We start from the raw sequence: 71,096 nt of genomic DNA, 5'->3' as shown, positions 1-71,096 counted from the left end.
GCTAGAAAAGCCATTGAGTGCTCAGAACTCAGTGGGATGTTCCTTGGGAGCTTAGACAATAAAAACATTGAGAGCTGTGCCTCATCCGTGGAGGCCTGGCTTGTTTCAGAAGTAAGGACTCTAACAGACATTTGGTTAATGTTTCGAATTGAGAATTTGAAGCTCTCCTGAAGCTAAAGAATTAGCGGCGATTAACAAGAGACCAGAACCGCCAATGCGAAACTTTTGATATGCTGAAAAAGTCAATGCTTGTTAGCTAGAGATGAGAAGTTAGTGGAAATCAAGAGAGATCATCATCACTGAGAATCTCTGGGGAGTACTTATTCAGGGCCAGCATACGGAAGCTGTGGTCCATCGGGACCCAAGGCAGTGCCTCATGCTGCCAGCTGAGCTTAGCAATGTGCAAGAATTTCCAAGGTGGCACTGGTTTTAAAGTCAAAGGCATCAACTGTGCTGTGTAGTTTCTTTTGTTGTTTGTTTGTTTTGGTTTTGTCAACTTGAACTAAGCTAGAATCTGAGGGGAGTGAACATCAATTAAGAAAATGCCTCTATAGAATCTGCCTGTAGGCAAGCCTCTGGGAACATTTTCCTAGTTAGTGGTTGATGTGGGCCCACCCCATTGCAGATGCTGCTACCCTTAGACTGGTGGTCCTAGGTTATAAAGAAAGCAGACTGAGCAAGCCAGAGGAAACCAGCCAGGAAGCAGCCCTCCTCGGTACTCTGCTTCACTTCCTGCCTTGAGTTCCTGCTCCAGCTTTACCTCCGTGTACCATGAGCCAGGTATAAGCCAGATAATCCTTTCCTCCCCACAATGCTTTTGGTCATGGTGTTTTATCACAGCAAAGGAAACCCCAAAGCACATACAAAAGGGATTATACACCATAACAATGTAGGGTCCATCCCCATAATGCAAGATTAGTTTAGCATGCAAGGAAGTGTGAACAAATCTCCACAGAGAAATGCATGTACACGCATTAATGCCAGCATGATTTCACTAGCCCGAAGGTAGAAATGTCATCTCAATGCAATGGAACACTATTCCGAAATCAAAAGCAGTGACTGCTCAACACCTGCTACCGTGTAGATGAACCTTAAACACGCACTGAGTGCATGAAGTCACCGTGTGCAATATGAGCCTTCGTGTGCACACATTGTATAAATCCACTTCTACAGGAATCCAGAACAGACAATCCTGGAACAGAAACTCGGTCACTGGTTGCCAGAGGCTGAGTTCAGAGGAAAGTGAAGCTAACTGATAATAGTTATCATGTCTTTGGGGAGTAAAGTAAGTATTCTAAAAATACTCTAAAGATCACTGGAAGAGTGCCTGTCTAGAACATGTAAGACCCTGGGTTCTGACCCCAGAACCACCAAAAGTCAAAATAAAAGCTAGCCATAGAAGACTCCCAACGTGATGAATACGCAAAGGACCTCTGAGTGTATCTGGAAAGGAGGAACTTGTACTGGGTGATGAAGCTGTGATGGAAACAGACATAGTTTCTGTAAGAACTAGACACAAGTGAGACTGAGCTTAAATCACAGATCTACTCATTCAGCCCTTGGCAAGACGCAGTTCTGTGGGGCATCTCTGCAGACAGGGTCATAAAGTGTTGGGGAAGTGGAGTAACAGTTTCCAGAGCTGCGGTGGGAGAGGGGGTGGGAACGGTTGGGACCTGGTGCCTTATGGGGTGTTTAATTGGGTGTGCAAGGTAAGAAAACTCCCAGAGATGCAGGGTGGAATAGTGCACAGCAGATGTGACTAATTAACCCCACTCTGTTTATACGCGAAATGTTTACAGCTGTATGCTTTATGCGTGCTTTATTTTAGTGAGATATTTGTTGATTTAAAATATACCAAGTTAAAATTATTTTAACTACAGTATTCTATCAGCCCTACCTCGTGAGATAATATGGTGCAATAAGTGCCAGAAACACCAACCAGGCACTGAAAGCTAAGTCTCCCGGCTGGAGAGACAGTTTGTCAGTAGAGAGCACTGCTGCTCTTGCAGAGAACCTGAGCACTCATAATTGGAGACTCACAACCACCTGTTAATCCAGCTCCAGGGAATCTGAAACTTCTGACCTTCCCGCTGACATGAACATATGTGCACGCACACACTCACACACACACACATAAATGAAAGTAATAAACTTAGAGAGGGAGAGAAAAGAAGAGAGAAGAGAAGAGAAGAGAAGAGAAGAGAAGAGAAGAGAAGAGAAGAGAAGAGAGAAGGGTAAAATCTCTGAATTTTGAGCTACAAGTTGGGAAATAAAGTGAAATCGGAGCTCACTGTGTTCCTGTAAAGAGATTGTTCAAGTCTCTCTCCCCACAGATCACATGGAACATTGTTCTGTCTTCCATCCTGTTGCTAAAACTTCTTGAATCTACAATAACTTCTGCAGCTTTCCCACCAGATTAAAACGCAGTATTCTGGGTGGGGATGTAAGTCCATTGGAAGGTAGTATGCCTGTACACGTGAGGCCCTGGGTTTGATCCTCAGCATGGATAAACTGAGCAGAGTAGCTACTGCACTACTATGTAATCCCGGAATTCAGGAGGTAGAGGAAGGTGGATCAGGAGTTCAAGGTCGTCCTTGGCCACTTGATGAGTTTCAGGCCAGTCTGCACTCCATTAGGCTCTGTCTAACCACAGCATTGTCCGGTCAAGTCCACTGGCACTGAGCCCCTAACGTATCCCCCATATCCCATATACTATCTAAAGCGATGCATGAAAAGTCCACAAGGGACAGGAGGGCACACAGAGCCCACTAGTCCATCTTTTGCCACAGTAAACAATAAGAGACTGAAGCAAAGCTTGTAGAGGGCCAGAGATTCTTAACTGATCAGTGTAAAAATCCTTAAGGCTGGTTCTTGTGTAGCCTGTAGCTATACCTCTCCCAAACTAGACCCCATGAGTCTCTGGGGTTCCCCAACTCTTAAAACAGTGAAGTAAACCTCCTGGCATTTACTGTCCAATGGTGCTCAAAATATCTACTACAGGGTCAGCAAAATGGCTCAGAGGGAAAATGTGCTTGCTGCTTGCCACCAAGGCTGATGACCAGAATTCAACCATTGCCACTCACACACTAGGACAGAAGGCGGGAACTGACTCCTGCAGGTAAGTAGCTCTCTCTCTCTCTCTCTCTCTCTCTCTCTCTCTCTCTCTCTCTCTCTCTCTCTCCCCCCCCCCCCTCACACACACACACGCACACACATACACAGAGGAAAAAGTGAGGAGGGGGGAAGAAAGGAAGGATGTTGTGGAATAACCTTTTTGTACACTGTAAAGATGTGTCTGTTTATCTTATCTGCCTAAGGAACAGCCAATAATACCTAGACAAGAATGAATAGGTGGGAATTTTGGAGAGAGAGAGGAGAGAGAGGAAGTCAGGGGAAGAATCTGAGAGGCAGGGGACTTGTCAGTGAGAAGAGGAGGAAGTTGGACATACATTGTATTGAAGAAAGACAACGAGCCACGTAGCAGAACATAGATTAATAGACATGGATTTAGTTATAAGAACTAGTTGGGGACAAGCCTAAGTTCAGGTCAAACTTTCATTAATAAGAAGTCTCTGTGTCATTATTCAGGAACTGGCAACCAATGTCAATCAGTAATATTTGCCACCCAGCATGGGGTATGTATACCCTGCCTGTGAGCATCTGGCAAGCTACTCAACAGGAGACTAGATAAGGCTTGGCTCTCACTGATTCCAGGGGGCAAAGCCAGCCACCAGCGCCATGTGGTGTGCCGGGCTGCAGAAGGAGTCTGCAGACACATACAGGGCTTGGCAACATTTCTGCAATATTTTCCCAGAGCCACAGTGTGCAGAAAGCCAGGTCCAGACTGAGAAAATCTCTGAACAGGTACACTATGCTTGAAAATACGTTTAGAAGCTTAAGAAAAAAAAGAAAGAAAATAGGTATAGACAGTAATAAAAAAAATAAGTAATAAATAGTTTAAAATAATAAAGTTCTTAAAGAAAAAGTAAAGCAATATAAAAAAGAATAAGCTGTATAAGGATGGAAAATGTTATAACACAGGACATTTGGATATAGTGCTTTATTAACTTTAATGAACAAAAATAGCTAGTGAGAGATATTAGACTGTGAAAAACACTGATAAATTAAACCAGCCTATATATTTTAAGTATATCTTAACTTCAGAGTGGAAGTTAGGAAATGTGTTGCATTGGAGGAGAGGTTACGCTTTTGTTTCCACAGGAAATGAAAAACTGAGGATTCCTTCGAAATTAATAAAATCCAAATTTAGCCAGATGGTGGTGGTGCACACTTTTAATCCCAGCCCTGGGGAGCAGAGACAAGTGGATTTTTTTGTTAATTTGAGGCCAGCCTGATCTACAGAACAAGTTCCAGGACAGGCTCCAAAGCTACAGAGAAATCCTGTCTCAAAAAACCATAGATAGATAGATAGATAGATAGATAGATAGATAGATAGATAGATGGACAGACAGACAGACAGAGTCCAGATTTGACTGGGGGAGACCTTTTGAAAATCTTAGCTACATGAAGGGAGAAACCTACATGATCCCTCTGTATGGGAACAGCTCTGAGACTGGGTGAGACATGATAAATCTTATTGGCTACAGAGTTCTCATAACTTACTTACATGACATTCTTTCATATGACATGGATGAAGACTTATATTACAGCTGGAATATATAGTACAAACTGACTTATAAAATTGACAGATGCCATCCCAGCCCTTGGGAGGCAGAGGCAGGCGGATCTCTGTGAGTTCGAGACCAGCCTGGTCTACAAGAGCTAGTTCCAGGACAGGCTCCAAAAACCACAGAGAAAACCTGTCTCGAAAAACCAAAAAAAAAAATTGACAGATGCCTTTTACCTGCTCCAACATAAAACAAAAATCATGTTTAGTTGATTTGTGCATACTATACATTCCATACTTGTGTTAATACAGATATACATAACATTTAACAGTTTTTGTGGTTTTTAGAAAAAAGGACCAGACCCCAATAAAGACAAGACAAGTAGCTTAGGTGATCCAGACTTTCAGAATGCCTCCATTGCTGTTTCCTCAAAATTCTGCTCTGAATAACTTCAAAGTGGCGAGCCAAGATGGTCTAGCCTCACAAACTACTCTAGCCAGGACTTCAGTTAAACCATGCACTTTCCCATCACACAGAGACTGGACAACAAATGATACAACTTGCTCTCGCAGAACTTGGCCATTATTCCAGTTTTCTCAGGATTCCCTAAAGATGTTGTCACCCCCAGACAACAGCAAGCGATTCTAAGAACATAATGCCCACATTCCCAAGAGGTGGGATGGGCGATTTTTGGCCATTTGGTGGGTTATGGATGTTTGTCATTGTTTAGGGAGGTTAGCAGTAAGTCGTTACTTCCTGCGCCAGCACAGCAACTGTGGTTCTTCTGAGCAAGGGACATCGGGATTAACACGCAACACAACTTCAGGTTCTGCTAACAAGCCTTTTATTCCACTTTCTCACAAGTATATATAGCCCTCAGCAGGGGAGGCCAAACCAGCAATAGCAGGAAGCTCATCACCATAACTCAATGGCTTAGGGGTAAACATCCTTAGAAACATTGCTGAAAACAACAGATTGTTCCTGTTTTCAACCAACCTCAAGAGTGCAAAACAGATCAAGTGGGGATGTGAAGGCCTGTCCTCTAGGGACCCAACAGTTACTGGTCATGGTCAGGGAGAAAACTAAACAAAGGAGGTTAGATTAAGGGATTTCTTTTACTCTTTTTCTTTCTCTATTCTTTCTCTCCTATCCAGTAAAAAAAGAGGGGAGATATAGGAATAATAGGATAAATGGATAGATTATTGAATCTACTTTTAAAGTAAGAAGCAACTACTAGTCTCAAATATTTTACATTGGTATGGATTCTTGTATGTTGATACAAATTTAAGGTTATTTTGTTATAACATACTGTATACGTTTCTATTCTTATTTACGGTATTGCACCCATGCAGCTCATTTAAATATTTATTTACTTATTATGTATACAATATTCTGTCTGCGTGTATGCCTGCAGGCTGGAAGAGGGCACCAGACCTCATTACAGATGGTTGTGACCACCATGTGGTTTCTGGGAATTGAATTCGGGACCTTTGGAAGAGCAGGCAATGCTCTTAACCACTGAACCATCTCTCCAGCCCCAATGCAGCTCATTTAAAAGAGAAATAAAGCTCTAGTCCTTGAAAGCCATTATTACAAACTGTTTAGGATAATTAAGAAATGCAGGCTAGTTGTTAGTCATCTATAACAATCAAACTTACAGTCATGGTAGGTATGTTAAACACAGATATATTTTAGATAGGTAGATGGTCTTCAAACATTTCAGAGATCTACAGAATATGACATTTAAATGCTTTAATAATAAGGCTTTTCATAACAGTGAGACACAGCTGCTCCTATCTTCAGAGAAGACAATGGGCATTGAAGAACCTTCTCATGGAGTTTGCTTTTATTTGAGGCAAAGTTAGCCACTGGGCAAGAAACTGCCCTTGCCTCAACTGTTGACAGTATAGAGTCCAAATTGGACAAGCCGAACACAAATTAAGTGATTGCCAAACTTTGCCAAGAAAAGGTAGGACAGTTCTTTAAAGTTCCTGCATCACAGAAATGTCTGTCACATATTCTAGGCCTGTAAGCCAAAACATTGTTGGGTCCCTAGAGGACAGGCCTTCGCACCCCCACTTGATCTGTTTTGCACTCTTGAGGTTGGTTGAAAACAGGAACAATCTGTTGTTTTCAGCAATGTTTCTAAGGATGTTTACCCCTAAGCCATTGAGTTATGGTGATGAGCTTCCTGCTATTGCTGGTTTGGCCTCCCCTGCTGAGGGCTATATATACTTGTGAGAAAGTAGAATAAAAGGCTTGTCTGCAGAACCTGAAGTTGTGTTGCGTGTTAATCCCGACGTCCCTCGCTCAGAAGAATGACAGTTGCCATGCTGCCGCGGCAAATATTACAGAGGAAACTTGGGTGACTGTCCATGCAGTCAGCTGTCTTTGTCATTTCTATAGTTTTGAAAGTTATTTGCTCTGCACTTCGTGTTTACTCAAGTAATATCTGATCCTTCTTGGGTCTCTGGTAGGGTTAAAGACTATATAGTTATAGTTTTCTGCTTTCTTTGGTAGAAAATTTTAAAAAGAAATCCACAAAAGAGATATAAAGATTATAAAGATTGAGAAACATTAAAGTTTAAGTCATTTATCTAAGAAAATGTTTTAAGTTCTAAAAGGATATTTTAGGCTAGTAATACAAGTTATGATAAAAAGTGCTTTAAGTATAAAAGTTTAGACTCACCAAGATAGGATAGATAATAGAGAATTTCTCCAAAGTTGCCCAATATAAATGTACTAGATATTGTGAGTGTAATTTTACCTGATAATTGTTCTTATTGCTTATTGTTTTACTGTAATAAAGCTAAAACCTTTCTCTTTAAAGCAACTGTCTCATCTGAAGTATACTTTTTTGACAAGCAGGGGGAATTTCTTTCTTTCTTTTTTCATTCAAATCAGTGACTTGGGTGAGGAGGAAAGTTTGAAGACGTTTCCTTAATGCATCCAGCTTTTCTAAAACTGGGAATGGAACATCTGCCCACAGAAGTTACAGACGGAAACCCATTTTCCAACCGTATTACAGGTTTTTTTTGGCCGGTAACAGTTCATTATTGTAGAGTTCTGTGGACATTCATTTGAAAATGAAAAATCCTATTTGGATGCATTGAAATAATAATGATAACAACAACAGGAAGCATGTAAGAAATGTTTTGACCTGAAGGATTGTTTTGTCAAGTATCTCAGGTTCAGGTTCGTGTTATACAAATATTTTTTAACCAATCTCTGTGAGAGAGGCAGAATTTTTAGTCAACTCTGGGTAAGGTCCTGGTGACACCAAAGACATGGTGACAATCTTTCCTCTTTAGAGGGCCTTCAGATCACATACTAGGTCCTAAGGATATGGGAAAGGAAGATTGTTTTCTCTCTATCTTCCACTTTCTCCTCTAAGGTCTTGCCAGCCATTGTTCAGAGAATAGAGGCAGGAAACAGGAGATGGTGGAAGAATTTTAATGTTTCCTGTATCTCCACTCTCTGGGGAAAATGGGAAGTAGGTGAGGTATCAGGAAGTCACTATAAACATACTGTTAAAGCTATGTCACATCCTTGCACAGAAATCTCATCACTGAAGGATCACATTCTCAAACCAGAGAGATGACTCAGTGCATAAAGGTGCTTGCTACCAAATCTGAGGACCAAAGTTCTATACCCAGTACTCATGTATTGGGAGGAGAGAACTGGCTCTTGTCGGTTGTCTTCTGACCTCCACGTGCACACATGGTACATGCACTTGTATGCATACACACACACACACACACACACACACACACACACACACAATAAATAAATGAAATGTGAATGATCATTAAGAAAACCATCTTTCCCTTTTATTTAGACAAAAAAGGGAAAATGTTGTAGGATACTCGTTTTTGTTTTCTGGGGTTTTTGTGTTTGTTTGTTTGTTTTTCAAGATAGGGTTTCTCTGTAGCTTTGGTGCCTATCCTGGAACTCACTCTGTAGACCAGGCTGGTCTTGAACTCACAGAGATCCACTTTTCTCTGCCTCCCAAGTGCTGGGATTAAAGGCATGTGCCACCACTGCCTGGTGGGATAATCTTTTTGTACACTGTAAAGATGGATCTGTTTTACTTCATCTGCCTACGGCACTTTCTGATTCATTTAATAAAGAGCTAAATGGCCAATATCTAGACAAGAAATGATAGGTGAGGCTTCTGGGGAGAGAGAGGAACTCAGAGGAAGAATCTGAGAGGTGGGTGATTTGCCAGTAAGATGTGGAGGAAGGCAGATATACAGTATACAAGAGAGATAGTGAACCGCATGTAGAATGTAGATTAATAAAAATGGGTTAAGTTATAAGAACGAGTTGAGAATAAGCCTAAGCTAAGACCAAGCTTTCATATTTAATAAGAAGTCCCTGTGTCTTTATTTGGGGGCTGGCAGTTCAAAGAAAGTTCAGTAACACAGGACAGGAAGAAAGGGGGGGAGAGAAAGGGGGGGAGGAAGGGAGAAGGGAGGAGGACACCCAGAATTGAGCTCTCGATTCCAGGAAATATCAGATTTTCAAGAAAGGGAACAAAGCCAGCCCCTTCCAAACTTGAAGTGGATAAAAGTACAGTCAGATCCCATGATAGGATTTTTGTATTTAAAGAATAGAGCAGTTTCTGAACACAGGCGTCCGCCCCAGGAACAAATCTGTTGAATATTCAGTGTTATCGATAACTCCAGTTTGGAGCATGCTGTTAACCTGCCCCTTCCATGTGCCTGTCCACAGGCAAATGTAGCCACAAAAGCAGACAGGTCAGAGTGAGCAAGTCTGACAGCCCCTTGAGGGGCTGCACTCCCATCGCTGTCCGAGTCTTGGACTTTGCTTCCAGAGGTTGCAGGGAGAGGAGAGAGGCACTTGCGGTGCCCAGTCTCGTCCCTCCGAGAAGAGGCAACAGTGGTGCCTAGCCCAGTCCTGGTGAACCATCTGTGAGGCTGCAAAGGTCTTCAGGCCCTCAGTGGAAGAGAGGTGAGAATGTGTGGAAGACCTGATCTATGCCTGCCACTGTGAGATTTCCCACAGGTTCTATAGTAACCCCTCACAATTCAGGAGGGTGTGTCGTCCTGGGGCGCAGAGTGGGCTGCAGCCTTCTCAAGAAGTGTACAGAAAGGATCATCCAGGCTGGGATGCCCGAGGGAGAAGCAGGTGGCTGGACCACAGCCTGCTTGTGGGTGGGGGTGGACCACAGTCTTCATGGAACGTGCTTCATAGAAGGGCATGGCGTCTGAGTGGGAACCCCAAAGCAAGTGCTGTCTCAGGAACAGGAGCCCCAAGACCCAACAGACTCCACTCTGCCTCATAAACATCCCTGTGGCGACACCCTCCCTGGCCCATGGATGTCTGGGTTTTCTCTGTGATCTAGGAAAAGTAAGGCTTCATCAATTAAAAATGAAGACAAATTTTCCCCCTTCCCTTCACACCCATTAGAAGGGTTTAGATTAAGCAGGTTTGTCATAAGTCTGCAAAATTGACTTTTTTGCATAGATGGTTTGGGGCTGGTCAAAAGTCGACGACTGGGAGGTTAAAATCACTTTTAGGGGGCCAGAGTTTAAAGTCTATGCTGCCAGCCTGGAGGCTGTAATATTCTTGTCTGCTGAAGGAACGGAGACACAATTAGGTGACCTCAGTCAAAAGGACAGTCTCCAGGCTGTTCAAAGAGAAACGCCATCCAGGGTAATGATGGCCCGCGTTTAGGCCCAGCTTTCATCTTCCTTCAGACTGCGTTAACCAGTAATTAGCCCGTCAGCCTCTGAGGTAGGTCAAAATTACTGCACCCATTTTACAGGTGAATAAAAGACTTCGGGGGGGGGCACTGTTACTGGGGCCACACGTACATCAAGAGCACAGTAGCAAAGGAAGCAAAGCCTCCTCCCCAACCCCCAGAACAGCGCCAGGCCTCTTCCTCTGCCTCCTCCTCCACCCCCAGGACAGGGCCAGGCCCTCCCTCTGTCTGCTCCTCTCTCAAGAAGTAGAAGGTTCCTGTGTGGTGCCATCCCTGAGGGCCAAAGAACTGAGCCTTTCTAGGGGGAGGAGAGGAGGGGAGTAGGGAGAAGGAGGAGGAGAGAAAGAGGGGAAGAGGGAAGGGGCAAGAAGAAAGGAGAGAGGAGAAGGAGGTGGTAAATAAAAGGCGAAAAGAAAAGGTAGAGAGGAGGAAGGAAAGGGGGAGTGGAAAAGAGGGGGAGGGAGGAGAGATCAAGGGGAAGGAGTGGGAGAAGAGATGGAGGTGAGGAGGGGAGAGGAAGGAAGAGAATTAAGTCTACTGTCCTCCTGTTCCCATTCCCTTAGGGCTAACTCTGTCTTTCCACAGCCACTTGGGACTCTCAATTTCCCTCACACCGCGTATCCAAGCCGTTCTTCGCTTTTCTAATCCCGGAATCCCTCCAGAACCTCACTGTCCTCCGCCTCTACCCACTGTGGGTTCACCCATCACTACCCCACCCCCACGCCCGTGAGAGCCTCAGCTCTGGCCCCTTTGCTCTCATGATCTAAACACAACAGGCCACAGAGCGCTCCCGAGAGGGAATGCACCACTCTGAGAGGACCCCCCCCCCGGGACTCCCCTAAACACTGCACACAAAGCCCAGGCGTCTCCAGAATTTTCTGCTCCGCTCTGACCCTCCCTGCACCCAGCCACCCCAGCCTTCATACTGTCGCCAGGCCTCTAAAGGTAGGTATCAACCTAGGCATCCCTGGTCCTTCCTTCCCCTGAGCCTTTCCTTGGTCTCCTTTGCTGGCTGACATTGCTGATCTCTTGTGTGGAGCGAGAGCATCCTCTCTTTCTCACAAGTTCTCCCAGCTTCAGTCTCCCCCCTCCCCGTGACAACTGATGGGTCCAGATTCATGCATTATTGACTGATTTTCTTTCTGCTCTCCCCTTCTGCCACTGTTTCCCAGCCACTCAGACCCTTAATGTGTTCTACATATGGAAGCATTTAGCTTCAGCTAAAATCAATCCATGCCAAAGCGTAATGAGCATTAATGACACCCGCGTGGCTTCTGCCTTTTGACTGCCCTGAGCACAGCTGCAATGAGCATGCTGTACTAGCATGTCTTTGAGACCCTGCTCAAATTCCTTGGGTCCATATCCAGCTTGCAAGATCATGCTAGAATTTTATCCTTAATTTCTGAAGAGCTCCCGTGCCGTAGCTGTAGGTGTCATGGTGCCTGTTCAGTTTGACATTCTTCGTAGTAAAGTGGCTTTGTTTGTTTGTTTGTTTGTTAGGCAAGGTCTATGTGACCCAGGGTGGCTTTGAGTTTGCAGCCCTCCAGCCTGGGATCACAGGTGTGCCTCCCTCTCTCTGCCCTGCTGAAGTAGTTTCTGTGTTTCTAGTTGGAGCAGGCCACCAAGAGAAACTCTTCAGGCTGTGGCAGGCATAAGGGAGGCAGCAGTTGGTCTGGGGCTCACAGTCACATGCAGACAGACCCCTTGTCCTGGGAGTGGTCCCTTGAGACGCTCTGGCTCCCACACAAGTCCATGAGCAGAGGCATGGTCCTCCGTGCTCAGAGCAGGGACTACAGGCTTCAGTCTGCCTGGGGCTCCGCTGCTCTTCTTCCCTCCCACTCTAAACCCCTCTGAAGAACTGACAGTGAATGACGGACAGAGGGCTCTGCGGAGAGGAACAGAAGACAGGGGCCAGGCAGCCCGATGCAGTGTTGGGAAGATGAGAGGCCTCCATACCTGGACCTCACCTGTGATGTGACGGTCAGGTTGCCTCGTAAAGAAAGGGAGAGGCATTGCTGCTTTGTTCACGGCTGACAACATACCCAACATGAAGCAGAATGAGGGAAGAGAGTTTATTTTGGCCCCATTTGAAGTATCTGGTCCACACTGTGGGAAGGCTTATGGCCGTCTGTGGACAGGGGCTTGATCACGTCCTGGTTGAGCAGAAAGCAGAGAGAGAGCAGGGAGTTCTGTCAACTTCTCCCCTCCCTCCTTTTCATTTAATTCAAGATGTCCATCCAAGTTGGTACCACCATATCCAGGGTACATCTCCCTTCCTTAGTTAAGCCCCCTGGAGAAACCCTCACAGACATCCAGGGGGCTTTCTCCTAGGTGACTCCAAAGCCAGTCAAGCATCTGTGAAGATAACAATCAGAGGACGGGCAGTGAGGAAGAAGGGGTGGGAAGAGGGAGGATGAAGGCATTGGTGGTGGAGGGGGAGGATGAAGGCATTGGCAGTGGGGGGAGGATGAAGGCATTGGTGGTGGAGGGGGAGGATGAAGGCATTGGTGATGGAGGGGGAGGATGAAGGCATTGGCGGTGGAGAAGGAAGATGAAGGCATTGGCAATGGGGGGAGGAGGATGAAGGCATTGGCGGTGGGGGGAGGATGAAGGCATTGGTGGTGGAGGGGGAGGATGAAGGCATTGGCAGTGGGGGGAGGATGAAGGCATTGGTGGTGGAGGGGGAGGATGAAGGCATTGGTGGTGGAGGGGGAGGATGAAGGCATTGGCGGTGGAGAAGGAAGATGAAGGCATTGGCAATGGGGGGAGGAGGATGAAGGCATTGGTGGTGGAAGGGGAGGAGGATGAAGGCATTGGCAGTGGGGGGAGGATGAAGGCATTGGTGGTGGAGGGGGAGGAGGATGAAGGCATTGGCAGTGGGGGAGGAGGATGAAGGCATTGGCAGTGGGGGAGGAGGATGAAGGCATTGGCAGTGGGGGGAGGAAGATGAAGGCATTGGCGGTGGGGGAAGGAGGATGAAGGCATTGGCGGTGGGGGGAGAATGAAGGCATTGGCGGTGGGGGGAGGATGAAGGCATTGGCGGTGGGGGGAGGATGAAGGCATTGGCGGTGGGGGGAGGAGGATGAAGACATTAGCGTGGGGAGGATGAAGGCATTGGTAGGAGGGGATAAAGGCATTGGCGATGGGGGGGCGGGGATACTCACAAAAGTTCTTCTCTGAAGAGGAATCAGAAACCAGCCAAGGACATGCAGAAAGACTGGAAAGATAGACAGACAGAAAAATGCTTTTGGGATTTAATGTGGCAGAAAGCATAGGCCAAGAAAGACAACAAGAGAAGGAAGCTTTAGTTACAAGATGACTTTGGGGGCTCAGTTCTACCCCAGTTTATTAAGCTCTTACTACAGACTTGTTATGGAATATTAATTTAAGATGTGTTACAGTCATTTATGCTGCAGAATATTTGCTTAATGATACAAAGACATGCTCCATTTGTTTGATAAAAGAAAATTAACCAGGGGTCAGGAGGCTGAATCAGCAGCTAGCAGACAGAACTGGTAGGGAGGAACCATGTGTAGGTAGGGCTCTTTCCTTTTTTTCTGTAGGGTTCTTAAGTGGAGGTTGAGCAGAAGGGTGGGCAGTTTTGGGGAGATGAGAGCTGGGGAGAAGGTTAGCTATTCAGCCTCTCTGAGCAAGCAGGATTTCACCTCAGCCTTTGAGTCCTGAGTTCTCTGGAGGGATAAAGATCTAGATAAAGTTCCCTTTGGTGACTGTGATAGAGCCAGCACCTGAGGGAACAGAATTCCTGCCTGGCTACAGCCAGTATGGCCAGACCACTTCTGCAGAGTTAGTTGTCCCTGCTGATTAGGACAGCAGTTGCTTAAGGGGCAGCTACTGAACTAATGAAAAACAGCACAGCCTGGACTTTATACGGAGCCCAGAGAAAACTACGGAACCAATCATCATCTGTTCAAATTTTAGGTCTACTCCATGAGATGGAATCTATGCCCCAAAAACCTGAAACTTGATCAGCCACGGAGCTAAAGGAAAACCAAATACTGCCATTCTACAAAAGGCACACAGCAATAAAATGGCTCCTAATGACATCCTACCATACATGTAAGTATCCAGCTCAGCCATCATCAGAGAAACTGCCTCCTGCAGCAGATGGGGCTAAATACAGACAGACAGCCTGGACACTGTGCGGAGAGAGACCTTGGAACACTCAGCCCTAAACTGAATGCCTTCATCAAATCTGTCCTCTCAGGACTCAGGGAACCCTGCAGAAGAAGAGGTAGAAAGACTGTAAGAGCCAGAGAAGATGGAGGGTGCCAAGGAAACAAGGCCTTCTAGATACAACAGGACTCTACACACGTGAGCTCACCCAAACTGGCAGCGTGCACAGGGCCTGCGCAGCCCTACGCCAGACAGGGTCCTAGCTCTGGAAGGGGAAGTGGGTAAAAGCCCTCATCTCCAACCCAGAAGCTATCTCCAACTGATAATGACTAGCAAAGGAAAAACCAGTTTTCTCCAAGAAGTCTGGCTAGATATGCAAACCACATTTAAGGGCAGGCCCCCTGCCTAGCAAACTCAATGATGTTTTTAGAAATTTTTGTCTCACAATGGTTAGGCTGGGCTTATCTTTTCTATTAAACCTCACAGGTCTTTTGCTTTAATATTATAGTTTTCAGTTTTGTGTTTTTACTGGATTTCTGTGTGTGTAAACGTGTCTATCTCTATGTGTCTCTTGTGCTTTTTCTTCTGTGTGTTGTTTTGTCCTGATCGGTTTTGTTTGCTTTATTTTATTCTGTTTTATTATAATTATCTTTTAGATGCCTGTTTCCTTCTATTTGCGCTCTTCAGGGAAGAGCGTGAACACAGACTCCACTACCACAAATTATGCAGTTGAATTTTTCAAACTTGGGGAAATCACAGGGGTCAGCACATCCGGGGGGCAAGGGATAAACCTGGGAAAACCACCTTCATGATCACGGTGTCTCCCCTGCCAGGGAAGTTTGCCTGTTTGCTTTCCAGCGAAAGTGAGGAAGAAAGCTTGTGGGTGTGGCTAAGTGAGGGGCGGGGAGGGTCTGGAAAGAGTTAGGAGAGGGGAACCATAACTAGAATATATTGTATGAAAAAAATCTATTTTCAATTTTAAAAGTATATGCCCATATATGCATACATATACATAAACATTCTTCTGCCCATCCTCCTCTACACCAAAGCACACACAACCCTTTTCTAGCCTCAGCAAGTGGAACCTGCTCTTGGTAGCCTTGGAGCGCCACCTGGTGGGAAACTGAGGTATTAAATTCTTATGGCGTCTGGGAACTGCACTATCTGTAAATTAAGAAAAAATGTTGGCTGGCAAATACATTGCGATGGACCACAGACATGTGTCCCCCACCCCCAAACCACCAACTCTATGGCAATGTCCCTAAGGAGAGCAACTTACATGAAATAGATACAGAATTCAAAATAACGATTATAATCATGGACAGTGTGTTCAAAGACTATAAAGAAGGGGAAAGTGAAAGCCCGGATGCACTTACAGAGGACCTGGGCAATGACTGAAGCCCAAGAATGCACACACAAATGGCTGAAGGAAACAACGAGAACAGCGCAGGATAGAAAACCTAAGTGAGCGGAGACAGAAGAAAACTATGGAAAACAAGCTGGAGCAAAGCACGGAATGAAAGACCCAGTGAGCATGGCCAGGCTGCCGGAAATACCACGGCCGGAACTTTATGCGATCTTAAATTCGGCAATTCGGTGTGACTCGGAAAACCGCGTGGGCACTCGTCGGGGAGAGTTTTGTTGTTGCTGCTCCTGAGTCTTCTGGTTTTGGAGGCCTGGTAACGGGCTTCAGACGAAGCGTTTGGAAGTCTTCCTGCCCTCCTATAGTGCGATCATTGGACTAGCGCTGGTGTTGGTTTCTGTGACTGTCGAGGAGAATTCTGTCTGCATCCATCTGGACTCAGACTTTCTTTTCTTGGAAGATTATGGTGGCTTCAATCTCATCCCAAGTTCTTGATCTTCTTAAATTGTTTATTTCATTTTTTTTTAATTCTGGTAAATCATATGTGTCAAGAAATTTGTTCACTTCTTTTAGATTTTCTAATTTAGTGGACTAAAGGTTTTGATAGTGGTCTGACAGAATATGGGCTATTATTAAAATTTGTTGAGGCGTGCTTTGAGTTCTAATATGTGGTGTGTTTTAAAGATGATTCCATGGGCTGCTGAGAAGAATATGTGTTCTTGGTATTTGGATAGAATGTTCTAGAGATGTTTTAGGTCCACTTGATACATAACATCAATTTTTTATCTGAATTGCCTGTCTATTGGTGAGAGTGGAATGGTGAGATTTCTCAGTGCTGACGTGTTGGGTTTAATCTGGAGTTTTATATCTAGCAATGTTTCTTTTATAAAACTGGCTGTGCCTGATCTTGGGGTGTATATGATAGAGCTGTAATGCCCTCTTCAGCACTGGCCATGTCCCAGTGCAAGGACTTTAAAGGCATATGAGTTCTTGAGAGTAATAGGGGCCAACTGGGCAGAAGGAACAGAGTCTGCTGGGGCTGGGACAGTGCAGCCATTGCCACAGTTCCTTTAGGCACAGACACAGCAGGTACTGGATGAGCCATAGGCAAATGAAGACACAGGCATGTGTGACCAGAGAGTGGGCCACCACACGCTTGATAGGTAGAATTCACGATCTCAGTGGGTCATGAGCCCTCAGAGTCACTAACTGGCCCCACATGCAGTGAGTGGGTGAGTGGACACGGGCCATGCTCTCAGATGAGAGCATGAGATCCAGATCACTCTCGTAGGGCACCATGGGGAAAATGGGGGGCAGCCAAATTGACCAGCCTGCCCTAGACCTCCTGAGTAGTGGTATAGCCAGGATGAGTACATCCCATCTCCTGACATGGGTGTGGCATCTGCTCTTTGCTCTGTCCCCTGTCTTCCTCGCAAGTAAGCACTTATGTTCAAGACTGCCAGACCCTGACTGTAGTCCCCCCCACCACCAACCCAGGAGCATCGAGCTGTTCTTGGAGCTTCATTATTTGTTTTTCACTGGACTGTTAAACAGATCCTTAGCAGGAATCTGGGTCTCTAACTAGTGGAAACTCCTGTGTGGTAATGGCCTCCTTTCCCTCTGAGCACAAGAATCTGGAGTCTTGGGATACTTCCACTCCCACCACGGTGCAGAGAAACTGCAGCTTGTTGGAGAAATCCTGAGACTGACACCCTGTCTGCTCTCTTCCTGGCCTCAGGTGACGACTAGGGCAGTGCAAGGAGTGACAGCTTTGATGTCTGCAGCTCTGACTGGGGACACGCACATTTGATTTGTCTGAGCCTATTTCCTTAACAACACAGTCCTCTCATGTGGGTTGAAAATGTGGCCAAGCATAGAGCTCTTACCCAGCATCCTCGAGGCTCTGGGTCCAACCCCCAGCACTGGAAAGGAAGTCCCTTTCATACAGTAATTGTGATAACTAGAAGAGATGGCTTACATATAGCTGCTGCATCAGAGCTGGGACGTAGCTCCCATAGCCACCACCCGTCAATTTTAACCTCTGAAGCCATCAACAGCCTCAAACACCCTGTGTTAGCTGTCGCCTAGCCAAAAAGACAGGAGATGGGAACAGAGTTGCCACCAGAAGTCTTGCGTTCCAAAGGTGGCCTGAATACTCCAGTGTGGTACAACAGGGAACCTGCTCTACCTCCAGGGCCTTCCTCCTCTACAAATGGAGATACCCATGCATGCTGACTCTGCTGACTTCCCTGAGGGATGCAAGAGGGATAATGTGGCTCAAAATCATCAGCGGAAACCGATGACATGGCTACATTCACACTAAGTTTCCAGGAACGAACAGCAGCCAAAGTCATTTCCCTGGGGAGCACTTCCTTTCCTCTACAGTACCATATAGTCAGACATTACTGCAGAAAATTGTATTTGAGCTGATCCCTGAATAACCCTTCTGCCTCTGTGACAGCAGAACATGAACTTCAAAATATCTATTACTCATCAACTCATCCATCCATCCATCCATCCATCCACCCATTCACCCATCCATCCATCCATCCATCCATCCATCCATCCATCATCCATCTATAACCCGTCCACCATCCATTCAGTTCATCTTCACTGAGTCACTGACGTCTGAAGGAGATGCAGTATTTATTTCCTTACGAACACAGCTTAATCTTACAAGCAGCATGCTTGACTATCACTGCCTAACCACGCTGTGAGCTTTTTGAAGACAGATGGTTCCAGGCAAGGTTCAGACACCAGCAAAGAGAATGCAAAGGGCTGAATGACATCACCGTCACAGGCTGCTTCCCTCTGACTGTAATAGGGTGGGACTGCTATTTGGGTTCTACAGAGAAGGGGGCAGGGGAAGACTGGGACTGATTGATCCAGATCAGTCAGCAGCCTTGAGACCTCCTTGGTCTGGCTCAGACTCTGGATTAGTCTGGCATGAGGTATTTATCTGAGCACAGCCTGGCATCCACCCACCAACATGGCAGCTACCCAGTTCCCTTTCATCCCAGAGGCCCAGAGGCCATTAAGGCTGGCTGGAGCCTCTCCTATTACCGAAAGATGCCCTCAGTGTCAGCTCACCCGGAGCACAGACAGCGCTGATGTCACAAAGGTCTTCCTCTGGTCCTGGTCACGCTGCGGTTGCCTAGCACGTGGACCGTGGCTTCTTCCCTCTCCTTGACTCTCTCTTGTCTTCATCTCCTCTCCATCACGATCCTTTCTATGCTGTCCCTGACCCTCCCTCCGCCCCTCTTCTTGCTCTGTCTTTAGTTCTTTCCCCTCTCCCTTCTCACTGACCCCCTCCTCCTTTATCCTGGACCAACTTCCATTCCTTTGATATCCTTATATGTTTCTCATCTTTGTCTCCCTTTTTCCTCTTATCATCTTTGTGCATTTCCTCCTTTAACAGCTACTAAAGGTCATTGTGAAAGTCTACTTCAATTTCCTAGATCATTTCCCTGTTGTGGGACACATATTTCTTGTCTTTAAATACATATATTTATATATAATTTAAGTGTATGTGTGTGCCTGTTGAGTTTATGCATGCAGCACATGCAGCGCCCACAGAGGCCAAAAGATGGCATACCTTTCCCTAGAACAGGAGTTACAGGACGTTGTATGAGTTGCCCAATGTTGGTACTGGGAACAAAACTCAGGTCCTCTGTAAGCACTTGCCATTGTGGGTGCTGATAACTGAACTCAGGTCCTCTGTAACTGCTGAGCCATCTCTGCAGGCCCAGTCTTTTCTCTATGCATGGCAATGATATACTAACAAGACTGCGACTATAATTCAGATAGTAGGCTGTAAAGAGAGTTCACAGCGATAGTTCTACGAATATTTCAAAGAGATGTTTTATTTTCAGTAGAGTGTTTTAAGTTCAAAAACAAACAAAACATCAGCTAGCCACCCTTGAGGTTTGGCACCTTCTCCAACACTGATTCTTTGACATTCAGCTTTGGTTGGTTATGGGCTGCTTTCAGACACTGGGTGGCCTTAGGAAGTGTATAGAAGACTCCTTCTGGGTGTACAAACAAGGATCACAATCAACCGATTGAAAAGTGTCTATCAAGTTTATTTCCTTGACAAATACATGCTGCCAAATATTTATAATAATGTCCTAAACCAAGACACTGAGGCTCCAAGATAAGAATGAGACCATCTGACCCCATTGACTTTTGCCTGTTGCAACTCTATATACATGGGGTCCAGGCTAGAGATGACTTGTGGAATATTTGACACCATGCTTTGTGATTTTGTGTCTCAAAAAGGTAAGAAGTAAATATTTATACAAAGATAGCAAGTAGTGCTACATGAACTTTTCCTAGGAAGACATGAGCAAGCATCTACTCATCCCAGACAGAACCCAGTAGCAGGCCAAAGTAGCTGTTCCGCCACAGTCTGATTTGCCCAAGGCGTTTATCTGACTTCTTTCCAGAGCGTGAATGAGGGGTTACTTACAGGAGCATGGAGGATGCCAAAGCAGCCACATCACCAAAAATTCTCACTTCAGCATGAATGTATTAGTTAGGGTTCTCTAGAGTAACAGAACTTAGAGAATAAAGAGAGAGAGAGAGAGAGAGAGAGAGAGAGAGAGAGAGAGAGAGAGAGAGAGAGCGCTATAGATATCAATCACACACATATACACATATAGAATTTATTATATATAACTTCTGGACTTCTGAAGAAGTGGGCTCTAATACCAGTGAAGGAATAGACTTGCTGGTGAGATGAGAGAGCAATCAGGCAAAGAGCAAAAGCTTCCTTCTTCCATGTCCTTACAGAGGCCTCCAGCAGAAGGTGCGACCCAGAGTAGAGGTGGGTTTTCACAGCTCAAATGGCCTAGATTAGAGGCGTAGCTTCCCACCTTAAAAGATCCGGCTTGGTAGTATCTTTCCACTTCAAAGTAAGCAACAATCCCTCACAGGTGTGCCCTCCATTTTTGAGTTTTAGTTCATTCTAGATGCAGTCAAGCAGACAGGCAAGAATGACCATCACAATGAACAATGAAATCCCCATAGGGGCATAGATGGAGCCCCCTTTCTGTGATCTTTCCATACATTACATACTATAGCCACCACCTGTCACCATGGCAGCTGGCAGGGAGGTTTGGGAGTGACTAGCAGAGATCTCAAGCAAGAGTCAAATAACCTTCCCCACCCTGTTTTCCTTAAGGAATGTCAACAGACTCCATCTAGGGTTGTGAGTATCACGGTCACTTGAATGAAAAAACAAATGGAACCTACGATAGCGGTATCTCCTCGTGGAGTCGATATAATGCATGCAGCACATGCAGCGCCCACAGAGGCCAAAAGATGGCATACCTTTCCCTAGAACAGGAGTTACAGGACGTTGTATGAGTTGCCCAATGTTGGTACTGGGAACAAAACTCAGGTCCTCTGTAAGCACTTGCCATTGTGGGTGCTGATAACTGAACTCAGGTCCTCTGTAACTGCTGAGCCATCTCTGCAGGCCCAGTCTTTTCTCTATGCATGGCAATGATATACTAACAAGACTGCGACTATAATTCAGATAGTAGGCTGTAAAGAGAGTTCACAGCGATAGTTCTACGAATATTTCAAAGAGATGTTTTATTTTCAGTAGAGTGTTTTAAGTTCAAAAACAAACAAAACATCAGCTAGCCACCCTTGAGGTTTGGCACCTTCTCCAACACTGATTCTTTGACATTCAGCTTTGGTTGGTTATGGGCTGCTTTCAGACACTGGGTGGCCTTAGGAAGTGTATAGAAGACTCCTTCTGGGTGTACAAACAAGGATCACAATCAACCGATTGAAAAGTGTCTATCAAGTTTATTTCCTTGACAAATACATGCTGCCAAATATTTATAATAATGTCCTAAACCAAGACACTGAGGCTCCAAGATAAGAATGAGACCATCTGACCCCATTGACTTTTGCCTGTTGCAACTCTATATACATGGGGTCCAGGCTAGAGATGACTTGTGGAATATTTGACACCATGCTTTGTGATTTTGTGTCTCAAAAAGGTAAGAAGTAAATATTTATACAAAGATAGCAAGTAGTGCTACATGAACTTTTCCTAGGAAGACATGAGCAAGCATCTACTCATCCCAGACAGAACCCAGTAGCAGGCCAAAGTAGCTGTTCCGCCACAGTCTGATTTGCCCAAGGCGTTTATCTGACTTCTTTCCAGAGCGTGAATGAGGGGTTACTTACAGGAGCATGGAGGATGCCAAAGCAGCCACATCACCAAAAATTCTCACTTCAGCATGAATGTATTAGTTAGGGTTCTCTAGAGTAACAGAACTTAGAGAATAAAGAGAGAGAGAGAGAGAGAGAGAGAGAGAGAGAGAGAGAGAGAGAGAGAGCGCTATAGATATCAATCACACACATATACACATATAGAATTTATTATATATAACTTCTGGACTTCTGAAGAAGTGGGCTCTAATACCAGTGAAGGAATAGACTTGCTGGTGAGATGAGAGAGCAATCAGGCAAAGAGCAAAAGCTTCCTTCTTCCATGTCCTTACAGAGGCCTCCAGCAGAAGGTGCGACCCAGAGTAGAGGTGGGTTTTCACAGCTCAAATGGCCTAGATTAGAGGCGTAGCTTCCCACCTTAAAAGATCCGGCTTGGTAGTATCTTTCCACTTCAAAGTAAGCAACAATCCCTCACAGGTGTGCCCTCCATTTTTGAGTTTTAGTTCATTCTAGATGCAGTCAAGCAGACAGGCAAGAATGACCATCACAATGAACAATGAAATCCCCATAGGGGCATAGATGGAGCCCCCTTTCTGTGATCTTTCCATACATTACATACTATAGCCACCACCTGTCACCATGGCAGCTGGCAGGGAGGTTTGGGAGTGACTAGCAGAGATCTCAAGCAAGAGTCAAATAACCTTCCCCACCCTGTTTTCCTTAAGGAATGTCAACAGACTCCATCTAGGGTTGTGAGTATCACGGTCACTTGAATGAAAAAACAAATGGAACCTACGATAGCGGTATCTCCTCGTGGAGTCGATATAATGTGTCGTTACAGGCAGGTAACCTTGGGCGGCACTGGCATTCTGCTGTTAGTGACTGACTTACATCTCGCGACAGCCTTGTAGACTGATAACACTCAGTCCAAAGAGTGAGTGGCCCCAGCTTACAAAGGTAGAGACATTTGCTTAATTCACGAAGCCATTTCTAACTCAGGACTGCTCCAAACACAACCCCAGGTGGACACTCCTTAGGCACCTGCAGGCTACTCCAGAGCTAAGGCTTACAATCATCAGGCACCCTTCTGGGTGCAAGGACTGAAAACAGTTCATGGTTTAGGTACTTGGGACCCATCAGAGCTCAAGGGAGAAACACACAAAACCGCATGGTTCTCCCTTAGCTGGGGTGTCACGGACACGGCAAACTTGCTCATCTTAAAACTTAAGCTCATCTTAACTCTCTGGGGTGGTTCGAAGAAGAATAACCTTCATAGACTCGTGTGTTTGAATGCTTGGCCCCTAGGAAGCGGCACTATTAGGAGGTGTGGCTTTTGTTGGAGCGGGTGTGGCCTTGGAGGAAGTGTCATTTAGGGTGGGCTCTAAGGCTTCAAATGCTCAAGCCAGGCCCAGTATCTCTCTCTTCCTGTTCCTGCTGATACAGATATAGAACTCTCAGCTCCTTCTCCAGCACCATGTCTGCCTACACCCTGCCGTGCTTGCCGCCATGATAATGGACTAAACTTCTGAATCTGTAAGCCAGCCCCAATTAAATGTTTTCCTTTATAAGAATTGCCATGGTCCTCATGTCTCTTCACAGCAATAGAACAGTGACTAAGACACTCTTACAGTCTCAGATGGCGCACAGACGCCCAGGTTAAAGGAACCAGCCCTAATAAAGGTTTACATAGGTATTCTAAATTCTAGCATTGACCACATTGGCCTCCTAATTCAGCCACCCACCTGTCACCATAACATTACATCATACACCAAGAAACAGGCGCTGGGGCACAGTGGGGCACAGTTACTTTAACCTCCGCACTCGGGAGGCAGAGGCAGGCGGATTTCCTCCACGCCAGCCTGGTCTACACAGTGAATTCCAGGATAGCAAGACTACGGCGTGAGACCCAATCTCAAAAAACGAAACAAAACAAACAAACAAAAAAAAAACAAGTATATACAGAAAACCAAAGAAATAAAGAAGCATCTGCAGGCCTCTACACATGACGATAAGTTTGCAGACTACCCAGATATAAGGTCACACAAGTTCACATGGTTTTTTTGGAACGACGAAAGAACTTATTCACAATATGGTCTGTCCTCAGAAATGAGGCTGTCACAAAAAGGGAAGTAAGAGGAACAATACACTTTATTCTGATGAAGGTAGAAAAGGCCTCTGTGGCTTCAAGAAAATAAACCCTGGTTGTCTTTCCTGACTGGAAAGAATTCCTAGAGCCGAGTCTGCTAAAGATCTTGAAGAAACAGCGGCTTTTCGGGTTCCTGACTCCTGAGCTGTACTCGCTCAGTAATACTCCCAGTCTACTTTCTTAATTTAAGTTTTATTTTTTTAATATACTTTTTGTTTGTTTGTTTTTCAAGACGAGATTTTTCTGTGTAACTGTGGTTGTTCTGGAACTATCTCTGTAGGCAACGATTGGCCCACCTCTGCCTTCCGAGTGCTGGGACTAAAGGAATGCACCACCACCACCACCCAGCTTTAAATCTACTTGGAAGTAGTATTACAACACTTCTCCCCTTCCTTATTCCCCCAGTACCTCCCAGATGCCCTCCCCCCCCCAACCTCTCCCACAGTGCCTTCCCCAAGTATGGCTCAGTTAAATGTCACATAAGGGAGGTGAGCTGCACATGGTAGACAGGCTGCCTATGACAGAAACATGTTTCTCCACAGAGACAGATGAACACATAACAATAGCCAGCCATGATGAATAACCGTAAGTAAACCCATTCCTATCTGATACACCTGGGAGGGGCATGGAAGCCTAATCCAAGAAGAATTCTGTGGTTTTGAAGAATCTGGGGTCACAAGACTCTTGTCTTAGTTTCTTGGAGTTTTCCATTTTGAGCCATGTTCACACAGTGGTAGAATGATACCCTTGAAGTGTTAGCCAAGGAGAACTTTCCTTCCTTAGGTTGCTTTGGCAGGTGCTTTGTCTCAGGGACAAGGCAAGTAACTAGTGCAACCCCAACCCCAGGACGTCTGCCTGGAGTGGGGTGTGGCCTGCGGTGCATTTTCTAACCCCTTGCCAAATGCAGTCTAAACCCATTGGGGGTCCACATCTCTCCTTCATGACCAGAGAGACAGGGGCGGCAGTCAGAGGAGGAATCCTGAGCATCATTGAATCGTCTACCAACTTTCTAATCTCGAGAGTCTTCCTTCTGTGGGCTTCTCGGGCTTCAGCCTTCCTGGTTCATATAGTCATTTGACAAACAGTCATTAAGTGTTTACCACATGTCAGATACCAAGTCAATGGCAGCGAGCCAAAGTTTTTCCTTTGTCCTTGGTCTTCACAGGAAGGGACTATGGGCCTAGAGGCCTTTGTAATCTGGGTCATTGACTCTCCATCAGTGTGTGAGTCCCTTGGGACTAAGATCCATGGGTCATTCATCTTTGGAGTGCCCATAGTGCCAGACCCAGGGCCTTCTGGGTAAATGTTTAATGAACTAACAAATAAATACAAAGGATATGGAAGACGGAACATTTAGAAAACCCCTTGTTTCAGTCAGGAGACTTAAAAATTGCTCCTAACATTTTAAGGTGTTTTATTTCCTGTGCTTGAGATCAAGCTCACCTTCAAGATGCTAGCCAAGGGGTCTACCATTGCATCCCACCTCTAGCCCCTCTCTTTATCCAAATTTTGATAAGATTCGAAATCGAAGATGATCTGCTCTTTGGCTCTATAGATTGTTGACTGTGAGCATATCCATTCATTTTATACAGCGTGAGCGCCCTATCTGAGAGAAACACCATGGTGAACCGGGATTTACTCAGGCTCACCGCGCAGAAGCCTCCAGTCTGTCAAAGAGGGGAAGGCAGGGCTCCGTTTCCGCCAGTGAGCCTGCGTGGAGGACACTGTCCATATCACAGCAGATCAGGCAGAATGAGATAGGAAACTGGACGAGGCAACTACCCAGTGTCTGAACCTAGGGAACTACTTTAGGGTCCATTGCCTAGAGGTCCCAGAGCACACCCAAAAAGCACCACTGGACAGAGAATGAGCATTCCAAACGCAACCCCAAGGAGGACACTTCAGCTGCTGACTATCAGCTGGGATTGTAAACTGGGAAGACTTGGGAGGTGACTTGGACAGTAAAATCCAGGAAGATCTGGATCCAGATCCCCAACACCCACATAAAGAAAATCTGAGCAGTAATCCAGGCAGCAAAGAAATAGAGACAGGAGGATTGCTGGCCACAGCGGAATCAATGAACTCTCAGTTCTAGGAGGAACCTTGTCTCGAAACAAACAAATATGGTAGAGAGAAACCACAGAGATCTTGACCTTGACTTTGTTTTTTTTAACTGTTTTTATTGAGCTATATATTTTTCTCCACTCCTCTCCCTTCCTCCCCTTCCCCTTATACCCTCTACTATAATCCCCATGCTCCCAATTTACTCAAGAGATCTTGTCTTTTTCTACTTCCCATGTAGATCATTGATCTTGACTTCTGGTGCATGCACACACACACACACACACACACACACACACACACATTTTATTTTATTTTAAGTTAACAAATAGTAGTTACTTGCACAACCTACTGTTTTAAAGTGTGTGTGTACTATGAGCTAGTTAAATTTAAAGTGATGCACCTCACATGGTCACCATTGCATTATGGGACCGTTCATCCACTCACTCAGCACTCATTCAACACAAAGTTTCACCGTTAAGTACCATTGCTGTGCTATGCAGCACAATAGATGTCTTGAACATATTCCCCTGAACATACTGCAATGTCAAACATTCGACCAACATTTATGTCACAAAAATCCTGTCAAGCAAAAAAGCCAAAACAAAAGCAACAACAAAAAGTATTTACCTGCTCCACCCAGTAAAACCAAGCGTCAAACCCAGAGCACACACTGCAGCTACGTCTCCCAGGCTCCCAGTCCAGTTTGCTTCATCTTAGCTTCTGCTTTTCACTTGTAAAGCATTTTATTTAGCTATTATTTTTGTTTGGTTTGGTTCAATTTGGTTTTTTTAAACTGGGTTTCTCTATGTAATCCTGGTTGTCCTGAAACTTGCCCTGTAAACCAGGCTGGCCAGGAACTCAGAAACCCTCCTGCCTCTGCCTCCAGAGTGCTGGGATTAAAAGCCTGTGCCACCATGACTTAGTTATTATTTTTGAAAGAGGATCTTGCTATTTAGGACGGCTGGCCTTAAACTTGCAATCTTTTTGCCTCAGCTTCTTGAGTGCTGAGATTATAAGTGTGAGTCACCTTGCCTGAATTGGCTTCTTTCCTAGTCCAGGACTCTCATGGGATGGACCTGGTGTGCTAATACTACAGGCTCATGTCCTATGCTTTGGCAGTCCCAGCAATGGCCACATGTCACTCCCAGGGCATTTTCTGACAGTCTCATCTTTCCATCCATGAGCCAACACTTTGGCTGGTGAAGAGTACACTGTACACTGTGAGTGGCTAGCCTGGGATGTGGCCGTTCCCGACTACAATACACAGGGTGTCACCACCGTTGCTCTCACAAGGAACGTGTGTGTGATGGTTAAAACTGTCAGCGTATGGTTCTAGGATTGCCTAGGACAGAGCCTTTGGCACACGTCCAGATCAGTTATTGGGGGGTGGGAAGACTCGCCTTAACTTGGAGTGGCTCCATCCCAGGGCCAGGATGCTGAACTGGATGTAAAGGGGAAAGCAAGCGGAGCTACGACATTTGTCCCTCTCTGAGTCTTAACTGCAGATGCAGCACGAGGGCCTCCTCAGATTCCTGTCACCATGGTCCCCACCACAGAGGACTGTACCCTGAAACTGAGCCAACTCAACCTTTTCTCCATTGCGTTCCTTTGTCACAGCAATGAGGAAAGGTACTGGCATGTTGTGGAATTAACAAGGAGCCCCGAGGGTGAGCCACATGCCACGGTCTCCTGGGAGGGTGAGCTACATGCCAAGGCCTTCTGGGAGGGCAAGCCACATGCCACGGTCTCCTGGGAGGGTGAGCTACATGCCAAGGCCTTCTGGGAGGGCGAGCTACATGCCACGATCTCCTCAGAGGGTGAGGCCTTCTGGGTACTTCTTGTCTTTCTGTTTCTCTATCCTTACTTAGAGAGGTTTGACCTCACTTGAATTGTCATGAAGTATGTATGACAGGGGCCGTATATCTAGAGAAAAAAAAAACATTTTTCAAGGCAGAAACTGTGTGACTTTTCCTGGAGAGAATACTTCTATTCTCCACAGATCAAAAAGAAAGGATTCTAATTCCTGGTTGGCGAGCCAAGGAGTTCACTAACATTGCTTCCATTAGCAAGGGTCGCGCGCATGGGTTCCAGAAAAGCCCACGCCAGGAGTTCCCTGCACGATAGCTGGTAGCTCCACGGAAAAGTCTTCTCTCCCCATGGAAATTATGACTGCCTATACAATCCAAGAGCCATGTACCTGCCCTGGCAGCCTGGATCTTATAAGTTGCTTGTGATTTCTGAGCCTCTTCCACCTTTCAGAAAAGAATACTCCAGTCCGTATCCCTTCTACCAGGGAAGCAGAAGCTTTTTCTAGAGACACCCAAGCACACTGCCCTTCTAAGAGTCACTACTGCTTGTTTGACCTGCTGTCCCGTGGCTGCAAGGGAAGTGAGGAAATCTAGTTCTAGTTCTGACTACAACTAGCTTGGGTCAGTATCTCCCCGTCTTCTGTAGCTTCACAGAGCAGCACATCCCCTTTGGAGGCCCTGCAGCCTGCTCGTTCTTCGTTTTACCAGGACAGGCAGACTATATCGCAGTAGGTCATTGTTTCCAGATCCTACCCCTGCTAGGATTCCTAAAGTACCCAGTTACTCCTGTGGCTTCCGGAATGCTGGGGTTACAGGTGTGGGCCACCTCTCCAGGCTTTTCAGATCAGTGTGGTTGTTTCCCTAGCGTAGCTCAGTGCTCGGTATCATTCCACCACTGTCCTGTGAGGGACCAAAATGCCAGCCTGTGCCGGGCCCTGCGCAGGCTGCGCAGTCAGCAGCTTTCCGAGCCCTTTCCTGGATGGACGGCTTCATGGATGACTGGCATTGCTGTCCATAGGCTCCACACAGAGCCAGCCTAGTTTCCCCAGCTGTCACCCCTTCCTCACACCCCAGGCTGTCACTTGATTTTCCTAAAAATCTCCCCCTTGCCCGTGAAGTCGTCAGGTTGTCTCTTTTGTCCTTGGGCGACCGCACTAGCGCCTCTCCCAGCCACCCTCCTGCGCTGAACCTTGAATTGATACAGTGGGTGTGACTCTCAGGAAGTTGCTCATTATTTGCCATTAGTGCCTCGGAGTGCGTGCCTTCCCATTATCCCATATCTTTCCATATTCATAGTCCTTCCTTCTCTTACTTCTCCCTCCCTTTCCCCTTCCTCCTTTCTTCCCTCTCTCCGGGGGAACTGGTTCAACCAGAGTACAACCTGGTCATCTACCTCTAGCGCTGGAGCAGCTGCAGGAGCTGGGACGTGCCGAGCAGCAGCGGAGCTGAGGCTAGGGAGGCCAGGCTGGCGCACTGCGGGGCGCCGAGGACGAGCAGTCGGCCCGGCCGCCTCCCGGAGGCCCATGCGGGGCCGGTACAGCCCGCTGTTCGTTCATGAGGCCGCCGTGGTGCGGGAGGAGGACCCGCGGCATCCCGCTGGGGCTGCTCGCGCTCTGGGTGGCCGCCGCCCGCTGTCTGCAGAGTAAGTACCTCGCAGGTGGGAGCGCCTTGGCGAGTGGGAACAACATCGCTGGAAGGGGCGATCCTTCGGGTGCTGGCCGGGAGGGCTAGGGGATGCGGACTAGGGTCACTTCGCCGTGTCCGGAGCGGGGAGCGGCTGCAGAGTGCTAGGCCGAGCTAAGGTTCCCTTGGTGCCCTGGGCCGCTGCCGCTGCGGTTATCAGAGCAGGAAGCCGGCCTGGAGATAACTCCTGGCCAGAAATTTCTATTTTCTTCCTGGAAATAACCAGATTGTAAATCCCCAGGTTGCCCGCTCGCTCACCACCAGACTGGTATTAGACACCCGCTGTGAGATTCCTGGGTCTGCGCGCCTCCCTTAAGTTCCAGATAGCCTGGGGCTCAGGAAAAGGGGTCGGAGGCTCACTGGAGCGTGAGCCCAGAGAAGGTGCCTGATGAGCCAGCGCTAGAATCCCTGGAATCACCCGTGAGTCAGAATGTTGCACACGACCATCATCATCTATAGACACGACCGATTACGCTGCAGTTTTACTTTCTTGTTCAGGACTGTCATTATTACCATTCTCATCTGTTGACAAATCAGTCAACAGAGGTCTAGAGAGGGCCAGAGTGGAGCTACTGGAGTTGAGAGAGCTAGGAGGGAGAGCTGGCCCTTATCAAGATCCCGGGGATCTACAAGCTTCCTAATGGTTTAGTCCTCAAAAAAACCATATAAAATCAGAGCCACTTTTCTCTGTGTTCTACACGTGCTGAAACTGAACACGGGAAGGGACTGCCTACCTACTGTGTAGTGAAGTCAGGGCTCACACGGAGCCTCTAGCCTCTTCCTGGAGAACAGCACTGGTATTTGCAAGAGCCAGCAAGAATGGGATGGGGCTGTTGCTCCTGCAGCTAGGGAGCAACATAGCAGCTTTTAAGACCAGCAAAGAGGGCTCTTAACCACCTTTCCCGTTGTTTTCCAAGCCTCAAGCACACGCTTCCAGACTCCGTTCTTGCTCTTGGTGCATATGCCTGTGATGTTCAGGGGATAGCGTCCAGATCTGTCTTTTCCCTGCAGGAAGCAAGCAGGGCACAGTAGATACAGGCAGCATTGTGGTTAAGAGCTTTTCCTTTGAAGTGGCCTTTGGAGGAGGTAGGTGCTGCCTTCCTGGAACACTATGAACTCAGATTTGGGAAACCAGAACTCTCTATGCAAAGGAATCCACTCTTAACCTGAACCTAGCAGCTGGGTAGGAGCCACCATGACAGTGTTGACAGAGAGAACACAGAATGTTCCGGACATTCAAGCCGGGAGACCAGGTGAACGCTTGCATCACCTGGTGGCTGTACCCTGCACAGCTGTGGGCGTCACTGTCCATTCCGATCAGTCCCTAGTGTCTCTTCAGTATTGGTCAGGACCTACTCTTTTCAAATGAGGGGATGGGGGTCTGTTTGGGGGAGCCCTGAGCTGCAGCCAACACTAGTGATGTGGGGTGACCTTACCCTCTTCTCCCCAGTTCCCTGCATCCTTCAGTGCAGGGCAGGGACAGACCCCAATGTTACCAGCTATTTTCTAATGTGAACAAGGCTCTATGTTTGGCACCTAACACTGCTCGAAAAGAAAAAAAGAAAGAAATGATGGTGTTAAAAATGAGAGAATGAATCTTCATTCCACAAAGCCTGTGTGAAAACATGCCCCAGACACACAGAATGCCTGTATTCTGAAGCCTTTTCTCTGTAACTGGTGTTGTTATGGACTAAATACAGACCCCTGAATCCTCCGGTTGAAAGTTCTGATGTGATGTTATTTGGAGGCAGGGCCCTTGTGGTGAGGTTGGGACTCCTGTGGTGAGGCTCACATTCTTACCAACGAGAGATCAGAATTCTTCTGTTGGTGAGAACACAGGGAGCAGGTTAGTAAGCCAAGAGGAGGTGTTGCTAGACCAGGGAGATGCTCAGTAGGGAAAGACACTCTTCACCAGTCTTGGCGACCTGAGTTTGACCCTGGGATCCCCAAAGTGAAAGGGAAGAAGTGCTCTCGTAGATTGTCCTGTGAAGCCACACACGCCATGACACACGTGCACCCCTATGGATAACTTACGCCCAAGTAAGGAAAAGCAAAATCGTTTTTAGATAAAATATGACTGCATTAAATCCCCTGGACCTTGTGCTTCTCACCCTCCAAAACTGAGGGGAGGAAATAAGTGACTGTTGTCTCGATCACTCGGTCCAGACTCTTACAACAGCCCAAACTAGAGCAATTGCATGGAGGAGTGGGCAGCTACTGCCGGAAACCAGTTACTGGGTGCAGACTGGAGACGTCTTGAGAAGCGTACTGTAGGTTGGACGGGAAGTTCTGGTACGGTCTCACAGAGAGATAAGGAGTGTTGCCGGACAATGGAGAGAGAATCCATGTAAAGTAGCAGACATCTAGACTGGGTCCTCTTCACGTGTCAGTGCTTTGTGGAAAGGAGAAGTTGCCAGCGATATGGTTGGTTATTTAGCTAAGGAGATTTCTTTTTTTTTTTTATTTTATTTAGGTTTTTTTTCCAGACAGGGTTTCTCTGTGTAGCCCTTGCTGTCTTGGAACTCTCTGTAGACCAGGCTGGCCTCGAACTCACTGAGATCTACTTGATCTGTCTCCCAAATGTTGGGATTGAGAGTGTAGCACCACCACCCAGTTCTTTGGAGTGATTTTTGATTAGAGTCAAAGAAAACACAAGAAGAAGTTTCTTCCGGTGACATACTATAGAAGAGGTTAAGGGGAGCTGGCTTTGCTGGGGAGCATACTGCTGAATGGCCACACATATACCCTCACTGTAGGCATTAACTTGGAGCTTGCATCCTCCTGCTTCCATGCCTGGGTGCTGGATACCATCACACTTGGTTTCATTGTCGTTTTTGGCAATGGAACCCAGGAGCCTTACCTTGTGGACATTAGGAAAGCTTTCTACCAACTGAGCTGTACTTTAATACTGACAGCCTACCCTGCTTTTACTCATGCCCAGACTTTCCCACTCTGTGAAGAAATGCTGCCTGTACGGCCTCTTCCCAATCTACAAAGGCCGTGGGTGTCTGGGAAACAGTAAAAACTAACCTAACAAAATTTTTCTTGAAAAGCAGTTTCATTGTCTCCAAGCCATAATTTTGCCATCTGTGCTTAAAAGTTAGTTCTCAATGTTGTCTGTAGCTGAGGAGATTTCTAAGCAAAACGTCGAAGAAGGAGGGGCTTGGTTCTTCCTGGCTGCTTATAGCAAATCCACAGGGGGGAAACGAATTGAGCTAGATGTGGTGGTATATACCATTGATCCCAGCACGTAGGCGTTCAAGGCCTGGTCTAGGTCAACTAAGACTACATAGTGAGACCATGTCAAAAACAAACAAACAAAAAGAAATCAGATCTTAAAGATGTGGCCATTACCTGACAATACTATAAAAACATAATAATGATAACAAAAGAATATCAGGAACAGAACAGCAGGGGTGTGACGAGCAGCCTTGGTAAGTATGTCTGTGAACCTAGGCATGCATCAGCCATCCCAGTCTGAACTGACAGGGCCAGGACAGAATAAAGGAAGAATGTGGGCGGCTTAGGTCCAGCTCGGCTGACCATGGAGCTATGCAGCTGTAGACGTGTTCTTCCAAACAGAAAAGTAAGCAGTACTGATAAAGAGATTGTCAGGTTGCCTTGGTACAAATGAGAGAGGAGGGGACATTGTTCTTCCAGGCTACCTGGAGGAACATCAGGGGTCACCTCAGCATGCGTGGGGTCACCTTAGCATGCCTGAAGGCAGAGCATCTAACCGAAGAAACTCTCTGGTCTTTCAGCGTGTCTTACTAAGCTCAAATCCCATCGCTCCTGTCCTCCCTTTGGTTTCTTCCTAATGGAAAGACAATCTCTGCACTGTCCAGTGGTGGTCACATCAACGCATTTTGGAATATGTAGCTTCTGTAGTTCCCAGTGCACAGGCAGAAAGGACCTTGCTCAGGATGAGCTGTCCCTGGGAGCGCATCCACATCTTCCTTAGACAGCACTTAAGTAACACTTCAGAGTTAACTAATTCCAGAATGAGTCTGGGAGACCAGAAATGGAAGGTGCAGACTGCATGTGTTGTCACAAACTTAGGAAAAACGAGAATCTGCCTTCTCGCTATTCAGGACATAGCAAGATGGTGACAGCCTGAAGGCCAGGGTGAGAGTCCTTCCTCACCAAGAGCCACAGACACCCTGGTCCTGCGCTTTCCTCCTGGAAAGTGGGATTGGGGGTGGAGAGCACAGTTGTGCCATGAAGATGGGGATACATCCTGAGACTTGCATTATCAGCTGATCTGGGTGTAATGAGAACATCTTAGGGGGTGCTCACAGAAACCAAGATGTCTCTGACGTCACCATGAGGTAGGTATGTGTGTGGCCCACGGTTCTGGGGTGTGTGCCTGTGCTTACATAGATAACTAGAACAGGAATAGGAAGAGGGAGATTACCAAGTTCAGAGTTTCAAAGTGGCTTTCTCATGAACAATTGCCTCATCTGCTACACATCAATCAGCTCTCCGAACATGGGAGATGACAAAATGGATCGGAAAGAATATTTCTGGTCCACGTGTTCAGCCTGTTGAGAATGCATGCTGGCCTTCTGCCTGCTGAGGGACACCATAGGGCTAGGTCAAGGCTGCCCCATGCTGACCCAGAGAATCCCTGCTCTGAAGAATCCCTAGATGGCAGAGAGAGGCCTCAGAGGTTTAGTGGAGTCCCAGCCTAGTAAGGCCAGAGTTCCCAGGGCAAGACGGTGAGGAAGGAAGGAAGCTCAGTGTTCCAAACACTGCTGCCCATTAGAACTCAGAAAGGCCAATGCCAAGAAACAAAAACAAACAAACAAACGAAAAAACCGGGGGGGGGGGGACTAGAATGGCTCAGTAATTAAGAGCACTGGCAGCTCTTCCAGAGGTTCGGTTCCCAGCACCCACATAGTGGCTCGTAACCACTTGTAACTCCAGTTTTAAGGAATTCTCATGGCCTCTTATTACCTCCCTGGACACCACATACACATAGGATGCATATACATACATGAAAGTAAAACATTCACACACACACAAGATTCAATAAAACAAATAAGTAATTTTTCAAAAGATAGACAGATACCTATCCCCTACCCCAGACCAATAAAACCAGCATCGCCGAGGGCAGAGACCAGACCGTGTGGTTCTGCCTTTGAGCTTCTCCGGCTAAAGTGTGGTCAGGCAAATCATGTCTCTCATAGACAAGGTCGATTAGTCTGGTCCTAGGGGAGGAACTGGCTTAGAAGTGTCCCTATGTCTCCTCCCTTCCTGTCTGAAAACACCCGTTATCGTGTCTTAGAGTCTTGCTTCCTGTGTGGTTTCATCCACACAGACTTACAAAGACTTTCCTATGGGGCTTAGGGAAGGGAACAAGGCTACTTGGCTCTTAGACATTCTTATGGTGACTGGCCATCAGGGGCTAGAGGTTCTGAGGGATCTCCTGGGAAAGTCTAATCCCAAGAGGGTGAATTACATCACTAGCACTGGGCAATGAGGTTGGGGCTCGGCCTGGAGTAGGAAGGCCTGTCTTAGAGAGGAAGTCTTGAAGGCTAAAAGAGTAGATGAACAGAGAAATCTTGAGCTGCAGGACTCAAGGGGAGACTCCTATCCCTAGGCCAGTGAAGAGGGGATCATTTTTTAGTTATACTGAACTTTACGGTCCTGCGTGTCAGTCTTCGGTGACCTACAGGGCTGTTTGGTACTTTCCCCGCTCAATAAATTCGTCATGGTGAAAAGTCACTTGCCGATAGCCCTCTGTCAGAACAGCTGCTGTCACTGAGCAGCAATGCCCATGCGTTCCTTTCTTGATGCTGCTTCCCTGGGGGAGCCAAGTCCAGGGAGCCTGAGACCTGCCACCAGCCCAGTTCCCACTGAGCCCACATCCACTTCCTCTTCTGCTCAATGCCCTGCCAGGTAAGAAGTGGAGCCTGGGAAAGTCATGGATCTCGGGTGGAAGATGTTGGGATAAACTCTAGTGCTGGAGAAGGAGGGAGATAATGCCCTAGACACCAAGCACTGGTGGGGGCCTAACGTGCAGCTCTGTTTATCTGTTCTGCTCTGCGGAAACCTTATATTAATAAGATCCCTGCCCTAGGCTCAAGCCAAGGCCTAAAACAGAATCCCCATCTTCCCCTTGCCTTTCCCCATCCTCTAGCCCTTTGACGTCTTTTATGATGAGAGTTCAGAGATATTTTTGAGCTTGAACTTTTTTCCTTCGTGTTAGGTGAGTTAGACACAGAAGCTTGAGACGAAGGTACTGAGAGAACATATCCTTCAGGGTATAAGGAATATTAGGGGAGTTATTGAAAGTCACAGAGAGAGTGCCAGGGCCTGAAACCAGGGAGGCTTCATTTTCTCATTGGACAAAGCTAGCTGGCAGAATTACAGCTTTGGAGGTCTGCAGGGCAGTCCCATACTTTATGGTTGATAAGTAGTCCCCAGTTTGTGTGCATGGCTGGCTTGCTTTCATTCCTAGGTGGCAGGGGAAAGGTCAGCTCCTCACACCTGTACCTGGAAAAGGCTGCCGCAGGCGTGGCCTGATCTGCCAGACACCGCTCCCGATACAACAGGGCCAAAGTTCAGTTCAGTTCAGTAGCCCTGAGAACAGGCCCAGCAGGCAACACATGATATTAACACAGTCTTTGAAGAGATGATAATGACCCTGAGGCCAGGGAGAGGGTGAGATGAACTAAGATTATGGCCACTGGGGAGTGGCTCATAGTTGGGGTGACTAGAGTTGGGGATGGAGTGGAATCATGGGAGATGGAGGCAGAAAAGAAAGTTGAAACCAGCATTGAGGCCTTCCAGAGTTAAGGCATTTGCACTTTGCAAACTAAATCCCCCATGACCCTGAGTCCTAGAGACGAAAGCCACAGAGGCACTGCTTTCCCACAGCTGAACCTCTGAATGGACTCAAAGATGAGGTACAGGCGGGCTATGAAGAATTCTCCTCCGGGCCTCTCCTGGCTTCTTCTGGATGCTGGCAATCTCTGGGGCTCCTTGGCTTCTGCACATCCCACCATATCTCCGCCTTCACCTTCTGGCCCATGATGCTGCCTCTCCTGGGTTCAAGTTCTTTTTAAAAAGACACCAAGTCAATTGCATTGAGGCCAGCTGAGCTCACCCAGAGGGCCCCATTTTAACTTAGTGACCACTGTAAAGACACAGTCTCTAAAGATCGCGGTAGAAGACAGGGTAGGAGGATGCTGTCATCTACGGGAGACACCATTTAAACTCTAACAGGCAGATAAGAAGGTGGAGCCCCAAGTAGGGCACAAGTCTGGAAAAGCGTCTTCAGTGCAGCCTGTGACTCCCACCTGCCCTGGTCAGGTCTACGGTCACTTACTGTCCCACATCAGCAAACTAGTGCCCGAGGAGTCTGGGAACATATTTTCTTAACCCACCAGAGAATGAGCTTAACACCCATGCCATGTGAGTGTTGTGGATAGAATCAGAGAAGACCTGGACGAAAAGCAAAGGAGCCCCGAGCCCCTGAAGTTAATTGTTGCTGGTGGGCCACTTCTCTTCCCAGCAGGTGGTTTCCTTTGACCTATTGACTGCCAACCCAGAAAGATCCCTAGAGGGAAGCAACTGAGAGAGGTAAAGGGATTTGTGTAAACTCACACCTCTGAGGTACATGCAGCCAAAACAACCGGATACTTCCCCAAAATGCAGTATGCAAGAACCAGCAGCCAAAGAAGCAAGGTACCTAGAGACCAAGCTAAAAGCAAAAGCCAAGACTGTGGCACAGAACACAACTTCCTGAGTCTCAGGAAGTGTAGGTTCCTACAACATAGTGGAGCCCAGAGGTGGGAGGTAGGGGTTTATATGCTAAGCTAGACAAAGACAAGCTGATGTTGTGGAGTTGGTAGGGTGCCTGCCCAGCATATACAAAGCCCTGGGTTCAATTCCAACACAGTAGGAAGAGAACATGGTAGTATCTGACTATAATCCCTGCAGTGGAGAGGTGGAGACAGGAGGAGGAAATGGAGTTTAGGGTCATTTTCGCCTATACAGTGATTCCAAGGATAACCTGGGCTACATGAGATCCTGCCTCAAAAAAGCAGGGGTGGGAAGAGACAAAGGAGGCCGAAGGCCCGTTGAACTTACATGGGCTTTCTCACAAAAGAAGAAAAGCAAACTTTGAAACTGAGATGTGAGTCAAGAATTACCTGGGTGTCAGAGCCCAGAGATGCGTGCTTAAGCTGACTGTCTTAATAACTTTGTTTGTTCTGTAAGGCTTCAAACATATGCCATTGTAAGCTGATGGGCAGGATGGGGTTGTAACCAAGATGGTTGCAGTCATGTCAAGCTAGATCCCACGCTAGGGTCTTCTGCGCTGTCTGCAAACCCTGTCTTCCTCGGCTGCTGTCATGCTCCCTTTGTCCTCTTCCCTTGCTTCCCTCCCTGTCGTGTCCCTGGCAAGGGAGGACACAGAGCGTCCCCATCAGGGTCAGGAGCAGACGTTTGTCTATTTTCTTTATTTTAAAAATTGTGGGGTTTTTGCTGGGCATGGTGGTGTGTGCCTTTAATCTCAATAGAGGCAGGGGGATCTCTGTGGCTTCCAGATCAGCTGGAGCAGCATAAGGAGACTCTGTCTCAAAAGGGGGGTGGATTCCCTGGTATGTTTGCAGCCATGTGAGGGGCACAGCAAGTGTGTTCCTGCTGGCATCCTTCTAGGTAGGACTGCCTGCTTCCACACCTACCAATTACTCTGTACTTACTGGAAGACTGGGGTCCTGGGCCAGGTTTGGCATTTGCAACTTTGCTTTGATTCCTTCTAACACTCCAGACCCATGAAGTAGCTATGGCTACTACATCAATCACCATTACAGAAGAGGAACAAAGGCCTAGCCCATGGGTGAGCCATGAGGCCAGAGTCACAACAGTAAAGAGTAGGCTGTATGGGAACCCACCCCTAACGATGCGTCTCTTTGAAGGCCTTGATTGGCTAATGGAATTTCTTGGGTTTGTCTCCATTTATGGCTGCCATCTGCAAGAACTGTTAAGAACCCTGTAAGGTTCTGGGCTCTGTGGGAGCCTTGGGAGCAAGGGCATGCAGGCCTACGTGCACAGGAGTCATTGCTGATTTTAGACACTCCAGGGGAGGTAAACTGGGTCCTGAGGTTCCCACCAGAGCTAGTCATGGGGCCTGAGCTCCAACCTTGTTCCAGTTTGACTTAGTTCCGCATTCTGTACCCCATACCTGCAGGCCAGCTGCATAACTCATTAAGGGAAGATTCAGGAATTCCCATTCATGTTCCAGGTGCCCTGCAGGATTCTTGGGGTGCAACATAGACCAAGCAGGCTAAGTTACAATCTAAAGGGGAGAGGTGTTTAGTAGCCACACAAGTAAGGACACACAGGCTGTGAGAAGCGTAGCAGCGAAAGGTGCCCTGAGAGGAGCCCATTGACGGGAAGAGACAGGGTTCCCAGTCAGGCTTCCACCCAGTTGAGAGGAGCCCAGTGACGGGACGGGCTTCCTTCCCAGTTCGGCTTCCACCCAGTTGAGAGGAGCCCAGTGACGGGAGGGGTTTTCCAGTCTTGCTTCCACCCACTTACAATCAACAGCTACGCTTGGGTAGAACTTCTATACACACCCCTAACAACATAATGTTATCAAAGGTCTTTATCTCTGCCAATCTGATACTGGCAGAGTCACTGAACTTCCGGCCCTCAGCTTCCTTGGACTATGATCTGGGTCTGGTGCACTGGGAAGCCATTCATAGGCAATAATGGTTCGCTCTTCTAGAGTGAATTTTGTGTGTGAGGCAGGGTATGAATTCTGAATCGTGGTGAAGGGGGGCAGCCTGACAGCCTTCACCTGAGCCTATCTCTGCCCATAGTGTTTGGGGTGACTTTTCAAGGTCAGTGAGTTGGTGGGGACTCCTGCAGGGTGAGCTCAACTTTCGTTTCTGTGTAACCAGACACTAATTACCAAGAGGACCCGTAAACTGGGTGAGCATGTCAGCCATTCCCATAATTCTTGGCAGCTAAAATGACCAGCCAGTATTTGGTTGCCTTCACACAAAGGTGTCTTCCAAATTGTAGCTTTGCCTGGTCAGGAGTGGCAGACTCTGGCCAGAACATTAGACTTTAGCTGCTGCTTAAGCCTCTGTCATTTCTCCTCCTAGACGTTTGTCTGTTGGCAGGCCTGGAGATGAGAAAGGGGTCCTCTTGCCAACTCAACTCACACTCTCTTCCTGGACTCCCTAAATGGGTAATGGTTTGACCAGCAGGACCTGCATGCCATCATTTACTTGTCTTCAGAGTGCATGAGCTCCAGGAAAGTGCCCAGCCCTGTGCTGGGTGCTAAAATGCTCAAAATGATGAGCCCTCAGGCTCTGGAAGGGGCTAATGGTATCCCAGCTCTCTAGCCTGCCAGTAACCCTACCAAACACACAGGCTGTGGAGGTTAGGACACGAATTTGTCACCAGATAGCTCTCTAATATTGCAGTAATCACTACTCACATCTGAGGTCAGAGGCACCGGAAAGGAAGATAAAGAGATAGTGGATAAGATAGTCATGAGCCAGGCAAAGCTGCAATAAAACCCCACCTTTACCAGCGACTGGCTGTGTGGCTGTGCTGTTGATTCTCATTTTAAATGGAAAAAAAGAAAATGTTTCTCAGCTTTTTGAAAAGAAAAAGCTGGATGTAGCAGCACTCATCAGTAACTCCCAGGCAGAAGGATCAAAAAAATCTAAGGCCAGCCTGGACTACTTGAAACCTTGCCTCAAAAAACAAACAGTGCTGGGCGGTGGTGGCACACGCCTTTAATCCCAACACTCAGGAGACAGGGCAGATGGATCTCTATGAGTTCCAGGTTACAGAGTGAGTTCCAGAACAGCCAGGGTTGTCACACAAAGAAACCCTGTCTTGAAAAAGCAAAACTAACCAAACAAACAACCTAAATAAATAATTAAAAGTGACTCACTGTAAAAGCTTGGCACGGGTCTTCAAACCTCAGCACTTAGAGGAAAAGAGATCACTGCAAGTTCAAGGTCAGGTGTATAAAGCAAATTCCAGGACAGCCAGGGCCGCATAACCACCTCCACCTCACATAACAAGGGAATAGATAGCTAGATTGATTGATAGATGATGGGTAGATAGATGATAAATAAATTGAGAGATGATATAGATGGATAGATAATTGATAAATTATATTAGATAATAGAGGACGGACATAGATAAACAAATAGATGGTAGATAGAGGATAGATTGACAGATGATAGGGGATAAGTTGATAGACATGGATGATAGACAAATGATAGGTTACAGGTGGCTTGATGATTGTAAGTAGATGATTGATAGGATTTAGAGAGATGATATATAAATGATTATAATAGATAGAAATAAATAATAATAGTTGATAAATGAGTAATAAGCAGAAAATCATAATCAGTGATAGATTATAGATAGCTATATACATACATACACACATAGGTACTAGGTAGATCGATAGGTAGGTACATGGATAAATAGGAAGATACATAGATAGATGATAGGTAGATAGGTAAATAGATACATACATATATACATACATACATACACACATATACATATACACATAGAGTAACAGACAGCTTGTAAAGTACACCAAATACAGAAAGCCTAGATTCTGGACTGATGAGACAACTCACCAGGTAAAAGGACTTGTGCAAACTGGAGGACCTGAGTTTGATCCCCAGAATCTACATCCTCTGACCTACACACACACACACACACACACACACACACACACACACACGAAAAAGAAGAGTAAATCCTTAATACCAGGCCCTGTCCTCCCTGACGCTGGCTGGTAGATGATCCTAATCTTCCCAGCCACAAAGCAACAGCTTTCCTGGGAGGAAAAACCGACACCTTTCACTGTCACTTGCGTATTCGGTGACTGAAGATAGTGCCGCCCTGTGCCCACACCGTGCTGGTTACAGGAGGCACAAGATGAAGGCACGCAGGAGTCTGACCCTCCGAGGCTGACCTGGAATTTGACCTGCTTTCTTATTTATTCTGGGATCCTTGCACTTGGCCCATGTTCTCCGTTAAAGGATAACTAACGGTACCACACTGGCCTGGCGAGGGTGTTCGTGGGAATGGTCAGCAGTGCAACCCTGGACAGCTCCTGTGATCTCATTACTATTCCAGGCTGGGTGAAATGGCGGGCTTGAGCAGAGCGCACTGTCCTTGAGGGAAAGTCCTGGCGGAGGCTGGAAGCTATGCTCTTTGAATTCTCATCTGGAGGGAAAGTTGGCCAGGAAGTCTGTATACCTAGAGAGGCTGAATCCACCTGTGCATAGCGCTAGTCCAGACCTCTGTCTCAAAGGTGCCCATGTGGCCACCAGAGACGGTGAAGCACGGGATTCAAGAAGACCACTGGCCCTAAGTGGTCTCCTTAACACTATATTTCAGAGATCTCACCACCGACCCTCAGAGGTCTCACCACCGACCCTCAGAGATCTCCTCGCCACTGATCCTCAGAGATCTCATTAGTCTGTCTTGGCACCAGAATCATCTGTGTTTATCATTCTTTGGCTCTGAACCCTTAGGGTCCTTGTTAAAATGTAATCAGTTCAATCAAGTGCCAAAAGATGAGCAAGGACATTTCAGAGGACATTTGACAGGCCTGAAGAAGCCAAATGTAAACTCCCTTGTAGGACATGTTATGTACTAACAGAGTATGACAGAGTAGATTCGAAAAAAAAAACAACCCACAAGTCTACAGGAGCACTAGGAAGAACACCCCTACCCTCCTGAATATAAGACGGGGTTTTACTATGTGGCTCTAATCAGCTTCAGACTCATGATGGAGGGCCTGAAATTTCCCACGCTTTTGCCACCAGTTTCTGAAACTCTGGAATTATAGGCCACTGAGCTCATCCTGAGAAATAAAGAGCTTGCTTTTTATACTGGGGTGGGGGTGCTTGCACACCACATTGCATGCATGAGATCAGACATTTCTATCTTGTTTTAGACAGGTCTTTCTTGAGAAATGGCTTTTTATTATTATTTTTAAACATTTTTCTTTTATAGTTTATTTATTTTTATTCTACGTGCGTTGGTGTTTTGCCTAGATGTATATGTGTGAGGGTGCCATATTTTGGAGTTTCAGACAATTGTTAGCTGCCATGTGGATGCTGGGAATTGAACCCAGGTTCTTTGAAAGAGCAACCAGTGCTCATAGCCACTGAACCATCTCTCCAGCCCTTATTATTATTATTTTTAACAGAATAGAACCAGCAAATAAATTTAGAAGAATGGTAGAATTTTTTTTAAAAAAAGTCGCTGGGTGGTGGTGGCGCACGCCTTGAATCCCAGCACTCAGGAGGCAGAGGCAGGCAGATCTCTGTGAGTTGAGGCCAGCCTGGTCTACAAATCGAGTTCAAGGATAGTCAGGGCTTTTATATAGAGAAACCCTGTCTCAAAAAAAAAAGTCATGTTTTACAGCTGTAGTCACCTCTGAAATAACTAACAGAAGTGAGGCACACCTATGAGGCCAAAACCTCCAAATGCACCAATGCTGTCTAACTAGGTAGATGTACGTTCTTTAGAGAAAAGGAGGGACATGCCAATCACAACCCAGGTGCTTTATCTAACTTAGCGCCCCCAGTCAGGGACAAACTTTGATTATTTGTTTTCTGGACTGATGCAACGTGAAAACCTCATTTTTGTGTTGCATTTACCTTGTTTCCAAACAAATCTAGAGTAAGCCGTTTTAAAATATTGTCATGAAAGTCTCACGCCACCTCTAAGGTGTGGAAGCTCCGCTGGACTAAAGAGGACTAACGCAGCGTAAGGACCCAAAGCAGTGAGTGGATTCAGAACACAAGGGGTCATTCTGTGAACAGCCAAGGAACTGGAGATGCACTGTGTACATTAACACATAGTATTATTCACAGGCCTGGAGAGATGGCTCCGTGGGGAGAGGTGCTAGCCACCAACACTGACAATCTGCTTCCTCCCAGGACTCACTGGAGAGAACTGACTCCCATAAGCTGTCCTCTGCCCTCCATGCCTGCACCACGGCACATACACACACAGCCACACCCATAAATAAACTAACATGTACTAAGAAAATCTAAATCTCAGGGGTGGATGATGGTGTCTGAGAACCCCTGCTCTGAGGTGCCGTTTCGGGGTATCTGTGATGTACTTCCTTATGGTTCAGTCCCCGAGGCTGCCCTGGTCTTCAGATGCCAGTCAAAAGGCCCAGGCTGGGGCAGTAGAGGTGGTGCATCTGTCAAGAGCACTTTGGTGCTTTTGCAGAGGACAGGGGTTCCATTGTCAGCACACACAGGGCAGCTCCCATCGCTAACCTCCAGTTCTAAGGGATCTGACACGCTCTTGTGGCCTCTGCAGGCATCAGACATGTACATGGTACATATACATATATGTAGGCAATGTATACACACAAAGGAAAACAAACAGCTCTGTTTTTAAGAAGTCTCAGGTTGTCCCCATGCTTTTGACTGTCTGGCCACATGTCACAAGTCACCATGCCCTCCTCTTTATACTCCACTGATTTGCTAGAACAGCTCATGAAACACATGGAGACACTTGCCTCACAGCTACCCATTCATGAGGATCTTGCACATCCTGCAGATGGACACAGGAGGAAGACAGACTCAGGAAGAGGGCCGTGGGAGGGCTTCTCTGTCCGCTGTGTGTGGGAGGCACCTGTCACATTCTGTCCCCACTACTGCCAGCCACTGGCTTTCTGCTTGAGCCTAGTTGTGAGTGTTTGAGCTTTGAAGTCTGCTGCCCACACATAGCGTTTTATCCTCTCTGGGTGAGCTGCCCTGCGGCTTCTGGGTGTTTGACACTCCAGGTCTCTGCGAGCACTGTCCTTTAGGGTCTTCCAAGTGCTTCTCTCTGAGTGACTTTGGTGAGTGACTGGGCGCAGACCACTGGGGAGCAGCCACCTCCCCACCCCGGAGGCTGGGAGAGGCCTTAAAGTTCCAATATTCCAATCACTCTTTGCCTTTCCGGGTGACCAGTCCTGAAACTATCTGAAGGTCGCCAGCCTCCAGTCGTGCCCAGAGACTCACCGTCACTCTGAAGAGTCCAGGGTCACTCTAAAGAGTCGTCCAAGGTTTTAGGAGCAGGGTGACAGGAAGTGGAGACGAATCAAATATCTATTCCCTATTGTATCATAGAAGGAGGAAGTAAATGCTTTCTTTCCTACTGCTTGGCAGAATCACTCTAGACCACTTGAAATCACTTAAAATTATCACCATTTTAAGATTTTTACTAAGTTTGTTTATTAATTTTGTGTGGAAAAGGAATGCATGGATGCACACACATTCCATGGGGCTGTGTGGAGCCCAATGGACAACTTGAAGGAATGAGTTCCCTCCCACCATACGGGTCTCAGGGACTGAGCTCAGGCCATCGGGCTTGGTGACAAGTCCCTTAGCCCACTGAGCCATCTCTCCAGCCACCCCCCATCATTTTTTAAAGCATGAAATCCATTGCATTGCTTTGGTTACCCAGCCAGGCCTTAGGGAATGGGTACAAGTGGGATACTATTCTCAATGGCGGAAGACACTAGAACGCATCCGGAAACATTACATGTGGGGTTACTTATAGGCGACAGCGTGGATCCGGTGCAGTGGGCACCAGAGGATGAGAAAGCTAAACAGGAAGAGGTGGAAACTGAGTGATAAAACCACGACTGTCACAAGCAGCATAGGGAGGAAGCGTGTGTCACCTCCTCTTCCGCATCTCAGCCTACCTTTAATGGAAGTCGGAGGCAGGAATTCAAAGCAGGAACCTGGAAGCAGGAACTGAAGCGGGGGCCAGGTAGGAACACTGCTTACCAACTTCCTGGCTCACAGTTGGCTCAGTCTGCTTCCGTCTACACTCCAGGACCACTCCTGAGGTGACACTAGCCACACTGTGCTGGGTCTTCCCACGCCAATCATCAGTCAAGAACATGCACCACAGGCTCGCCCACCGTCCAATCTGGTGGGGTGTTTTCTCTTCCTAGATGACTCCAGTTTATATCAAGTTGACACAAAACTAGACAGCCTGCCATTCACTCTCCTATCTCTAGCCTTCCTGTGTGTGGGAGGCGCCTCTCACATTCTGTCCCCTTCACTGCCAGTCACTGGCCTTCTAGTTGAAGTCAGATGCCCATGTGTAAACCTCAGCTCTGCAGAGTGAGTCCAGCCAGGCTTCTCAATCGTGATGAGCCTAGGCTTAACCGCTGATTAACTGGATGAATGCGGTGGCTTCAATAGCATAGGCCTGCTGCCTGGTGTGCACTGTGCCACACAGTACCTATTTAGTACTTGTGAAACACACCTGTGCTCAATGTAGGCCTTGCTGTGCCCTCACACGGCCAGCAGAAATCTCTGCTGATGCTGTTGCCTTGTCCAACCCATACCAGCTGATCATCAAGCTCAGTCTCATGTACTTCCTATTGCAGGTCCTAAATCACCCTATCCTTTATTATTTATTTATTTATTTATTTATTTCATTCGTTTACTTTTATTTTATATGCATTGGTGTTTTGCTTACAGATAAGTCTGTGTGAGTGTGTCAGATCTTGGAGTTACAGACAATTGTTAGCTGCCATGTGGGTGTTGGGATTTGAACCCTGATCCTCTGGGAGAGCAGCTGAGCCATCTTTGCAGGCCCACCCTTTCTAATTTCTTGTCTCTCTCTTGTAGTAACCACCTGGTGGCCTCTCTTTTTCCCACACTTACCCCCAGATCCCAAGCTGGTCTCCATGGCCAATATTAGCATCATCATAGATTTAGTGTAAGGTACCTTGTCGTTCCCATGATGTCTGAGCTCCTGACATGCCTAGACTTCTGTCTAGGTCTCTAGCTTTGCCCAGGGCTCCTTGCCTTCCAGTGATCTGGCCACCTTCAAACACACCTTGATCACCCTCTGGACATAGGCTTCAGACCTCTGTTTGCGTCTACCAAAGATGTCTACCCCACATTTTCCTTCACAGGGCTTCCTCCTCTTGCTTGTCCGCTGGGTCTGAGCTCAAATGGCATTCTCTCATGCAGGTCTTCCCAAGCCGTTTCTTTTTTTCATTTCTTTTTTTTTAAAACATTTATTTATTTATTATGTATACAATATTCTGTCTGTGTATATGCCTGCAGGCCAGAAGAGGGCACCAGACCTCATTACAGATGGTTGTGAGCTACCATGTGATTGCTGGGAATTGAACTCAGGACCTTTGGAAGAGCAGGCAATGCTCTTAACCACTGAGCCATCTCTCCAGCCCCCCCCCCCCCCCCCAAGCCGTTTCTTATCCCCCTCTACTGCTCACTGTTAGCCTTGCTTATTCTCATCAGAGCACTGGCCATTAACAAGAAACAGGTTGTTCTGATCACTGGTCCCTAGTCTTCCAGCCCTTGCTGAATATAATAACAGACCTGAGGGGGAGGGGGACTCTGCGCCTTTTCAGCTGGCACGCAATAGGTGCTCACCAAGACACTGGTGAGTTGATTCAAGTGTAGATTCAAATGTGTGCCTACAGGTCATGGGGTGTCACTGTACATCCCCCGGTCAGCCATCAATGCCACGGTCCAGGAAGACATCCTGCTCTCGGTGGAGTACTCCTGCCATGGAGTGCCCACAATCGAATGGAAGTACACATCAAACTGGGGTGAGCAGAAGATCGTGGAGTGGAAGCCGGGGACCCCAGCCAATGTCTCCCAAAGCCACACAGACAGAGTCTGCACCTTCGACAATGGTTCCATCCAGCTCTTTGGTGTGGGCGTGAGGGACTCTGGCTACTACATCATCACTGTCACGGAGCACCTGGGGAGCAGACAGTTCGGCACGATCATGCTGCATGTGTCTGGTAAGAGAGCCCAGGGCTCCCTGAATTACAGGCCCAGGCGGGCGACTTTGTAGTAGAGAGAGACCTTACCTTCCCTCCTGTCCCACAGAGATCCGCTATGAAGACCTCCACTTTGTCGCTGTCTTCTTTGCTCTGCTGGCCGCTGTGGCTGTGGTGCTCATCAGCTTCATGTGGGTCTGCAACCAGTGTGCGCACAAATTCCAGAGGAAGAGGAGACACAAGCTCAGAGGTGACGCTAGAGGCCTTGCGATGATCCCTTCATAGGGGACAAGAACACAGAGGTGATGCTCTGGGCCTTGCGATGATCCCTTCATAGGGGACACAAGCTCAGAGGTGACGCTCTGGGCCTTGCGATGATCCTTTCATGTGTCTGAGGCCAGAGGTGGCACCTGTTACCTCATTCGCTGTAAGACACCATTGTGTGGTAGGCTTTCAAACTCTTGGGGTGTGTGTGTGTGTGTGTGTGTGTGTGTGTATGTGTCAGAGGTTAACACTGGGGGTCTTCCTCAAACACACTCCACCCCTTATTTCTTTGTTTTTCTTTGTTGTTTTTTTTTTTTCGAGACAGGGTTTCTCTGTAGCTTTGGTGCCTGCCCCGGAACTAGCTCTTGTAGACCAGGCTGGCCTCAAACTCCCAGAGATCCGCTTGCCTCTGCCTCCCAAGTGCTGGGATTAAAGGCGTGTGCCACCACCACCCGGCTTCTACCCCTTATTTCTAAGGCAGTTTCTCTGACTTGGAGATCACTGGCTGCCCAATAAATCCTGGACTTTGTTGTCTCCACCGATACTGGGATTACAGATTGGGGATTTATGCATGGGTTCTGGGGCTCTGGCTTGAGGCTCTTATGATTGCTCATTTAACCAGCTGAACCATCTCCCCAACCCTTTGACTTGTCTTTTCCTTTGCAGAAAGCACCACCGAGGAGCTTGAAATGAAAGATGTTGAGTGTTAGCCAAGACTGTGCCCAATTACACTGCTACCTCAAGAGAAAAACAGTATTTTCCAGTTGGAGGAACAGACCGAGGGAATCCTTGCCGCAGCCTCTGGCCATCCTTTTCTGACAGAGACAGCTGCAAGATCAGAAAGCTGTTGGGGGAGCCTGAGGCGAGGACTCACTATAGGAAGCCGCTCTAGGACTTGCACGTAGGAACAGACCAACTGAGGCTTTAGGCCGGGAACTTTTCTCAATTGCAGCTTCAGGGCCGCGCTGATCCTTAACCAATGACACCGGCAGGCACCAGAAGCTGCTTGCAGTACTGGCTCTGATCCCATGCTGGCCTGCTGGAGGAGTCCCTGTCCCCAGGGTCAGAGTGTCTGCAGAGAGGCTCATTGCAGCCAGCGTTGGGACGTGCTCTCTGTGTCTGCCTGCAAACTGCTGCAGCCTCCGTCTCCATCCTCCGTTGCATACACACAACTGTGCAGACAGTGTGAGCAAGCCTGAGGCTCTGAGCCGACCGGTCTCATGAGGTCGAGTGCTGCACCTCAGGGAGCCGAACTGAGTACACCAGGGAAGCAGAAGATGGCGTTCCCATTCTCTCTCACACAAAATTAATCAGGTGGCCTAACCTTGGGTTTAGTGTGAGGAACGTGCGACTTGTGTTGACCAAGGCAGCTCGATGGGGGGTACAAAAGGAAACTACTGTAAGGTCAGGCTTCCTTCAGTTTCATCCTATCCGGTCACCAATGCTCGGCCTCCAGTCAGATCGCGGGCTGAAGATGTGGCCACGCCTACCTCACAGGGCATGAGGAGAAGCCACCATTAGGCTTCTCGGAGCGATTAAGAAAAGCATGAGAGGGCAAGATGGCTCAGTGGTTAAGAGTATTGCCTGCTCTTCCAAAGGTCCTGAGTTCAATTCCCAGCAACCACATGGTGGCTCACAACCATCTGTGATAAGGTCTGGCGCCCTCTTCTGGCCTGCAGACATACACACAAGTAGAATGTTGTATACATAATAAATAAAAAAAATATTAAAAAAAAAGAAAGAAAAGCATCAGAATCCCTGAAGCATCTGGAAAGCTATGTAGGAAAGTGCTGTTTTGAGTAGTAGCGGTCTAAGGCCCTGGGATGGAGCCAGAGAGAAGGTTCAGCACTAAGCGCCTTGCTGCTCTCACAGAGGACCCAGATTCAGTTCCGAGTGCCCACACGGTGGCTCATAACCGTCTGTAACTCCAGTTCCAGGGGATCTGATGTTCTCTTCTGGTCTCCCTGCATGCACATGGTGTACACATATACATAAATAAAATTTAAAAAATAAATTAATTTCTTTTTCACTGACCTGGGTTATCACGGCTCCAGCTGAGCTCTGGGTTGGTTGGTTGGCCTCGGGTCTCTTCTGAGCCTCCATTCGCCAGGCTACAGCAGCAGGCAACGCCCCCTTCTCGCTTCTGTAGCCACAGCAAATTAAAGCTCCCGCTCCGCCATGATGTGCAGGCCCTTGACTGCAGCCATGCATACAAAGATAAAATGCGCTACAACATTCCTTTTATTCTCCCTCCTTTCGGGTCTCCAATGCCCATATCTGTTCAACTTTCCATGCGGCGGGTAAGGAATTGTTGCTAAAATTCCTTTCCTTGGGGAGATATAAACATTGATTTCCTCTCTTCAAGTCCCAACAACCAAAGTAGAGTGCCACCAAAGTTCACCCAGGAACCAATGAATGTGTTAGGTATCTTACAGAGCAGGGGATGAGGGGATGAGGGCAGAGGTAGCCTTAGAAAAACAGTCTGCACGGGGGCAACAATGACTTCCCGGGATTGCTTCAATGAAGCTTTTCTCCCTACCTGTATGCTCTCGCCTCTCCCCACAAGACCACATGCCATTGGGCAGAGCTGCATAAAGATGCTTCCCGCCCCCTCCTCTGAGGGAGGGAAAGCAGGCCGAACTCCTAAAGATGGAGGATAGTCCTGTACAATGGGAGTTACCCGTGAAACCACTGAGAGACCTCTCCTCAGAGCTAGAGGACCGGTGCTGTGGAGGGGGCTCAGGCAGTGGCAGTGGAGCAGCCGGTGTGCACCTGATGCTCACCCCTGCCACTTCCTGTACACATGTCCAGACACCCACACCTGTGCCCCGTTTCCTAGCAGCAGGCTGAGGAAGAAGACACTGGACCGGGGCAGTTTCCACACGGTCCATTGGAGAACAGGAGACATGAGGAAACATGCCTCTCAGAAGCCTGCCTTTCTCCGCTGTGGGAGCTTGTGGTGTCTGACACCCCTGGCTGGGAGTCAGGGCTTAAGCCAGAGAGAAATGGAGGTGGATCCCAAGAAGCCTTCCATGTGCAAAGCATCTGCAAATCACATGGTCCTGGGAGAATCTCATGGAGCCATTTTCTCTGCTGCCCTATTTGGAAAGGAGCTTTCCTGTGCACTCCCAAAGCCACTTCCTTTTTAAATTCTAGGGTCTGAAGTTTTGTCTTCTTTTGCTTTTTTCTAAAGAAAATATTAAATTATAGAGAATGACCAATGTAATGTTAAATAATAAGTTGTTTCAGAGACTGTGAAAAATTATTTTAAATATTGAATGAAAATAAATAGTTCTGAAAAATAAGGACTTAGTTGTTTTGTGTGTGCACATTCCTGTCAAGGCCAGTGCTGGGGCCAGAGAGACGGTTCAGAGTTTGATTCCCAGATCACAGCTGTCTGAAACTCCAGTTCCACGGGATCTGATGCCGTTGTCTGGCCTCCTCGTGCACCAGGCATGCATGTGGTACGGCCGACACACCTATACACATAAAATAATAATTTTTTAAAAAATATTGAAGGCTCTGGGTTATGTTTTCAGTTGGTTCTGACGACCACAGAACTGTCAAGCATAGCCCGGGTCAGATCCGTGTTTTAAATGACAAGGGAACTTCCGTTGGTCCTAACCGGCAATGTGTGTTCACACCTTTGAAAAACAAAACGGTTGTGTTGTAGCCAGATCAGTTTGAAATGTGTACTTCCAAAAATTTACCTGTGATTCTAAAGTTCTTGCTCCTTCTGGAAAGGGTAGAGACTAGGAGACTGCTATGCCCCTACTTCAACGGAGCAGACCTTGCCCTGCAGAACACCCTTGTCAACTGTGTCTTCTCGGCATATGGTGTCCTCCCCAGGTCTTGTCTACTGGCTAAGAGGTCCCAGCAACCTTACATCACTGTCTGTTCCTCACTGTGGCTTTGCTTCAGGATATGCCTGAGATGGGCTCAGGCAGTTACAATCACTGTGGGCCTCAGCAACTGTGGTTTTATTTAGGCTCTTTAGTACCAGGGAGCTGCCACATGGGCACAGCACGTACCTCTCAGAGACAGTGGCGGCTGGAGTGCCAAGGAATGACCAGGGAACCGAATGTGATGGGGTGACCTCCAGGAATGTGTCTCAGATGCAGTTGCCTTGACAACCTACTGGGTGCTGGCACGGTGGAAACTTCTCCGGCTGTCACCAGCTTTCATGTGTCAGGGCTGGCTTCATGTTTCCAGAAATCAGGCCTCTCGAGCTAGCTGAGAACTCCTCTAAGCACAATGCACATCCTCTTTCTCCCACAGGAGGGTGGGGTGCCCGCGTGTGAGCTTCCCCATACGACCGCCAGCTCAGCTGCCAATCCTGCATGAGAGCACTGTTGCTGGAGTCATTTCTCCTGCCTTTCAAGAATCTTTAATTGCAAAAATAATAAATGCCTTTTGCAAAGTCCAGTGGGCTATAAAAGGCCCGAATACAGTGACAGTTCTCAGAGGGAACAGTAGCTGTCTATACGCACATATACCTAAATACATCTATACACTACGGTATACATTTCAACAACTGCACCCTCATCTTCTCTGTGAATCTGGAGTGAACCTAGGCGCTCGTGTGCTAGGCAAGCACTCTGGCATCGAGCTGCATCTCAGCCCCCAGCCTGTTTAGTCAGACTGAACCCGGCTCTACACATTACCTATGGCTCTTCCTGGTGTGTCTTGGCATTATCTCACGTCTCTTTACTAAAATCCTTTTTACTTCATGACAGATTTTTAATTTTTTAAATTTTGAGACAGGGTTTGAAGTTTGTAGTTTGAGACTACATCCCTATGTAGCCCTAGATGACCAGGAACTCCATGTGCCTCTGCCTATCAAGCGCTGAGATCAAAGGCTTACAGCACACCATGCAAAAATAAAAATCTTAGGCCAACTTTCTGCTATTATCTCCGATTACAGGCACACAATATTCTACTCACATTTTTATCATGTGTGGTGCGTGTGCACATGGAAACATGAGATGGATGTCAGCTGTCTCCCTTGATGGCTCTCCAATTTATAGGGTGAGGGCTCCGGGGACCCCAGCTCTGCCACAGGAAACTGAGACTATAGGCAGATCGTTAAAATCATCTAACATTTGTCTGGGTGCTGGGACCCAAGACCACCCTTACTCTAACACAGCAGTACTACCCTGGGGCCACCTCCCGTCTAGCTCCCCACTGGTGATGTCCCTCCCCCACCTGGCTCCCCACTGGTGATGCCCCTCCCCTACCTGGCTCCCCACTGATGATGCTCCTCCCCTACCTGGCTCCCCACTGGTGATGCCCCTCCCCTACTTGGCTCCCCACTGGTGATGCCCCTCCCCTACCTGGCTCCCCACTGGTGATGCCCCTCCCCTACCTGGCTCCCTGGCTCGCCACTTGTGATGCCTTTGACTATCACCTTCTAAAAATTCAGTGCTTAATAAAGTGGAGGCATCCCAGGGGAAGCTTGTCTGAGTATTGGGGTGAGAGGAAACTGCCGACGTAGGATGATTTGGTTTTACAGTGTACATATGGGAAGGCTAAATTTCATTGGTGTAAAAGGCCCACCTATGCCTCCAAATGTCTTTTTTCAGGAACCTTATACTTTGTCTGCTTTAGGACTTTTTACCCGACTAAACTTCTTAATTCTCAAGTCATGTGTAGTCAGCTCTATGAAGTTTTTCTACAGCCAAGGGCTTAGCCACCACTAGCAGGGCTGTTTCAGTTTCTGTACAAAGTGGAGCAGGACACCGAGTCCAAACACCTTTAAGGTAAAAAACACCCAAACTTGTCATTTGTCTAGAATCACACTTCAGACTGAAGCAGAATGGTCACAAATTCAAGGTCAACCTTTGCTACAGAAAAAGATTATGTCTCAAATCACAAAGCAAATAAAAAAAACCCTCACACCAAAAAGATCTGATGACCTCTTTCTGCAGAGGAAGTCAAAGATGAATAGGAATGAGGAAGCATGGAGAACAGGGCAGGCACCTCTGCAGTGGGTAGCCACTTAAGACAGACTAGTGAGAAACAAGCCCTAGACCGCACCGTCTCCTTCTGCATTCCCTTCTGAGAAGTTCCTAGCGGCTCTCGTTGACCCAGGGGAGTCACTTCACTTCCCAAATACCCAAGAGCCCCAGTGCTGGGGCTGCTTCCTGTGGGTGACCTTGGCGCCTTTCAGAGAAAGGGCCTGTGTGCTCAGTGAATCTGCATCCTAAGATGTTCTTAGGTGGTTTTAAAGAAACACTAGGAGTGGTTGAGACACAGATTATATGGCTGTAAGAAATTCACAAAGCACTTGGAGATTTTAAACACAAAGCTTACGTTAACATCAAAGATAGGATTTTTTATTTTATTTTAAAAAGCAAATTCAAGCCCTTAAGTTAGTAATGCTTTCACGTTAGCTGTATAAAAAAATGTATTTTACATCTCCCCATACTGCATACTACCACAGTACAGAAACTTTTCTCTTCCAAAGCACTCATCACTTATAAAGTGAGAGGATGCCAGCTGCTAACTTTCACACCGGGCTCCTGTGAAGGACGGGAGCGCCAGTACTTATATGGAAGACGTCTCTCTCTCTTGTAGCTGCAAACATGCAAGTCAATGCTTCTGGAACTTGTTCTGAAGAAAATCACAACAGACAGGGGCTCAGTGCAGACATAAGCAGCTCCATTTTATAAACGAAATTACGGCCCTCCATCTTGTTCCACTGAACCTCCTTGAATGGTCCACGCAGATGACTCCACTTGTTGTCTTGTAAAACATCACTCTTCGGAAGGTCTTTGCATTGGTTCCGGGGAAACTGAACCATAATCTTGCTGCCACTCTCAGGTCCATTACGAACTATTGACAAAAGCAATAATCAGTACACACACTTTGAAACTTATGAAGTGATGGAAAACCTACACAGAAACCTACCCAACAGCTTAGACAATCTCATTAACAAGGGTTTCAGGAGCTAGTCACGGTGGTGTACACCCCTAACCCCAGCACCTAGGAGGTACAGTCTGCAGGATCACGAGTTCAAGGCTAGTTTTGACTACATAGTAAGCTCAAGGGCAGTGCTTCATTTCCAAAATACTAAATTTATTTATTAATTTATGCACATATATGTATGTATGAATGCATGTGTGTATGTACATGTGGAAGTCAGAAGACAACTTCCAATTTGTTCCCTCTGACCACCATGTGGATCTTGGGACCAAACTCAGGTCATCAGGCTTGGGGGCGAGTGCCTTACCTGCTACATCTTTTCAGACCTTCAAATGCTAAATTTTTATACAAACTCTAAGATGATTTAAGTATCTTTGAATTATTTGTTCTATAAAAATTAGACAAGATTTGTCAGGTGTTGTGACCTATGCCTGCAATCCAGGCCATCAAAGGCCTAGACAGGAGGACCAACGCTGGCCTAGGCTACAAAGCAAACTCAATACCAGGCTGAGATATACAGAGTTTGAAGCCAGCCTAACCTCCACACAAGACCTGGTCTCCCAGAAAAAGAAATAAAGAAAGAACTCTTGGTTTTGATGAAGTTTGAACTGATGCAGGTGAGATTTAAAACATGACCTTGTGAACTTACCAGTAGCCTCAGTTTAAGAACAGAAGCTTGCTTAGTAAGTTCTCGCACACTTTCCTCCCTTCCCTACACACACACACACACTCACTCACTCCTGACTTGAGTAACAAATAGTATCAGCAAACAGCAGTGTAAACACATTAGCTCATCACAGTCAGATGGCTTCTACTCACGTTTAGTTATTAAAGCGGAATGTTACAGAGTTACCTCCCATACCGAGCAGCGGAAAGTACCTGAAATAGCATAGTCACCACTTGGGGAGGCCACTGTGATGGCGGAGGCATTGCCGATGCTCTCTATGGGCCCGAGTCCCACGTGGTTACTGAAGCTGAGGACCTGCCAGCCCATGACCTTGGCAAGCTGCTGAACCGCGTGCACCTGGTGCTGTGACATCTGTGAACGAGAAGGTGTGACTCAAGCTCGGGCACACTCTGATGATCTGATGGAATCAATCCTAAGTTTGCCTTAACCTCTGGCCCAAATCTGGGGAATTCTCCTGTGTGACATGACTGCTAGAGGGGAGAGGAGGGCCCCACCTTCCACGGCACTGTCTCTCTGTGTCTACTGGCCTAGAGTGCAGACTCCATTAGCTTTCTGTGTTCTCTGGCTTCAGGTAATGGCAGCCATTTAAGCAGGGGTTACTAAATGCAGCCAGCAGAATGGTAAGGAGCAGAGTGGGTCAGGTCTTGTCTTCCTGGTACTGCCCCTCTGAGGCTGGCTACATCAGTTGGGTATCATGACAAAAAGCTGCTCATTTGGTCAAGAGGATTGTTCTACGTCACAGCCCCCAGGGCCAAAAGACTACTGACCTCAGGTGACCACTGCATGCTGCTCACATGGTCAGCTGACCCTCTGTAAACAACATCCCACCTGTTCTTCCTTCCCACCCTGGTGGGATGCGCTCTGCCAGCAGCAGTGAAGGCGGCGGCAGCAGGACTTTCTGCACTGCTCTTCCACATGAGACCCCTTCCAAAATCAGAGACTAAACCGCCACACTTGTTACTATGGATAATGGCTGCTGTAGTTTGCATCTGTCTTCCTCTCCTTGGTTCCCTTGGGCTAATGCTTCCCCACTCCTGGAAAGGATCCATTTCCCAACAGTCGTGAGAGATTGCTGGCTACAGAACCGATGCTTCAGCGTATCACAAAGGGAGTGCAAATAAAACCAGGACGAGATGAACCCAAGTGCGTACTAGAAATAAACGATGGGGCAGAAACAATGGTTTCTCCTTCTGCAACCATTGCAGCTACTCTATGCTCAGCTTGTTCGTCAAGCAGTTAATGCAACAAGGGAATTTAGGCTGCAAGTGTGGCCAGGCATGTGCTGCACACCTGCCATCCGAGCAACCAGGAGGCAGAGGCAGGGGGACAGCTGGGCTGAGTCACACTGAGATCCTATCTCAAAGAAATAAAACAACAAAAACTCTAACCAAATGCACAGTGTGCAATATACCTGAGACAGAAGGAAATCCTGCAGTTCCTGCTCCTGGTGAGACAACGTGATCACCCGCCCGTCTCTGTGCACCACGCGCACCTGCTCAACACCGATGTTCAATTGCAGCTGGATAGACCTGCAGACACACACTCTAGTTTGTACAGCCCCAAGGACCTTTACATCATGTTGACAGCATGGACAAAGACAGCAGTAGTTCTGACAACCTAAACTAACTTTTGTGGTACAGAGAGGAGGGTGGCTTCGTAGCCTCCACCAAATGAGATCCAAGGCAGCCTTCCTCAGGCTATACCAGACACTAGCTCCATAGGAGGCTAGCTGGAGGACATCCCCAAGTGGCAGGATACATGGGGCTGGCTCTGACTCAAGAAGTGGCTAAGGGGGGCTTGGAGAGATGGCTCAGAGGTTAAGAGCATTGCCTGCTCTTCGAAAGGTCCTGAGTTCAATTCCCAGCAACCACATGGTGCACATGGTGGCTCAAAACCATCTGTAATAGGGTCTGGTGTCCTTTTCTGGCCTGCAGGCAGATACACAGACAGAATATTGTATACATAATAAATAAATAAATAAATAAATAAATAAATAAATAAAGAAAGAAAGAAAGAAAGAAAGAAAGAAAGAAAGAAGTGGCTAAGGGTTCTTGCAGCCAAGCCTGAGGACCTGAGTTCAATCCCAGTTACCCACATGTGGCAGGAGAAAACCAGTTTCCACAGACGGTCCTCTGTGGAACATGCAAGACAACACGTAAAGCCCACTCCCTCAGTTCCTTCACATGCTTTTACCTTCTGTACTTGCTCTCACGCTTGTTTATTGTTACTAAAACTGGCTACACTGAAGATTAGTACTGCACCAGATCTCCTGCTCCTCCTTCACAGGGGACACAGTGGCCAGTTAGCAACTAAGCACTTGCAGAGCCTAGAGAGGCGGGGTCAGGTTTCTCAAACCAATGTGGGAAGGGTACAATTGCTCAGACCAACACAAGAGGCTAAAAAGCTCTTCCTTTTAAATGCAGTTTTAAAAGAAAGCCCAGGCTGGCCTTGACCTCACCAGACTCTTTCTGCCTCCCCCTCCCAAACTCTAGGATTACAGGTGTACACTACCACACCCGGCTTTACTGAGAATACACCTCTTTTTGTTGCAATGCTAAGAATGGAAACCAAGGTCTTGTACACGCCAAACAAGCATCCTAGCAATACACCTTACCCAAGCACTGCCTAAGAATGCCAGGACAAGACCGTGCCGCTCTTTCGCAGACACACATGGTCAACTTGGTTGAGAGGCACAATCATCAACTAATGGATCAGAACCAAGGGCAGCCAAGTTAGAAGAGAACTACAAACGCAGACTGCCCTGAGCAGACAATGCTGAGTGCCGGCTCAGATGGCCAAACTCATGCCTGACACCTAGACCTGCATAGCCTGTAGGCTTGGAGAAAGTCTCAGCAAGAGACGCATTTTCTACTTTAAAAGCTAGGCACGTTCGACACGTAGCCCAAAGGTTGCATGTGGCTAAGGATAGCTATGAATATCGCCCAGCACAAAACTGTAAACAAGATTTTATGTGGTTTTTATGAAGATTTGTGTGTATATGCAACGCATGTGTAAGCACCCTGGAGGTCAGAGGAGAATATAAGACTCCCTGGAGCTAGAGGTCTGGGCAGTTGTGAGCCACCTCATGTGGGGCTAGGAACAGAGCTCAGGTCCCCTAGAAGAGCACTTTAAGCCACTGAGCCATCGCTCCAGCCCTTACCTCTTGTTTCTGCAAACACTTTATCATGATATAATTATGGGAACCATATGACAACTTGGCACTGCAGAGTCCTTGGGAAAGGCTCGGCAGCGCCTGGCATCCACCTGCGGGACTTCCTGGCGACACTCACTTGCATATTTGCTCATAACCTTGAGACGTGATCAAAACCTTCACACTAGACTCATAAACGTCGCTGATGTTTGACCAGTGGGCCTGGATCTGGGGGTCTTCAATGCGACTTGCCAAGCTGTCAATGGTTGCAGCAGTTCTTCAAAAGGAAAATTAAAAAATTAAAAATCACCATATAAATGAAAGCACCAATTTTATAAAACCTAAAAAGTTTCATAGCATGCCGCTTTTTCATCAGATCCCCACTGGAAAGGTGAGGTTTCTGGAAGCCCTTGTATACACACTGCTGTGCTGTTCTCAGTTTGCACCACGAGACACACTCACCCCACCTCTCGTTATCCTGCTGGGCTGGCTCCTGACGACTCCACTCATCCTGTCCTGCTCGTGAAAGCTTACTGCCCCAGGACAAGACACTTCCCAGGTACTAATCTGTCACGCACCATTCACAGATGCTAGTGCCTGATCTCTGGCAACGAGTTGACTGGGATACACCCAGACCTGTTGTTATTAAAATCACAATCAAGGCAAACCAGAGCCTTGAGCCCAATCCAAACATCACCCATAAAGAAAGTCAGCAATGCCTGCTACACTGAAGTATCTAAACTGTGCATGTGGTCAAGAACATTATCATCTATTCTCCCTAACAGTGTGTTTGGCAGGCACTGGCTTTTGTTTTCTGTTTTATCTTGCTTTGAAGCAGTTTGTCCCTCTGTAGTCCCGGCTTGGCTGGAACACATCATTCTTTTGCTTCAGCCTCCTGAGTGCCAAGATTACAGTTGTGTGCCTTGTCTGGCTTTAGGTAAGCTCCATTACCTAAGAAAGCTTCCTTCCTTCCTTTCTGAATGAGGAGGGGTGGGTTAAGGTATGGTCTCTTGTAGCCAGGGCTGGCCTTGAATTCCTAACCCTCCTGCCTTTAGCTCTAAGTGGTCAGTTGGCAGGACTACTTACTTACTACATGCAGCTTTGGAAACAGGTTAAGCATTTGCCCTGGGTCATACATAAATAATTGAGGGACAGCAGGGGGTTTAACTTCAGAGCCCAAACCCAGGAACAAAATTCTGAAGCAGCAATCCTTATCTTACACACAGTGCTTAAATCAAAGTATAAATCAAAGCATAAAGTATGTGCAACCACCAAGCCACTAAAGGCCCTTAGTTCTCATTGTCTGACCTTAGTACTTTATCAGAAACGGAAAGGCGCTGAGGAGACCAGCCCAAGAGGTATGTGCACACACACAACATTTGCTCTTAGCTTCCTTTCCTCTCCTGAACAATGCTACAAAATGCCTGCAGCGGACAGGTATACGAATATGTTCTGTTCAGCAAATATCAACCAACTGGATGCAGCTCAGTGGCAGAGGCTTGCCCACCAAGTACTAGCGCGCGCGCTCGCTCTCTCTCTCTCTCTCTCTCTCTCTCTCTCTCTCTCTCTCTCTCTCTCTCTCTCACACACACACACACACACACACACACACACACACACACACACACACACACTCACACACACACCCCAGCAAGTAACTGGGGAAATAAATCATGGAATACGTGTCTAATGTTATGTTATATAACTGCTAAAATAACTTAATGAAGGAAAAATGTCTAAGACTAAGGATTAAAATGACTCTAAGTTTTTTTGTTTTTAAGAAAGAGAGGAGAGAGAAAGCTAGTGCACACGCCTACAGGAGAGGAGGCAGGAGGAAAGGAAGCCTGAGTCCAGCCTAGGGTGTGAGCTCCTGCCTTACTGGGCTCTGAGGTGGGCTAGTGGGAGAGTACTGTCCAGTACATACAGGCTGGTCTCCAGCACTGCAAAACAACAGCAACAAGATTGGCTGGGCATGGTAGTGTACACCTTTAATCCCAGAATTCAGGAGACAGAAGTAGGCAGAGTTCTGTGAGTTCAACGCCAGCTTGGTCTACACAGCAAGTTCTAGGAGAGCCAGGGCTACGCTGACCAAGATCCTGTCTCAACAGACAAACAAACAAACAAACAAATAAATAAATAAGGAAAGAAAGACAGACAGAGAGAGAGAGAGAGAGAGAGAGAGAGAGAGAGAGAGAGAGAGAGAGAGAGAGAGAAAATCACCATGATCTTACTCTCAGACGCTTTCTCACTGGGGAAACAAACTTTATGTACTCTCAAAGTTAACACACATTAAAGGGACCAGGAAAATGACCCAATGGCACAGAAAACCAGTAACTTTTTTCATTCTTACCTGCTCCTTAGATAAATATGCTTGGCTTGTTTAATTATTTTTTCCAGGAGTCCTTCTGTAGACTGTATTGAATTAATTTCATTTTTATCAAAAGCCTGAGGACCCGAAAGTCTCATTCTCTTGTGGCCAAAAGGAGCACTCGCTGGGTGAGGCATCACCACGGAACTCAAGGTCTGTTTATGAAACTGAAAAAAAAAAAGTCATTAAAAACCAGCACCTGGATCATAAGCAGGCCAAAAATGTTTAACCAAAGCTTGGCTCAAGTTTTTGGAAATAGAGCCAGGCAGTGGTGGCGCACACCTTTAATCCCAGCACTCGGGAGGCAGAGGCAGGCGGATCTCTGTGAGTTCTAGGCCAGCCTGGTCTACAGAGCTTGTTCTAGGACAGGCTCCTTTTTGGAAATAATCAAATACAAAAAGTGATCTTGCTAGAAATAGTAGCAATGCTTTTAATTTCAGTACTCAGGGGCAGATGCCAGCCTGTCTGCATAGGTTAGGTTGGTGCAGGCTAGCCAGGACTAGATCATCAGCATCTTCTCGGTACAGAGGTAAAGCACCGAGTGGCCATGGGCAGGACACACGTCTGTAAAGAGGAGGGCTCCTCTGAGCTGCCCTTTTTACCTTCAAAGTTTTAAATTAAAAAGCATTCTTCACTAAGTCTCATCTCATGACAGATAGTTAATCAACTGTCCTAGACTGTCTGGTAGACCCCAGAAAGATGTATTACTAGGATTAAAGTGACAGCATCACCCATGTTAAGCAAGTACTCAACCCTGAGTGAAATCCTCAGTCTAAAAAAGTCTTTTATTTTTTTATTAATTATTATTATTATTTGAGACAGGGTTTCTCTGTGTTGCTTTGGAGCCTGTCCCTTCTTGTAGACCAGGCTGGCCTCGAACTCACAGAAATCCACCTGCCTCTGCCTCCTGGGTGCTGGGATTAAAGGCGTGTGCCACCACTGCCTGGCTTTGAAAAACCCTTTTAAAAAACACAGACTTATATACCATTATTACCAACTGAACACCACCCTAGGATTTGGGGGTGGGGGTTGGGGTGGAAGGCTGGAATGTATTCGTCTATAAAGATTCTCAAAACAGGACATTTCTGTACAGCTCAGGCCCCCAGACAACAGCCACTCTTTCTCTGTCCAGTGGCACAAGCTTCCCATGGCAACTGCAGAACTTGCTGCATATCCCTAGCTCTACAAGACTTCCTGGGAGCAAGGATCATGCACCGATTATCTCCGGATCTCCTGGCACATAGCAGGTTCTCTCAAACCACTGCCGCCCGTTACTGACTCAGTGGGGGAGACTTGTGCACTGCAGAGCCACACTGGAGTTACCTCTCTGATCAGCAGGTGCAAGTTGTGCTCCAGGACATAGAGGTGATCCTCTGGACCCGGCTTCTCTGAGGCACACTTCTGGGACTTCTTATCATTTGAGGAGTGGCACAGGGAAATGGACAACTGCAAGCCTATGTACAGAGAGGCAGGATAGATGCAGACAAGCCAAGAACTGGAGACCAATTTCACAAAGGACAATCCTGTCAACTTGCCTCCTAAGTACCTCTACTCCAATGACCTCCCTTACTTAACATGATAAACCCCACAGATTTAGACAACTGTAGTTCCACAGACTGTAGCGTGGTGCTGCTCCTGAGCTGAAGACTGAGAAAACACAGTTCTTGTTTTTATAAGCACAGAATCTTAAGAACAAACTTTACTAGTTCTATTTCAACATGGAGTTAGTACCTGGTTTTATAAGGCTCTCTTCCCTGCTCCCAAAAGCAATAGGGAAAAGCTGTTCATGTCTAACCCGAAACCAGTGGTTCTCAACCTTCCTAACGCTCTGACTCTTTACTACAGTTCCTCTTGCTGTGGTGACCCCAACGATACAATTATTTTGTTGCTATGTCATAACTGTAATTTTGCTACTGTTATGAGTTGCAACAAAAATACTTGATATGTAACCCCAAAGGGGTCATGAGAGCCACTAATGACAACTGATTTTTAGGTTAAGCCTGGTTGCTTCTGAACAGAAAACTCTTTTCTACAAACTAGGAAGATTCAAAGTGGTACCTTCAAAGGAAATGCCATCTGACAGCAGCTACTGCTGTCTGAAGCCGGAGCACCACATGGTTTTAACACCCTGTGAAAGCCCAAGGTGCCACCCCCAGGAGAGAGCACAGAGGCCCACAGCTTTGCTGGATGCCATGATGCTCAGCACACCCGCACCACAATGTCCTGTTTGCAGGCCTAAGCAGGCTGCCTGCTTACTTGGGAAGGGCTGAGAGATGATCTGGTTTTTCACCACAATGTGAGGGATCTGAGACTTAATCTGAACGGCTTCCCGAGAAAGCTGTGCAAAAATTTCTTTACAAAGAAGAACATTTTGTGCTGCTTCTAACTTCGTCTGCCAATGTGGAGAACCTGAAAGAGAGAGGCATGTATAATCTCAATGTCCAGCCAGATTATGTACACAGTGGCACAAATGATAACCTGACTTCATAATCAAAGGCTCAAAATACTGGTACAGTCTTTTCTCGAACATAAAATTGCATTAAAATTTTTTGACAATTTGACAGATGCAAACAGACTTTTCATTTTTACCACTGTCTCTCTTATCCCTTCCTTTCCGGCTCTAACTCTTCTTCCAAAGTCCCCATCTCTATGTGTGTGTGTGTGTGTGTGTGTGTGTGTGTGTGTGTGTGTGTGTGTGTGTGTGTGAGAGAGAGAGAGAGAGAGAGAGAGAGAGAGAGAGAGAGAGAGAGAGTGTTTGTGACTGTTCTGAGCATGTGATGAGATTATTTACAGGAATGAGATTGAGATTGCTGAGTATGACATTATTTACAGGAACACAGGCAACTAATCAATGGCTGTTATACAGGGCAAGAGGTTCCTGCGTACACAGATAAGCACCGGAGAAGCCAGAAAAAGCAGACACACAGGCTTATCTCTTCAAAGGAAGGATGTTTACCTGTCTTCCTGCAGAATACTGTGATCCTTTGCTGTCTGCAGAGCCTCACCCGCATTCCCCAGAATTTGTTTTGTTTATCCCAGACCCTTTCCCTATCTTAAGCGTTGCTTCTGAGTCTATTAATCCTATCCTTATGAGAATGTCACTTGTACTTTAGATCAGTCTAAGTGACTTCAACGTTATCTTAGGACCAGGCCAAATCCTGACTCCATGGGCCTTATATTCACCCCATCCTAGACCCTAAGCCTTGAGCATGTTTCCAGTCAACAGCACCCATCTTTACAGAAGCAGACATACTCTATAAAGAGCTTCGGTGTCAATTTACGTCTCAAGCTTTGCTGTACTCACAGCACCGAGTTAACTGTTATCAGAAACCTTCTCAAAACTGTGCTGTGCTTAAATATGGCTAAAATAAGCGACCCGGTGTCAGACTCCAGAAGTCTGAACCAAATTTACTTGAGAAGTTTTGCTGCTGGCTATAAAGCCTGCAGCTCCCCCTGCTGCCCCATATTACACCACCGAGGAATGAGGAAAACGATACATCTTGCCTAAGGATCACGAGATGCCTACAGTCCCTCAGTAATGGTATGGGGCTTCACAAGCCCATCGACCATCCTTGGTGAAATGGTGAGGGCCTAGTCTTGTACAAGTCTGCAGCAGGTACCCAAGGCACAGAGAGCATGTGTGTGAGGCTGTGTCCCACCCTGACGACACTGCTTCACAGCACCCTCCCATCTGGTTCCTACATCTTCCTCTCCACTTTCCTGACAGTCCCTGAGCCTTGGATGGGAGGGAAGATCTTACTTCTGTCACACAGAGACAACTAGGGCAGTTCAGCCTACAAAGACACAGCCACTCACCAGAGGTTTGTTTCTAAGTTATAACATGTACACTTCTAGAAGCAGGCACGGCACTCATGCCTGCAGCCAGTGCAGAGGCGGAGATGATCTTAAAAGGCCAAAACCGATGACAGTTCTTTGAGAAACCCGTATCCATGCTCTGGGGTTTCTTTCTGAGAACCCCTCCTTCTCTCAGCCCTCAGTGCTAAAATATCTTTCATGAGGCCAACTCTGCCTTTAAACCTTCCTTCCTACTGTTTTCACACCGAACGTCTCTTTCCCTCTCGCTCTCTTTGGCTTACTGTAAGTACAGAAGGAGGTTAGAGGCCATGACATACCTGGTTTGGACTTGGGCAATGGTCTCTTGAACAGGTTTACTGTGCCAAGATCACCAATGTCTGGAGCCTGTTTTTGAATAGAAACCTAGACAACATGAAAAACATTAGCAAAGTTGCCTCAGGGCAATTGGCAAGAAATGACTGGAAAAAGCCTCGATTGGTACCTTGATGTACGCAGACCCCTCCAAATCACTAGGAATCTGGACGTCCAGGGGACAGTAATCTTCTGGGATCTTTTTATCCAAATCAATGTCTGTGTTCTTAATCACTTCAAAGGTGCCATGATGGGGAAAGAGAGACCCTAATTGGGTATTAAAGATTAAAATAATTAACACAGCACATTAACTTAACACAAAATGTCAAGCATAACACATCACTAAAGCATGAATTCCTTCCACTGGACATGTGCATGTGGACAGAAAGGAGGCCCTAGTGAGCCAAACCAAAAAAGGAAGAAGAGAGGTGAAGGCAGTTTCAGGTCAGGCCAGCCTGGCCCACACAGTGAAGTCTGGGCCAGTCAGAGCCATACGATGAGTCTGTGTGTCAGGTAAAAGCAACAACAAACGATGCTAGGCAAGCACGGGCACCATCGTGCACCTGTCCCAAAGGCAGCGCTGTCTTGTGACCTTCCCAGGCCGCACACTGTATTCTAAGAACATGTCCTTAGATCTGAACTCAGCAGCGAAGGACAGATCAACAGCACTTACAGTACTATTTCCAGCCAGTTCCTCTACAGCTGACACACCTCTTTCTGTGCAGGTCAGAAGTCTAAGTAATTGCTACATCATGAGTGCATGCTTGGGTCCAATGCTTGTCTCCAAGGGAGGGCATTCAGGATCTTCTTGCAGTGAAAGAATGCAACTATATTCTTCCATAACATCAAAGGACCACCCCAAGGAGAAATTAAATATTTGTCCATAACTGCTTTAGGAGAAAGAACTTACAATGTCTAAAACCAGAAAGCACCGACTCATCTAGTAGCGGAACTCATTTCAGTGCGGGGCACTGACCTGACTCATTGTGTGTTGGTAACAGCTGTGCCTGACTCTGGCACAGGGGGCTTCGTGCATTTCCACCACTGTTCTCAAGCAGCCCAGCAGGGACGCTTGGCCGTCTCCAGTGAGCTCTGAACTCTCTCTTAAATATATCTAAAAGATTTTCAAACTGATGGGAGGTTGTTTATTATAGGACTGTAAGAATGGTCTGTGTGGGGTTTTTAAGATAGGGTCTCATGTAGGCAAAGCTAGCCTTGAACTCCTGACCCTCCCACCTCAGCCTTCAAGTGTTGGGACTCCAGGTGTTCCACAGCAGGTCCTGGCAAGCAAGTTTCGGGTCACAGGTAAAGAAATTAAGTAGCACTGTACAACATGGAGCTCAGCAATGATCACGACAGGAGACTGGGAGACATCACAGTTCACCAAACCCTCTGCTCACACAAAGCAGTTTCTACGGTCAGATGTCTGTACCCGCGCTTCTGTAGCTCAGGTCGCCCAGGATCTTGTCTCCAACTTTCCTCAGTTTCCAGTGCTGCCGTAGTCTCAAGAGCTCAGAGTTGAAGTCTCGCTGGAGCTTGTTTTCCTGGTTCTCGGTCACGGACTTGGTCAGTCTTTCCGCCCCCTTGAGGAGGATTTGAGCTGCTCCGGCCAGGGACTTCTTCTTAGAGATGAGCTGCAGGGTCTGCGGACTCTGCCAAAACAAAACAACCCGGCTTGGTTCCTACCCAAAGCTGGAGTGCACTAGTTCAGATAACCATAAAACTGCCTGTCCTCTCAACCAGGAAATGTGCTACTACAGCAAACAAACACAGCGAGGAAGAAGGACGACAGTCGGCATGGGCCTGCCAGGCAAGCCCCAACACCCACTAAACCCCAGCACAGCCACACACCTGCACCCAGTAAGCCCCAGGGAGGAGGACAATTCTGGAGGCATGCGGCCAGTCCATCTAGCCAACCGGTGAACTTTACCTTCAGAAAGAGAAGCTGACTCAAAACTATGATTCTGAGAGCAGCGGAGGAAGACGCCCAAAGTAAAGTCTGTCCTCTAACCCTTCCACACGTGTGTGCACACACACACACAGCCTGTCCTCTAACCCTTCCACACGTGTGTGCACACAGAGCCTGTCCTCTAACCCTTCCACACGTGTGTGCACACAGAGCCTGTCCTCTAACCCTTCCACACGTGTGTGCACACAGAGCCTGTCCTCTAATCCTTCCACACGTGTGTGCACACACACACACAGCCTGTCCTCTAACCCTTCCACATGTGTGTGCACACACAGATACACACAGGAGAAAGCAGGTAGGTGGGAAAAACTTTGAGAAAAACTTTTCCCTTGCAAAACCTTTTTTAAAACAGAAGTAACCTGCTTCTTGACAAACTTACAAAAAGACCTAAGTCAAACCACCACCTAAGTGGCGAAATGCTAGAAATGCTAGAAACTAGCACTTAGCAATACATAGCCGGGGCACACCTAGGCCAGGGTGCTGTGCTTCTTCACCACCCTAGCTCTTGCCCAGTTCATAACGTTCTGTGGCACACTAAATCTCAAACCCCCGCCTAGATTTAACCTATGCATAGAAACCACTACCTACATGGCACACATCAACGCCAGCTTACAGTAGTCAGCATATGACCAATCAGGCACCTCCCGTAAACACACTTTAAACTCACCACAGCCTACTTGCTTGTGGAATTGTGACTGGTGTCAGGCCCACAGCACACGCCGACTCCACCCACTGACCTCAGACTGTGTTTGCCACAATGACCAGCTGTGTGCTCTATGGAAGAGCTACACTTCCAAATGGCAAGTCTAGTAGGTGCCAGTTTTCTGACCGTAGAAGCACATCAGAAAACAAAGTGAAAAACGCGGACATTTCATAAAAAGGCCAGTCTTCTATGACCATAATGCTCTGAATAGTCCCAACCTCAACTGACCTCAGAAGTCTGCTAAGCTGGGTCAGGCTGGCTTAGTTTTGGATGGGAGAAGCCACATCATTCTGTTCCTTCTTCAAGGAGCCTGACTCAAAGATGCTCTCATCTGGGAAGTGCTGGTTCGGTCCTTACATCTTCACCTGGACTTAGTTTTTCTCTTTCTTACCATTACTTTATTATGTGAACATGTAAGTCTGAGCTTATGAAGAGGTCAGAGGGTGTCAGATCTCCTGCCGCTGGAGCTGGAGGCGGCTGTGAGCTGCCCGACATGGGTGCTAAGCACTGAACTCCGGCCATCTGCAATAATATGCGCTCTTCATCCTTCAGTCAGCTCTCTAACTCACGCATTTAACTTTTCAAGAGAAGAAAAGGGAGACAATGCACACAACCAGCTGCTGGTGCTGAACCCGAAGAGAGGCTGTCTGGCTGGAGGCCACACCTACCTGTTTGGGAGGAAGCGCATCCTGAGAGACGGGGTCCAGCGTCATGAACTTTTTGTCTCTGACAATACTGAGGACATCATAGAGAACACACATCTCCGTGAGGGCACTTCGCAAATTGTTCCTCACTGAGTCCCAAGGCCACAGAGAAGGTTGGAATTTCACCAGCCCTGAAAAACAGAAACACGTGTGTACTGGTTACACAGAATAAAAGAGAGAAGCTCATTTAGAGGTTTAAACATAGGAAAAGGGGCGCTGGAGAGATGGCTCACCAACTAAGAGCACTGGCTGCTCTTCTAGAGGACCCAGGTTCAATTCCCAGCACCCACATGGCAGCTCACAACTGTCTGGAATTCCAGTTCCAGAAGCTCTGACCCCTTCACATCAATGCACATAAAATGAATTTAAATAATTATTTTAAAAAGTATGAAAAGCAGAAGCAAAGTTTTCTTCCCAAGCACCTGTTTCATCTCCTTCTCACCACCCTGTCTTGAGCTGTTAACATTTAACACAGCACTCCTAGGGAAAAATAAATGCAGTCTAACTTCCACAGGCCAGACCTGTCCTTATAGCTTAGGTAGGCACTCAAATCTTTTTAAACCTAGGGCTTCACTTGCCCTAGGTTTAAAAAAGGGTGGTGGCGCACGCCTTTAATCCCAGCACTCGGGAGGCAGAGGCAGGCGGATCTCTGTGAGTTCTAGGCCAGCCTGGTCTACAAGAGCTAGTGCCAGGACAGGCTCCAAAGCTACAGAGAAACCCTATCTCGGAAAAAAAAAAAACAACAAACTAGGGCTTCACTCATGACAGAAACACTGAACTATATCCCCAGCACTTTAAAAATAACCTGCTTCCTTCCAGCATTAGAGCTTCAATAACAGTAGTGGGTTTCTAAACAGCAAAAACCAGGCAACACCAGCACTCCTACTGGCTGCAAGAGCATAGTTTCCTTTTAATCAATTACATGCTCGTTTTACAGAATTCAAGCTAAAAGCATCAGGGAGTGAAAGTCAAAGTTTCCCTTTATTCCAGGCCTGACTCTCCTCCCTTCTGAGACATACCACTCTTAACAGCTGGAATAAACCCTTGCAAAGGTTTTCCCGCTAACTCACACACACACTCCTATTCTCCTGTCACTTGCCCTTTCCTTCACTGCTGTGTCCTAAAGATACCTCGGACCAGCACAGCAGATCCACTTAGTCCTTCACACAACATAGGACAGTGCTTCTCAACCTTCCTAATGCTCTGACCTTTAATACCATCCCTCATGTGCTGACCCCAACCATAAGATACAGACGAGATACAAAACTGCTGAGCTGATCTACTTTTCCGATACAGAATAATCGCAATGTTTTAATTTTCTTACATCTTTATTTACTTATTGAGATGGTGTCTCACTATTAGCTCAGGCTGTTGTGACCACTTAGAAACCTACCTGCCTAGCGAGTTCTAGGAATACAAGCCTGTGCTACCACACTCGACATGAACATCCCCACTGTTACCGATCCTGTCACATTATTCAATCAAAAACTGTGGGTGGGTTTTTTCCCCCTTAATCCTCTGATAATGAGAAGAGTCTAAAATCCAGTCTGATTGCTTCTCCAAATCGGTTTTGTTTTCTTGTAATTCATTCACCTGCAAGCTTCCGAGAATCACCCGTCTCCACCTAAAATCTCCCTAAAGCTTTCAGCTGTTCTAATAAAAAAGCCGAATGCTTCTCCTGGCCTGCTAGGCTGGTACACTACCCGAGTCCCGCCGAGGTCGGCCTTCCACTGCAGTCAACACACGTCTTTACAGAGACGGCTGCTACTCATTATCCACAAGCACAGGGGAGCAAAGTGACACGCACTTTATTAAAGATGCATTTTTACCCCTCGGGGAGACCCTCGGGGCAGAGAGAGAAACGTGGGCAGAGCCTCACCCTCCTCGTCGTCCTGCTCGGCCCCGGCGCCCGCCCAGTCCTGCGCGTCGCCGTCGGGCCCCGCCGCCTCCTCCTCCTCGGAGCCCGAGCCCTGGCTGAAGTCGATGCGCTGCGCCAGGCGCGCCAGGTTCTGCGACATGGACAGCGGCTGCAGGTAGGTCTCGGTGCCATCGAGGCCCACCTCCTGCACCTGCTTCTCGCAGGCCGACTCGATGCTGATGCGCACGGCTCGCACGCCCGACATGCTGGCAGCGGCCTGCGGGCCCCACGGCGGAGCCCAGACGCCAAGCTCCCCGAAAGCCGGTCGCTGCCGCCCGGACCGAAACCAGCCGCTCACCAGCGCCCACAATACTCCGCGCCGCGTCGAGCGGAACACTCTGAGCAGGCCTGGAGGAACAGATGTCCGGATACTTCCGGTGTGGCTCACAGCGGAGCCGGGAGCTTCCGGTTGACGGAGCCGCGGCCGCTGCGGGGAAGGTAGGGCTGGCTGGGCTGGTCATCGGTTACCGCCCGCAGGAAGTTTATCAGTTGGTTAACTGGTTGGTTGGCTGCTTGGTTTTAAAATAACTTCTTGCCTAATTTGTTATAGAATCGCACAGCTCCCTTCTTATTTGGTTAATTATTTGATTAGTTGTTTGATTTTGTTTTGTTTTTGTTTTTCGAGACAGGGTTTCTCTGTGTAGCTTTGGTTCCTGTCCTGGAACTAGCTCTTGTAGACCAGGCTGGTCTCGAACTCAGAGAGATC

At 47.2% G+C, this 71,096-nt stretch overlaps 2 protein-coding genes and 1 non-coding gene across 3 annotated transcripts; 1 reads left to right on the top strand and 2 right to left on the bottom strand.

The window, feature by feature from the left end:
• Positions 1-15,174: 15,174 nt before the first annotated feature.
• LOC142847471 (U1 spliceosomal RNA) lies at positions 15,175-15,331 on the bottom strand. Its single transcript, XR_012910221.1, has one exon. It is a non-coding gene; the product is annotated as a U1 spliceosomal RNA (small nuclear RNA).
• A 13,983-nt stretch (positions 15,332-29,314) lies between these two features.
• Positions 29,315-49,831, top strand: Vstm5 (V-set and transmembrane domain containing 5). The gene is made up of 4 exons (XM_075966786.1): positions 29,315-29,702; positions 47,229-47,555; positions 47,644-47,784; positions 48,465-49,831. The coding sequence occupies exons 1-4, from the start codon at positions 29,615-29,617 to the stop codon at positions 48,506-48,508; spliced, it is 600 nt and encodes a 199-aa protein (XP_075822901.1). The 5' UTR covers positions 29,315-29,614; the 3' UTR covers positions 48,509-49,831.
• Positions 49,832-54,106: 4,275 nt separating this feature from the next.
• Positions 54,107-70,743, bottom strand: Med17 (mediator complex subunit 17). The gene is made up of 12 exons (XM_075966780.1): positions 70,352-70,743; positions 68,437-68,603; positions 66,529-66,748; positions 65,227-65,363; positions 65,063-65,147; positions 63,186-63,338; positions 62,253-62,383; positions 60,912-61,096; positions 58,701-58,838; positions 56,822-56,939; positions 55,602-55,761; positions 54,107-54,632 (listed from the first exon to the last, which is right to left on the bottom strand). Exons 1-12 carry the CDS (start codon positions 70,593-70,595, stop codon positions 54,421-54,423), a joined length of 1,950 nt encoding a protein of 649 aa, XP_075822895.1. The 5' UTR covers positions 70,596-70,743; the 3' UTR covers positions 54,107-54,420.
• Between the last annotated feature and the right edge of the window lie 353 nt (positions 70,744-71,096).

Source organism: Microtus pennsylvanicus, chromosome 3, assembly GCF_037038515.1.
Source record: "Microtus pennsylvanicus isolate mMicPen1 chromosome 3, mMicPen1.hap1, whole genome shotgun sequence".
In the NCBI taxonomy this organism is placed as follows: domain Eukaryota; kingdom Metazoa; phylum Chordata; class Mammalia; order Rodentia; family Cricetidae; genus Microtus; species Microtus pennsylvanicus.
This window is presented reverse-complemented; position numbering and strand designations above follow the sequence as displayed.

Bases quoted from the DNA above. Each gene is read 5' to 3' on its own strand.
- Vstm5 (XM_075966786.1), top strand. From the start codon at position 29,615: ATGAGGCCGCCGTGGTGCGGGAGGAGGACCCGCGGCATCCCGCTGGGG. The intron at 47,556-47,643 runs GTAAGAGAGCCC...CCTGTCCCACAG, and splicing joins GATCATGCTGCATGTGTCTG to AGATCCGCTATGAAGACCTC. The intron at 47,785-48,464 runs GTGACGCTAGAG...TTTCCTTTGCAG, and splicing joins GAGGAGACACAAGCTCAGAG to AAAGCACCACCGAGGAGCTT.
- Med17 (XM_075966780.1), bottom strand. From the start codon at position 70,595: ATGTCGGGCGTGCGAGCCGTGCGCATCAGCATCGAGTCGGCCTGCGAG. The intron at 65,148-65,226 runs GTACCAATCGAG...CATGTTGTCTAG, and splicing joins AGGGGTCTGCGTACATCAAG to GTTTCTATTCAAAAACAGGC. The intron at 54,633-55,601 runs GTACTTTCCGCT...TTTTGTCAATAG, and splicing joins TGGTGACTATGCTATTTCAG to TTCGTAATGGACCTGAGAGT.